Raw genomic sequence first — 72,089 nt, 5'->3', positions numbered from 1 at the left:
GGCCGCTAACGCGGCCGCTCATATCTAGAAATCGCACGCTTCGCGTGCTCACATGCACACACGCACAACTGCTCCAAGCCATGTTGCGCACCAAAAGCACTGTTTCTTCATGTATTTTGTGTGTGTGTGTGTGTGTGTGTGTGTGTGTGTGTGTGTGTGTGTGTGTGTGTGTGTGTGTGTGTGTGTGTCGTAATGTCTGCACTACACTGTTCCTGCCACCAGGGGACACAGTAGGCCTACTACACTCGTAAGTACACTGCAGCGTGGAACTATTTGTAAGTCTGTGTTTCGGCCGGAAGGTTTATAATGGACGTACTATGATGTAATTCGCGTCATAGCAGTAAATTATTGTTTTGTTTAATTGTACATCGTGCAAGTACAATACGTTCAGGGAAAGCAGCTAGGAATGTAGGGGGGAAATGCAGCGATGTATGTGTGAAAGGGGGAATCTGTAGAAGCAGTGGTGTGAGAGTCTATCAATGACATGCTTAAACAACACCAGGAGCTGGCCTGTCTATTATAGTAGAAAGATGAGCAGAAGAAAACAGAAATAACTAGAAGCAGTGCTCTTCCGAGCACAGGTCTCCACCAGGCCACACAAATCAGCCTGTTATAGCGCCACCATGAGGCTGATTTAAAAAATGTGGGGCAGAGGTTCTGAATTAGCATCCAGGGAGTGTGTGTGCTCAGTTTGGCAGCGATCGGGCCAACGGCGCCGGAGATTAGCTGGTAACAACCAGGCCACACAAATCGGCCTGTTATAGCGCCACCATGAGGCTGATTTGAAAAATGTGGGGCAGAGGTTCTAGATTGGCATCCAGGGAGTGTGTGTGCTCAGTTTGGCAGCGATCGGGCCAACGGTGACTGAGATTAGCTGCTCACAAACTGCGAGGACGCACGGACGCACGCACGCACGCACGGACGGACGGACGCACGGACGGACGGACGGACGGACGGACGGAGGGGAAAACATACTCTCCCTCAGCCTTCGGCTGGTGGAGACAAAAATCACTCTAAGTGTGAAGTGAGCTGTTAGGTGAGTCATTCTAAGAGAAAATATGGCTTAACCCCAAAAAAATTGATACAAAAGGTTTTTCAATGGATTCTGGTAGTATTGGGTGTGCTAAATAACATACTCAAAATCTACCAAAATCTACCTCCCCGAAAGCCGCCATTTTCAAGATGGCGTCTGAGTTGACTGTGGGGAGCTTAAAATGGCTATATCTCAAATGGAAAAGATTTTGCTAATATTTTGCCAACTGATTCTGGTACCTCTGGACATTCTTTGGAGCATACTAAAAATAGAGGAAAATATTCCTTTCGGAAAGGCTTCATTTTCAAGATGGCACGTGACTGGCGTCCACGATGGCTGCAGGAGCTTTAAATGCCTATAAACTGGGATTTAATATGTAAAAAATCATATCAATTATGCACTTGGTGACACGTTTTTGACTTTTGGCATGGTGTTGGGTATGGACATAAGTTTTTCAAAAACCATCGGCAACAAGTTGGGCTAGCCCCATAGTTGTCTGTTTGAAATTAATTCATTATTAAATAGGTCTATACATGGTTGAAACCCCAAATAATTGATGGAAGAGATTTTTCAATGGATTCTCTTACTATTGGGTATGCTAAATAACATACTAAAACCTTGGGGAAAGAAAACTACTGGAAATGCATACTTTTCAAGATGGAACATATTCCCTCCCAATTTATATGCATTTTAAGCTCCCATGGACACCATCGTGAAGATTATGCCTTTTCAGTGGTTTGTTTCTCCTAAGCTTTTAGGATGTTATTTAGCATACCTAATAGTAACAGAATCCATTGAAAAATCTCTTCCATCAATTATTTGGGGTTTCAACCATGTATAGACCTATTTAATAATGAATTCATTTCAAACAGACAACTAGGGGGCCAGCCCAACTTGTTGCTGATGGTACCTTATGTCCATACCCAACACCATGCCCAAAGTCAAAAACGTGTCACCAAGTGCATAATTGTGATGATTTTTTACATATTAAATCCCAGTTTATAGGCATTTAAGCTCCTGCAGCCATCGTGGACGCCAGTCACGCGCCATCTTGAAAATGAAACCTTTCCGAAAGGAATATTTTCCTCTATTTTTAGTATGCTCTAAAGAATGTCCAGAGGTACCAGAATCAGTTGACAAAATATTAGCAAAATCTTTTCCATTTGAGATATAGCCATTTTAAGCTCCCCGCAGTCAACGCGGACGCCATCTTGAAAATGGCGGCTTTCGGGGAGGTAGATTTTGGTAGATTTTGAGTATGTTATTATAGCACACCCAATACTACCAGAATCCATTGAAAAACCTTTTGTATCAATTTTTTTGGGGTTAAACCTTATATTGACTCACCTATGTGCTATTCGTTTCCCGATCAGCTGTGGTGATGTCGGTCACTGCGTACTTTCTATGGCGTTAGCCTCGTGTGACCGCAGCTGTTGGTACTGCATACCAGGCACGTGCACACATAGACATCAAAGGGGGCTTGAGCCCCTGCCCTTTTATCCGTCTGTAAAAAGTGCCCTCTCCAGACCAATGCAGTTTTTACTTTGATGAAAGAAATACAAATGCCCTCTTTCCATGCCATACCTGAAGGCAGCATTCAAGAGAATTGCCGTGTCCAAACTCTCCTGAACTTGAATGCAGCATCTTATGTTGAAAGACTTGCCCTCTCTGTCTAGAAATCCATGCCGTACTCCACTATCTCCACTATTGACTTGACTATGCTGTTTAGTGTGGTATCAAGCACCGAAAATAGTCGATCTCCAAGCTTGGGGGTCTGCTATTTTCAATATTTTCAACAAAATGCCCTTTTAGAAATGTCAGCCCCTCTCTAACATTCTCTGCACGTCCCTGCTGCATACATAGGGATATAGACACACAAAGCCAGATGCAGGTGAACCCTGGAAAAGATATGGTCACGCCAGACGTTAGCTATGCCCCCAGCATTAGTTCTGCACAGCCAGAGCCGCGCTGGTCACATAATTATCCTGTTCGGGTCATTCCACCAGCTGATAGCAGGGCCTTAAAGTCAGCTGAAAGCTCCTAGCTGAACACAGAGAAGCATCACCCTCCCTCCCTCCCTTGGACCTCTGACTGTCCTACAGCTGGCTGATTCGTTAGCATACACAGAGCCCGTTGTTAGCAAGCAGCACAACAACCGCTCAATAAGGAGCGTGTCGCAAATATGCCTGGAATGAGCATGGCGAGAGCGACGGACGTTAATTTAGCACCACACTGGGAGAGACTGGTCGCTGCCCACAGCATGCTATTGAGTTAACACAATGAAATCCTTCAGTGATGTAACTCATGAGGTTGCAAACAGGTCCATTTGGTGCCATTTGCACCCGCTCTGAACCACGTACATTCTCACTGGAATGTCACTGCAGAGTTGGAAAGTGACTAAGTACATTTACTCAGGTGCTTCCACTGTTGTCGTATTCCACATTTCCATTTTCTCATACTTTGAATACATCTATTCCTCTAGATTTTGAAGGCATAAAAGTATAGTCTGTTATGATCACAGGTTTTCCTCCCGGCCCTGTCTGAAGTGCCAGTCAAAGTGTCCCTGAGCAAGAAGATACTTGGTGTAGAGGGACAAAAGAGCAGACTGACCAAGTGATTCAATGTCTAAAAATTCAATCAACATGAATCCAACATAAATCTAAACCAGGGGTTCCCAAATTATTTTGGCTCAGGGCACCCCTATAAATATTACTTTCATCCGAGGCACCCCTACAATATATTCATAATTTTCACTCCAAGCACCTTTTATTTATGGCATATTTTAGCGATTATGTTGCGAGGAAAACATTGAGATAATAGCCATTTTGGTTAGAACTGACTGAAAATAACTTTGTACTTCAAGTTTAAAATCATACTAAATAGGCTTTTAAGTGTCCAAATAAATTCCAAATATTATCAAACGATCTAGCGCCACCCCTGGACGGTCTCACGGCACCCCAGGGGGCCCTGTCACCCACTTTGAAAACCCCTGATCTAAACAACACTGATGATAGTGCTGTCAAACAAGTCTATGAAGCTATATGAAATATACGGTATTAAAAATGTAATCTTTTTACTCCAGTTTGCTTAAATAAAATGTCCCAGGAGCATTCTCCTTTATGTAATAAATGCAAATTAACTTTGGGTACCTATTCACATAATGTTCTGGTTCTGTTCAAGGATTAAACCCTTTTGGCAAACAATTCACGCTGCAATTGAAAAGATCTTCAAGTTAAAACGGAGGAAATCTCCTCTATTATATCTCTTAGGAGTTGATTTAAATGTAACTATGAGCTCTTCACATCGAAAACTGTTTGATTTGTTTAGGCTTTTGGCCAAAAAATGCATCTTGACGCTATGGAAGACTGACAGTATACCAAATGAACTTATGTGGATGGCCCAAATAATGTCACTGCTACCCATGGAGAGGCTTAAATATGAAATGCTGGACAAAGCAGAGGTATTTCTGGAGGTATGGTCCCCCTTTCTGGACTACTTGGAAGGGAGTAACTGAGTTGTGTTTGCTTGTGACCTTTTGCATACATGAGCTGTCTTGTTGTGAGGTAATCTACGCCTTCATCTGCGCACACACATAGGATCTTGCGGATCTCTGGCCTGCGTCCCACTGTCCCGTTATGGTGGGAAGGGGGTGCCCTAGGGTTCTCCCCCTCATCAGGGTGGTGGGATACAGGCTGAGGAGATTTGCTGAAGCTTTATACCACTTGATAATTCTATTTTTTGTTTTCCTTCCTGTCTGTTTTATAGTTTATATTATTTGTATGAGTTTTTGTATTGTATTCGTGTCTTGTGTCTTATGTCCAGGTCCGAGTCTTGTTTGTCAGAAAACCTTGGAAAAAAAAAATAACAAAAAAAAAAAAAAAAATGTAATCTGCAGCAACATTTTATAAAATATGTAGTAGGGGGGGTCCCTGCTCAGCTAAGGGGTCCTTGGCCTGAAAAGCTTTGAAGACCACTGAAGTAAAGTAATGGATGTGCTCGTTCCTGGCCTAGGCTGTATTTCAACATACGTATGGAGATTTCAACACAGAGCTAAACTGTAATCCTATGGTGAGGATGTTAATGGCTGTCACATAACTAACGTAACTGTACCTCACCCATTTCTGTCTGCCATGTTGTGTCAATATATGAGCAGCAGACTGAAAATCCTCTGTTTTCAGACGCAACCCTCTCAAGAGGTGGCTGTCGGGTCGAAACCTTATGTTCAAAACTGTTACTCTTCTGGACATTGGGGTGGAAAAAAGAACAATGAGCTTGTCGATCTTGAATTCAAATTCAGAAAATTCATAGGATTCTACTCCCAGATTGTGTTTTCGTCAAAAGGAACTTTTTTCAGCGGACCGTAAAAAAAGAATGGATCGTCGCAGTTAAAAAATATATTTTCCGGTTAAAAGAAGAAAAGATCGTTGGATGTTACGAACAGCATGTGGGGATAGCTTTTGCAATAATTTCGTCGCATTGTGCATCCAGTGGCTCTTCAAAATAAGGCAAAATTAATAAATGACCCTGGCAGAGGCAGATGAATGATTAATTAATACCTGGCAATGAATATGTTAAAGAGTGTAACCCTATGCAATTGTACACAGGGCCAGGGGTATGTGCCATTAAATATGCCTTTAAGTAGTTGGCGGGCTGCAGAGGGGTATTATGGGATACGCTTGGTGCTGTGTTGACTTCATGTTCAGGTAGAGAGAAGTGAGGCCACGCTTAACACAGTGTGATATTTTTTGTTGTTACGGATGATACTGAAGATAGAACCCTGGCTGTTCACGTGATCTTTGTGAAATATATTTTTGTTTATTAAAATCACCAGTTTTCCAGCACAGACTCCTACTTCTTTTAGTATAGAAAGTTAAGGTTACTTCGAAACGAAGAGGACGGTGGTTATAAGAGTTAACATACAAAAAAGTTGAAATATGGAGATACTAGGTTTCTGTCCCGACCGCGGCGAAGAGCTGATGCACGGCGCGTGGGCCGGGGCCCCTCCTGCATGCGGGCGAAGACACGTTTTTTATGTCTCGTCCCGTAGGATTACAGTATCATCTATCATCTGACAAGGCCTCATCATGTACCGACGTCAGCGTTTAAGAGGAAAATGGACGTCCGGGGAACACGCCGAGGGGCCTCACAGCGCCTGAGCATGAACGTGAGCGGCAGGGGCGTCACAAAGGGGGGGAAGTGGGACTGAGTTACTAGGGCCCAATGTGGAGGGGCTTGGAATTATTTTATACTTTAGCTATCGAAAAATAGCAGATATACTGTACATACAAGCTCACAGCACGGCACTGAGTGCCGCGCTGCGAGCTTGTAGATCTGCATTTTTTGAATAGTCGTGAAAATGTGTGCATATATTTGAATAGGCCTATATGTATTTTTTAAGGGAACATTTGTAACTCAAATTTTGCTTCTGGGGGGTCCCTGGAACTAAATGTTTTGAGAGGCGGGTCCGTGGCCAAATACATATAATTTTGGGGGTCCTTCACCACTGAAATGAAAGCACCACTGACATAGAAGGATTTGAAATATTCAAAGACTTGCACAAACTTTCAAGATTTTTCAAAAATAGCAGCTCTACAAGCTCGCAGCGCGGCACTCGGTGCCGCGCTGTGAGCTTGTATATCTGCTATTTTTCAATAGTTAAAGCACAAAATAATGTGTATAATGCATTCCCAGTCTAAATGCGTTACACCCCCTCCCCCTATGAAGAACATTCATGGGGGCCCCGCAATGAATCCTTGTACCCAGGGCCCAGAATTTGGTGCGACACTCCTGGTGAGCGGGGAAAGCGGGGTTGCATAACGCTGAGCGAGACAGTAAACGCAGCGTTCACGTTTCATTGTGTATAATCCATCACTTGACACCCCGTCACCCACACATATAGCCACAACCTATATTAGCAGTGGTTCTCAAATCCTTTTATTTTTTGGAGCTGTGTGAAACACAGGCTCCCTATACGTAGCTTTGTGGGTCTGTCTGTCTGTGTGTCTGTCTGTGTGTGTGTGTGTCTGTATGTAGCCTGACTTCGGCACGCTACTAGTCCCACAGTTTTGCCACCACACACTCGCGCCATATGTCAAATCGACCGGCTTACTCGGGAATAGTGGGCTAGTAACTTGCTAAGAGAAAGGTTCAATAGTTTAATTGATATTAATTTATTAGTGAATTAATTTTCCCCATTGACTTATAATGGCAATCGCAAAAACTCACATTCAATTATTTGTCTCTCGCAAACCATAGGGCCTAGAGTTTCAAGACTTGGAGAGGAGGTTCATAATGGTTTCAAGGATTAAATAAAAAATAATTGTGTCATTTGGCCGCATGGTGGCGCCATAACACCCCACTTTACGTTTTGGCCTGTAACTCTTGAACCGTAGGTCGGAAAATTAAAAATATTTTTTCCCTGGATTCCTTGGGTCATGACGCATCTCCCCATATAGGCCACGCCCATTTGCGCCATGATAGATTTTCCGCCATCTTGAATTTTCTCCAAAACACACTTTTTGCTCCTTTTCCTACATATTTTCTTCAAATGTCACACAAATCGGTACACACACACACACACACACACACACACACACACACACACACACACACACACACACACAGCTCCACTTCACACGGGTGTGATTTTTATTGTGACCGTAGGTCGCATTTACTATGAAAACCTGCAGCTCATGTGTGTCAGTCAGTCACGCCTCATGTCACACTCTATATATGGCCAAGCCAGAATTCATTTGCAAGTGTGACTCGCGTCACGGCAACCACACTTGCAAATTAATTCTGTCCTTTTCCCTTTTATGCCCATCCATGATGTCATCAATATCTCGCGTGGGCGTGTTCTCTCCTACGCCTCATCAGTGCCCACACCCTAAATGGGGTTGGCGAAAGGGCCTTTCTGTGTGGAGTTTGCATGTTCTCCCTGTGTCTCCTAGGGTAGATACCCTCACAAAAACATGCTGTAATCCTGGTCTTTATAATGCCTCCCCATGGCCAGCCGGGGCGCCTGATGGAGGGGAAAGGAACTGGTTGGAATAACGAGTTCCTTCCACGCGCTACTGTACGTCCAAACCGGGGAAATCCCCCCTGTCAGGTGAAAAGAAGCAACGTGGACTACTCATGCATAGATAGAAGGAAGCATGAGGTCAGTCCGTTGTCTCCCCAGGCGCGCCAGAGGAAGAGCCCAGGATTACATAGGCAATTGACACTGGGTGAAAAAATGGGTTACAAAATCGTGGGATAAAAAATCCGGGTGTCTTACTGGTTTTATTTGGAGGATCCCCATAACTCTCTCAGCTACTCAGGGTAGACAAGGATACAGCAGCTTGCAATGTGCCTGGTCTTCAGGATAAAGGCTGCATCTCAGGTCCTCATTCTGATCTGTCCTATCTCCTACATCAGTGGTTTTCAACCCTTTTCATATCAAGGTCCATTATTTATTGGACATTTGAGCCACGGACCACCATTTGATGAGATTTAGCCTCTCAGACCCAAAACGTCTGTGTTGTCGTTGGATAAAGATTGTGTCCACAATTTCATGCTGTATGACGTGGTACAAATTTAGGAGAAATGACAGGCAAAGTGTCTGTCATTTCAAAATGAAAATGCTTCTACATTATCTAATTGTGTAGACTTCTTGTGAATTAAGTAATGCAGATGTTTAATCATTTAACTCTTGGGAGTGTACGCCACAAGACAAGAGTACACCAACAGTACACAAACGAGAGTACACCATGAGTACACCAAGAGTACACACATAAGAGTAGAATTTGGTAATAATGTATTGAGAGGATAGCCCCTTGAGATACAGCATCTCATTTTAGGGGTCCTATAGACAGTAGACACATAAGTGAACATTACATACAGTACAAATACACATGAGTAAAACATTACATACAACAGGCACGTGCACAAATAGACATCAAAGGGGGCTTGAGCCCCTGCCCTTTTATCTGTCCGTAAAAAACTGCCCTCTCCAGACCATGAATGCAGTTTTTACTATGGTGAAAGAAATGCCCTCTTTCTATGCCATACCTGTGTAAGCATTCAAGAGAATTGCCTGTCCAAACTCTCCTGAACTTGAATGCAGCATCTTACAGTATGTTGAAAGAATTGCCCTCTCTGTGTAGAAAAACCCATGCCGCTATACCACATCTCCAGTATTGACTTGATAATGCTTAGTTCAGTGTGGTACCAAGCATCGAAACAATTTTCGATATTTTCACCAAAAGGCCCTTTTAGAAATTTCAGCCCCTGCCTCTCTAACATTCTCTGCACGTCCCTGACATACAATACAAACACACAACACGTACAGTACAGTTAGCTTGCTCTCCATTTCCCACCCACGCCCCCAACAATACACACACAAGACCGTTGCAGTACAATAAACGCTGTCGGCCTGTATTTCCACAGAGAACATTTTTATTGTTGCTGTCGCGGGAAAACCTTGTATGTCCAAAACTGTTAACTTTTCAGAAAATGTTGGAGGGAAAAGACGGTGTTCCAAAAATATCAGATATCGTCATTGTCGGCCAGAAACCTTGAATCTCCAAGTTTCAAATGTGTACGTTTCTTCGTGAAGCAAAGCCCTGCTTCATCATACAAGACCGTCGCACAAGAACCACAGTGTCAGGCATGACCTACAGACAAAGAAACGCGGACAAGATGTGCCGGTTTTCATAGTAAACCTATGATCGCAATAATTAGAGAAAGTTAGCCGAGTCTTTGACCAATCTGGGAACTAAATTATTACCAATAGCTTTCTTCACAAATGTATTCATAAAGGTGTCTACTATCACCTCTGCACTTTGTCAAACCCAACTCCCTTGTGAAACTTTGTGGGAGCCAATCAAAGTTGGGGTATCATTCACTTTACTATACAGGTAAATAAACAAACAGACAATACAAACAATATCTACTTTAAGTAGCAGGGGTAAATTTTCTTTTTTTATGATTCTGAATCCAGTGCAAGCATTTGTTTTGCACGAAAAACATTCCTTGGGCAAAAAACTGACCCCACAAAACTATGGTTTAGTGATGAGCCATCACTTTTCACCGTTTTGTGGGGGGTATTTTGCCCAAGGAATGGTATGAAAGAGCTTGAACATCTGCTATTTTTGAAAAATATTGAAAGTGCTTGAAAAATCTTCCATGATTTAGATTTTTATATTTATTTATTTTTTTATTTTACACATTCCCCCTCCTCTGGGGAGGTCCCGGGCACAACATTTTTTTCAGACTGTAGTCCGCGGCCAAATGCAAAAGTTGATATCTGGAGATACGTTGGTTTCTGCCAGACACAGCAACAATCCACAGTTTACTGTCTGCGAGTATTTCCATGGAGAATAACATCTACATTTTCCAAGGCAGAAGCAGTTATGATAAAAACTATAGCCGCACAGGTCAATACATCCCCCGGAGTTAAGGTATCGATCGTCATGATGCAGAGGAGGCTCTGCGCTGGGAAGAAAAATAAACAACATGTTGCTGCCAGCACGGCGTTCAGATCGCCCACTCACTCGCAAACAAATATCCTCGATGCTGTGCAAAAACCTTTTATCTCCATATTTTAACTTTTTTTATTTTATTTTTAATTTTTATTACCCATTTAGACCTGGAAAGCATCTCAAGTGTCACTTGGGATTTTAACCACTTTAACCTTTAGCTATTAAAAGTGCGCTGCGCTATGAGATCTTTTTTTTTTTTAATCATGAAAATCTTTGCAAATCAAGATTCAAGATTATTTTATTTGGTCAGCAGATCTATATATCTAGTTGACAATGTGTCGCAATGCAACACGTCGTGAGCTTGTAGGTCTGCTATTTTTTTTTATGTTTAAAGTGAAAGTGCTAAAGTGTGTCTTATAAATATTGAACTGAACTGAATTGAGCTTGTGGTTATAAAATAACTATTGAGTATTTTGCTTGTGTTTGGCATGGTGGGAGATACTTGTGTATAGCACTGACTAACATTGACTGTTTTGACACTTTGACACTTTTGGTTTGGCACTGCATTGATTAGTTGTGATTTAAAGGAGCTATAGTCAACTTTTTCATTGTAGGTGTACATCCTAGTCTACAGACTAGGATGTAAACAAAGTACGGGCCCTGTAAATGTAAACAAAGGGCCAAAATGATTATTTTATCATTATTTTACGCTTTTTGTGGTCATTTTTTAATTGAAACACATATATGAAGCTTATTTTTTTATAAAATATTTTCGAAACATTATTTTTATTTTAGCATCCGTTTTTCAAGAAAAAGTTGACTATAGCTCCTTTAAGTTTTGCTATTTGTGTTGTGATGTGACACTTATGAGCGTTGACTGCTTTTCGACACTGTACAGTATGTATGTATGTATGTATGTATGCACATTATTACCCCTTTTATGTCAGATCTTTTTTCCCCAAGTGTACACAACAGTACTTCTCTGTAACCCTGTAACCCAGAGGTCTTCAACAGGGGGTCCGGGACCCCTAGGGGGTCCTCAGAGGCCGCCCCGTGCCCGTGGTGATCTCTCTCTATATCCCCATATCCCCTGTTATATCGCCAGGGGTACCTGGAGGTGGTCCGGGGTACGCGTGGCACTCGTCGGTCCGAGGCCGAGAGACCCCAAATTCGGATGCGATATATATATATATATATATATATATATATATATATATATATATATATATATATATATATATGTGTGTATGTATGTATGTATGTATGTATGTATGTATGTATGTATGTATATATATATTTATATTTATATTTATATATATTTATTTATTTATATATATTTCTTCCTGAAAAGTAACAGTTTTGGACATACAATGTTTCCACACGACACACAGTACGTTTGCACGTACTGCAACTTGCATAGAGCCGGTTCACACACACGCACGCACGCACGCACGCACGCACGCACGCACGCACGCACGCACGCACGCACGCACGCACGCACGCACGCACGCACGCACGCACGCACACACACACACACACACACACACACACACACACACACACACACACACACACACACACGCAAACAGAGCTGTGTGTTTTCATTAATGAAATGACAGTACTTTTACAGCAGCAGCCTGCTATGGTGGGGGCTTTGGGGTTATTTGAGTGGGCGGTTTGGCAGAAAAACAAAAACAAAGAACAACTGGGTGTTTACAGTTTTAGATTTTTGTTCGCAGAGACAATCCAGTCACATCCATTTGTACACTCTAGGGCAGGGGTACCCAAAAGGTAGATTGTGATCTACCAGCAGGTAGAACACTTGACATGACCATAAAAATATAATTAAAATATAAAGAAAATAATATGACAAAAATCACAAATCCCTCTTTTTGGCATCTGTCACTTAATTGGCTACTTAATTAACATCAAGAAGGGCCTTCATGGCTTCTAATGGCAAACCCCCAATGCAATGCATTGTTTTCAAGATACGGCAGCATTGCAAAGAACACGAAAACATAAGACTAACCTAAGACTTTTCCCCCATTTTTTTCCCCTCAAAGTTTGTCATATGTAACACCAGTGCCGCTATTACAAAGTTCCATCAGGTACATTTTTTGGGGGGTGGGTAGATCATGTTGAGCTGGTCATTTTAAAAGTAGCTCTTGTCTTAAAGGAGTAGTTCACCCCCAAAAGGACTTTTTTTCTATTGATTAGTCACGCCATGGAGACAAGAGTTCAATAATATTTTTAGTTTTTTGTCGCATTCCTAAGACAAAAATGTGATAACAATAAATGTACCCCCATTTGTTCCGGATGGGGACCCGTTTCGAAACGGGTCCCCATCCGGAAACATTGCGAAAAGTTATGGCCATATTCAGTGATAGCTGAATATAGCTGAGTGGTTAGTGTTTAGCAGTGATAGCTGAGTGGTTAGTGTCCATACCTAGACGTCCGGAGGTCCCAGAGGTCGCAGGTACGATTCCTCGCTCCAGCTATCACTGCTCCCCTTCCCTCGCGCTCCTTGTGGGCAGCACTGAGTTCAGCTGGGTTAAGCTGAACATTTCCCTCGTGGGAAGATGTAGGTGAATTCTTCTTCTTTCTCTTCAAATTCAATATACAGGAAAAGAAATTTAAAGAAAAAGAAAAAAGAAAAACATCTGCTTTAAGTAGCATGTGAGGGGTCAAATTGGAGGTTCTTCATGATTCTGAATCCATTGTAAGCATTTGTTTTGCATGAAAAACATTCCTCGGGCTAAAAACGGACCCAAAACACTGTGAAAAGTGATGACTCAATCACTTCACAGTTTTGTGGGGCCGTTTTAGCCCAAGGAACAATATCATCCATGTCTGTGTTACATGGTGGTGTGCAAATCAGCCATATAATCGTTTTGTTGTTGTTGTTGTTATTGTTGTTTTTTTGCAACATTATTATGCCAACTAGGCTAGCCATCTGCAAGATAACATTTGAGTATGGTGGCCTACTTTTACTTTTGTATTTTAGATCATGTTTTGATGGCATTACTTTCACTCAAGTTCGAGCACAGGTGCAATACCCACAAGGGCCTTTTCCACCGGCAAAGAACCGGCACCAGAACCAGTGCCGGTTCAACTTTCTTGGAACCTTGGTTCGTTCCTGCGAACCGGCTTAAGTTTCCACCAGATTGAACCATGATTGAACCAGAGGAACCAAGGATTTTGTGGTTCCCGTTCGGAAACCAACTTTTACGGTTCGGAACCAACTCCGGTTCTCGGTGGAAAAGCTCACCTCTGGTTCATCCCATAGGCGAGAGAAAGAACCAGAACTGGTTCTTTGCCGGTGGAAAAGGCCTTAGCCGATCTACAAGCACACAACGCCTCGCACCGCGAGGCGTTGTGTGCTTGTAGATCTGGAAATCTGATCTGGAAAATCACAGACACGCAATGCCTTTAAAAAACACTGTGTTTGGAAATTGCTCAACACAACCTCACTGGTTGACCTACAAGGCTGCACTCTCACTGGAACGCACTAAGTTGTATGAGAGTTGTGTGGGGGAGGCGGGGGGCAGAGACAGCACAATGCATTCCGGATGGAAGTCTAGTGGTTTGAAGTCTAGTGCGTGTTGTGTGCTTGTTGGATGGTGCTCTGTGCAACCACATGACTCTCACTAGACTTCAAACCACTAGACTTCCATCCGGAATGCATTGCGCTGTCTCTGCCCCCCGCCTCCCCCACACAACTCTCACACAACTTAGTGCCTGCCTGTGTGTGGAAAGCCTATGTAAACACAGACAGAAGGACGGATGGACACAAACACGCAAGCACACTCACTCACGCACACGCACATCCCCCCCCCCCCCCCCCCCCCACACACACACAGACAGCAAAAACAGGCTCTCAGATCAAGGACAAGTATTGATCGTGGAAATGGCTGCGTGCCAAATGAGCTAGAGCCCACCTGATTGTCAAAGCTTTTAACCCAAATGCTTAATGCAGCGCAGATCTAGTGGAAAGAGCTTACCACTGACAAAAAGCTGTGTGTGTACGTGCAGGTGTTTTTGTGTGTGTGCATGTGTGCGTGTCTGCATGTGTGCGTGTCTGCGTGTGTGCCTGTTCGTCAATTTCATTGATTGTCCAGAGATCACCTGGGATATTTTTTCTCCCTGCAGCCTCTCTTAAGTGTCTTTTTTCCCCTAATCACAAGGCCTATAACCTACAGTATAAGCAGCATCCCTCTCTTTCAGCTGTGGGCATTTTGTCTAAGCTTAAAATCTATTTTAATGGTTATCAAATTGGTTTATTTCAGTCAGGTAACTCACCAAGTCACCATATATTGAACAATGCTTATTATTAATGAGTACGTACAAGTGTGTATGTCACATTTAATTTGGCGTTTGGCTCTGCTACATTTTCTCCCTGCTCAGCAGCAGCACAGAAGAAGAATATCATTAACCATTAGGAGCAGGGAGATATATAGATATACAAACACCCCCCCCCCCCCCCCCCCCCCCATGGGGAACAGAATTAGCAGAGCCTACTGGTGGTGCTGGGGAGGCAGTGGGGGCAAGCAAGCGCATGCAACAGTCCGGGCAAGAGCAGCAGAAAGAATGACAGACTGGGCGGGCTTAAGTAGTTGGCAAATGATCAGCTGACTGCCACGTCAGCGAATGACGTACGGTCTGGCTTAATAGTGTGTAGTAGTGTCCTTACAACTGCAATGCAGTGTAAACCTCTCGAGTATACCTGCCTGAATTAACTTTGTAGTCTACGTATCATTTACCTTTTTTTTCTTCTTCAGAAAACAGGAACAAAATATCCAAGATCCAAAACATAAAAAGAAAAAAAAAAAAATACACTGTCAGTTATCTAACATTAGAGATTTCTGCCCAACAGCAACGACCTGTTGTACACTGTCCAGGCATTGACACTAAGGCTTGCCCACCTACCACTGGCACGTAGGCCTAAATAACACTGTTGGGCAGGTTTGCTTTCAGGTTGCCCGACTGGGCAAGTGCTCATTTGAACCCTTGTGACGCCCCTGGATGATGTTGTTGTTGTTGTTGTTTGGGCATGTTTTTTACTGTCTCAGTGTAGTGTTTGTGTTTGTGGCTGGAAGGTTTCCGTGGATATCCATCCATCCCCTGGACTGGACAGGCTGGGCGGTCGGGGTAGTGAACACCCACCTGTCCTTCACAATCCACTGTTGAAGTGCCCCTGAGCAAGGGCTATTGTTTCAGCAGATGCGGTATCTGCTGAAACAATAGAATACTATATAGAGAAAGAATCATATTCAAGTACAAGAAAGGTTACCTCACTCACATATTACTCAAGCAGAAGAGCTGTTATCGGAAAACTCTTCTCCATGTTCTATTTCTTTTTTTCCATAAATTAACATCTTATTGATATTTTTTTTAATTATAACTTTAACCATTATTTTATGCTTTAACAATATAAAAAAATAGCTAAATCAGTGGTTCTCAAACGTTTTCATGTCAAGGACCCCCAACATTACATGTATTTGGCTGCGGACCCCCATCTCAAAATATGTTGTTCCAGGGACCCCCCAGAAGCAAATATTTGAGTTACAAATGTTCGCTTTTAAAATATATATATTCAAACTTGATTTGCTACAGCCATGCTGTGAGCTTGTACACCTGCTAATATAATAATGCTGTAAATGAGAGAGAGGGCACCTTTTACAGACGGATAAAAGGGCAGGGGCTCAAGCCCCCTTTGATGTCTATGTGTGCACGTGCCTGGCCACACCCACTCCACGATGCGCGTTCGCCAATAAGAAACTATATAAACCATACCTGTGTAAAACAAAATCCATTTAAATACTTAAGAGAAATCTATGAGGCCTTTTGCTCTGCTAATATAGATTTCTTCATTCTTTTACTTTACGATCACCATGGCTACGAGGAGAATGAATCCAATAATAAAAGAGCAGGCATGATGGAATATCGTCACTGTCGGGCGGAAACCTCGTATCTCCACGTTTCAAATTTGTACATTTTATTGCAAAGTAAAGCCCTGCTTCACCATACAAGGCCGTTGCACAAAAGTTGTGAAAACAGCCGATCTACAAGCACACAACGCCTCGCGGTGCGAGGTGTTGTGTGCTTGTAGATCGGTTTTCGCTAGTTTCAATCATTTTTAAAATGATAAATGCAAAACGAACGGTTTTGGACATACAAGGTTTCCACCCGACAACAACGATATGAAAAACCCAACAATAGGTTGTAATTACGAGAGATGGAAATCTCTGGAAAATGTCAAGGGAAAAAAAACAGTCCTATTACCATGCCAACAAGGCTATTGAGCTATTTTGTTCTCAAAGTGGGGTCCGGGGACCCCCATGCGTCCTCGGAGGGGTTCCAGCGGGGGCTCCGCCAGCTTAATGACTGATATAGTGAGGAACCAAATGGACCCTTCAGACGTCTGTGTGTAACTCTGAAGCCCTTATCAGAGTCTGCGGTGAAGAGCCTATCGCCGCAAATTTTAGGTGTAAAGCTATCCACCTAAAGTGAGAAAATAAGTGGAGGCCATCATAGTCAGTCACGGTGAAGTCCTATCACTGTGACTGACTGGTCTAGATTGACCAATCAGTGAACGGGGTGATGGGCCGATCTGTCTGAAAGTAAAAACAGAGAGATGTGTCGGGGATCGCGGTGGATAGCTCTTCACCGCGAGTAATGACGCAATGTTGTAGTTTTATGACTTAAAAAGACTACACCGCGGTGGATAGCTTATCACCGCGGTGCCTACTATGATAGGGGCTTTAGAGTGCATGAGTGTAACCAAATGAACCCTCACAGGTCTGAAACTTTGAGAGTGTACACATGGAACCAAATGGGCCTGTGATTTACCTATTTACATAGGCCTACTGTAATATGACATAAATGTAAGGTGATAATTCAGATGTGCCGTCGATGATATGTACAGGGGTCAGGGACGTGTAGAGAATGTTAGAGAGGCAGAGGCTGAAATGTCTAAAAGGGCCTTTTGGTGAAAACATCGAAAATATTTCTACACAATTCTTGATTTTCACCTAAGATGCTGCATTCAAGTTCAGAAGAGTTTGGACAAGGCAATTCTCTTGAACGCTGCCTTCAGGTATGGCATGGAAAGAGGGCTTTTGCATTTCTTTCTCTTAAAAACTGCATTCCTGGTCTGGAGAGGACACTTTTTACAGATTGATAAAAGGGCAGGGGCTCAAGCCCCCTTTGATGTCTATGTGTGCTGTGCACGTGCCTGACAGGGGTGACCAGAGCCAAACATGTTTGAGAACCACTCATCTACATGATAGAATTGAATGTATTTATTCTGTGTTTGAGTATGTGATGTGCTTCTATGTCTGTTTTAAGAGCTGCACTGAAACAAATTCCAATCAACTCTGTTGACATGGCAATGGAGTATTGAATCTTGAATCTTCGATCCACAAAGACAATACAGTACATTCTCATAATGGAACGATCCGCACAAAGGGGGGAAAAAAGGAAAGCGTTCCAGGCCTTGCCTGATCAACAGTCTGACGGCATGGAATATGTCTTTCTAGTCTAGTCAAGGTTGCGGCATTCGGATCCAGCCTTTGTTAAAATAGACGGAGCCATTACAGGCATAATTGACCCAAAGTGCTTCCAAATACAGTAGATGGGGCATTGATTATTCAGGAGTCGTATAGGTTCAGCCCAGGCCAGGGACCCACTCTGAGACTGCTTAATGGTTGACCCCCCCTCCACCGTGTAGACGCCCGCTTGGCGGTCACACTGCGCCGCCCAGCTATAGGATTTACTGGAGTCTGCCTTGAGATATTCAATCTAAAGGCATTGAGGATCAGAGGGGAAATTAGCTAATTATGTCCTCTGTCTGTATAGATAGAACGAACGAATGATCGGACTCACACATACAGACACACGCAAGCCAACGTGCATGCACGCATGCATGCACGCACGCATGCACGCACGCATGCACGCACGCACGCATGCACGCACGCACGCACGTGCCAAAACCCAAAACAGACACAGACGCCAAAACATATACAAGAACCTACACACACACACACACACACACACACACACACACACACACACACACACACACACACACACACACACATATATAAACACAAGCAATTCATGGGAAATGTTATCACTCACTAGCTTTGTTGGATGTTGGGAATTTGAATGAATGAAAGATGAATGAATGAATGAATGAATAAATGAGCTCTTTGTGTGTGTGTGTGTGTGTGTGTGTGTGTGTGTGTGTGTGTGTGTGTGTGTGTGTGTGTGTGTGTGTGCGCGCGTGCGCACCTGCTCTCAGTCTACAGATAATAATAACCGTGGTGTCTGCAGAGGGCCCATCAGTGTGAAATATTGATGGTGTTGCTACAGGGCTTCTGGCTGCCTGCTGCACGGGGCTTAGGACACAAATACAATGATTCAGTACACACATGCACGCACGCATGCACGCATGCACGCATGCACGCATGCACACACGCACACACACACACACACACACACACACACACACACACACACACACACACACACACACACACACACACACAGCCGTCTGACACACACCCAATCGCCAGAGGAGACATACGTTTCAACAGTTTTATGTGACGTTAAGGTACAGTATAGGGTCAGGGTCAGCTTTAGCGGGTTTGTTAGTAGGATGTGTAATATCGAGGACTGACTCATACATCTCTGCGTCTGCAATCTGAATATATTCATCCCTGTTCACATGCATCGTTTTGAGGGATTAAAAATGTTGCCACTGTAAACGTGCTCAAGTTCCCTCAGCCCTATTCCTCAGCGACGCGGGTGAATGTTAACCTGGTGAGTAGCTAACCTGCCGACGCTGGTGAGTAGCTAACCTGCTAACCTGCCGACGCTGGTGAGTAGCTAACCTGCTAACCTGCCGACGCTGGTGAGTAGCTAACCTGCCGACGCTGGTGAGTAGCTAACCTGCCGACGCTGGTGAATGTTAACCACTATGCCTAAACCTAACCAAACCCTGACCCTAACCTCAGTCCTCCGTAGGGCTGAGGGAACATAGGGTTGATCTAAACGTCTGTGCAGTCACACCGTTTACTCTAGCGACAAGGCTGCATGCTCTGTTGTATGACCGTTTCACGCAAAAAAAAAAAAAAAAAAACAGATCGACAAGCTCACATGGCATTCGCGGAAGCGGTTCGTCGAGAGCTTGGCGATCAGAGTTCAAACTGCTGGCTGAGCACACCTTCGGCACATCTTCTGCCAGGACACTGGGAGATCATTCAGCCTTTGCCTACAACGGAGAGCTGTACATTTATGGTGGCTGCAGTTCTTCAACGATCTGTGGAAATTCAGCGCAGCCTTCTCCTGGAAGAAGGTTCAGGCCAAAGGCCTGTCTCAGATGTATACAGTATGATGTGCTGTTGCATGGTGGGAGAGATTGTATCATCCTCTCGGACGCAAGAAACCCAATGTCCTGTATCTATTGCCTGAAGTCTGAAGACGTAACACAAGCTAGCCTTCAGCGTGGCCTGGAGCAGTCAGAACTCCCTCACGACGTCAGGAGGGAACTGGAAGTGATGCCTACCATACAGTGGTGTAAAGCGTACATTTACTCAACTACTTTTACGTCTACTCCACCACACCTCAAACAGGCAAATCATTATTGTAGTGCTTTTACAATTACTTGAAAACTTTTTACATCTAGTTACTAGTTACTTTGTAGATTTTTATTATTATTACTTTGTTAAGTTTAGTTTATTTCGATCCTCAACAACATCACAAAACATTCCACACTGTAACCCAACAACTTTGGCTATTTGAATATAGCCGTTGAAGCTCATTGTGATGTATTGAGAGCTTGCAGATCGGCTGTTGATGATTTTTTTTTTTTTTTTTTTATACAATTTATACATTTGAAAACTTGTGGAACGGGACATTCTGCTGAAGAGTATTTTGGTACATTAAGTACATTTTGATACCGACACTTTATGTACTTAGTATGTCTCTTACTCAAGTAACATTTGAATATAGTATTTCTACATTGCAGTTTACAGTTTAACTGTCAACTGTCATGAATGTACCACCTCATGTTCTTTGTTGTGCTCTTTGCTCCACCATGTTGTCTGGCAGTCATCGGAGTTCAGCAGCCGTCGTTGCTTCTGTCATGCAATCCTTCGTTTTTTTCCCCCTTCTGCATCTATTCTTCTGGACTTTGCAATGCATGCTTCAATTTGTAGCTAGTGAGTCATATGTGTTGTGGGACTTAATGCTGTTGTGTTTAACGCTGAACACAGAGATGGACGAATACGCTTGACACAAAACATAATATAACTAACAAGAACCGACCGACTGAGGTTATAGGATTAGTCCCGAGCAGGAAGTTGGGTCACACTGGCGGTTGTCCAAACATATCTGTATCAGTCTGTCTCTCTGAGTCACTTGTATGCCCATACATGGAGATAAATGGTAAATGGTGCATTTATATTGCACTGTTATCCAATGTGTTTTACATAGATTGTGCCATTCACGCACACACAAACAAACACACACACACACACACACACACACACACACACGCAGCGTCTTGCTCAAAGAAATTATGATGACGACATTGATGTGTCTGTTTGTCTGTCTCTGACTGTGTCCCTTTTGGAGATCTCTGATTTCATAGTACTGACATAGTGTTATGCTAATGGGTAGGCTACCATACTAAGTGCTTCCTCTTCTTTCGTGTATCATTGTCCTTGATGATTGGTTGACAACGTTATATTTCACAAGATTTCTTGTTACTTAGGGGAGGCCATGGGGCTGGCTGTCGTCTTCTCCCTCTTGCTGACGTCGGCTTAGGCAGGGTTTGAACCACTCACCTTCTGCATGAAGGGCATATGCACTAACCACTACGCCAATGTCGCACCCCACACATTTAGTGCTATGACAATGGTACAATCGGTATTGCATATCAGCCATATAGCAATAATAATACTAATACTAATAATGAAACAACTCGATGTGTTCTCCAATTGTGTCCTTCGAAATGATTAAAGGGTCTTTAAAATAGTACATTCTTCTGTACGGGCGCCTGCTGGCTGCTGGCCTGGTGGTCCAGCCGTCCGGGCGCGTGGGCTCTGGTGCCTGGCGGCGTGTCGCGGGTTCGGGTCCCGACGACCTTTGCTGCGTGACGCTCCCCGGCTCGCTACCCGTTTCCTGTCGGTCTGCTGTCCTATCCGTGGAGACGTACAATGGCTCTTTAATGTTCAATGGCATATAGCAAGGGTCTTCAACAGGGGGTCCGGGACCCCTAAGGGGTCCTCAGAGTTACTACAGGGGGTCCTCCAAATATTCCAATCCTTTTTATATTAACAACTTGAACCCTAGTGTCCATATTCTGAGAACTGTAGCCAAAAATAGCAGATCTTTGCGAGGCGTTGTATAGATCGGCTATTTTCGGCAAAGAGGTTTGGTGTATTGGGGAAAAAGAGCAGACTAAGTACAGAGTAAAAGATCAAGTTTATTAGGTATTGACAGTTCAAGTGGTTAAATATCTGATAACACAAATTGACATGAATCCAAAATACACTGATGATTCAGAAAGAGAAAAACTGGGTGCTCGGAAGAATTAAAGAAAAAGTGTGCTGAAGGTGCTCTTTGGTGGGGAACTGGAGGATCAAGTGCAAAAAGAAAACCAAGGCACTCTTCTAAATGTTAAAAAGCCTTTAATAAGTGTTGGCTAAATCAATTGAAAAAAAGGTTAAAAATGGGATCGCCCACGCGTTTCGGCTCCTTTGAGCCTTCCTCAGGGTATACAGTATACACTAGGGTGGATCTTAAATGACCTTTTTCTGATTTTCTTGAGTCTCACCCCCCAATTATGTTCCAATGTACAAAAAACTGCTTTGGTTAAAATTTGGTTGAATTTCAAGCATATTTAGAGGTAGCTCAATCAAGTCAAAGATTGTACATTTTATTGGTCAAAATCGAATTGCACTGCAGGCACATTTAAGTTATACATTACACATTATTCTTATACTAAGCACAGAAATGATATTTTTTAAGCTTACAAATCTAAACACAAATCTGATTACATGTTTGTCATATGTCAAACCAGAATTAATGTATTGTAGGTAATAGCAAAGCAAAGAATGACAATTTGCAATTTTTCATTTAACGTGCACAATGACATGTCTTTATTGCACACTCTTCAATCATATACTCACAACACACAACAAGTACACAGCCCCACTTCCTTGTTTACCCCCAAAACCCCCGAAAGTCACTGCAGTATAGCAATTCAGTAGTTACTGATCAATTAAAGTTTGTTTACGGCTATCGGGATACTTGTGCCGATAGTCCTGCACAATTTGCAGCAAGTATTGGAGTTGGGACTCATCTTTAGTAATGAGACCACAATATTCTTGTATTAGGTCAACCCCACACTCTGCATGATCATTAACAACATTCATCACCTTCACTACAGCCAGAGCTTCTTGGTAGTCCTCCCTGGGCTCCCACTCAAAGCACCTTGGAAAAGATCTTCAATGTTCTTCCTTGCAATTGTTCCAAGGTCAACAGTAATTCTCTTCATATGCCCCTGTTCACCATAAGTCGTGATTGGAAAACTTTTGAGAAGCAGCTTTAGACACCTCAGCATTTATTGATGAACCGGATACCTCGCTGCTCGAGGTATCCGGTTCAGAGCTCCAGGAGCTACCCATCATGCCCGTTGGATGGCAAAGGTTATTTATTGTATGAAGATCTGGATGTTTCATGGCCAATTCAAACTGACCTTCAGGGAAGAAAAAGCATGCATGGATTTGTGCATTTTTGCAGTTTGCAATTATGTGAAGGCATGGATGATGGCACCTGTTGCTGTCAGCGCTCCACTAAATTACTTGGCAGCTGTTAAAATCGTTGCTGGAATATTCATCGATAAATACTGAGGTGTCTAAAGCTGCTTCTCAAAAGTGTTCCAATCACTTATGGTATTTTGCTCCAGAGATTGTCGGACTTGCATTGTTTGACAGTCAAGTGAGCGCGCAAACGAAGAGGCTGATGGTGAGAGCCATGAAAGATGGAAATGAAGATCATGAACTGAGAATTACTGTTGACCTTGGAACAATTGCAAGGAAGAACATTGAAGTGCTTTTCAAAATGATGGATCTCCCAGATGACTTCCTTGACGTTGATCCCGATGAGTGGGAGCCCAGGGTAGACTACCAAGAAGCTCTGGCTGTAGTGAAGGCAATGAATGTTGTCAATGATCATGCAGAGCGTGGGGTTGACCTAATACAAGAATATTGTGGTCTCATTACTAAAGATGAGTCCCAACTCCAATACTTGCTGCAAATTGTGCAGAACCATCGGCACAAGTATCCCGATAGCCGTAAACAAACTTTAATTCATCAGTAACTACTGAATTGCTATACTGCAGTGACTTTCGGGGTTTTTGGGGGTAAACAAGGAAGTGGGGCTGTGTACTTGTTGTGTGTTGTGAGTATGATTGAAGAGTGTGCAATAAAGACATGTCATTGTGCACGTTAAATGAAAAATAGCAATTTGTCATTCTTTGCTTTGCTATTTCCTACAATACATTAATTCTGGTTTGACATATGACAAACATGTAATCAGATTTGTGTTTAGATTTGTAAGCTTAAAAAATATCATTTCTGTGCTTAGTATAAGAATAATGTGTAATGTATAACTTAAATGTGCCTGCAGTGCAATTCGATTTTGACCAATAAAATGTACAATCTTTGACTTGATTGAGCTACCTCTAAATATGCTTGAAATTCAACCAAATTTTAACCAAAGCAGTTTTTTGTACATTGGAACATAATTGGGGGGTGAGACTCAAGAAAATCTAAAAAAGGTAATTTAAGATCCACCCTAGTATACACTGATGATTGTGCTGTCAAACGATGAAACTATATGGAATCGATGAAAAGGTGGGGGTCCCTGCTTCATCTCTCTCTCAGTCTCAACTAAGGGGTCCTGGACCTGAAAACGTTGAAGACCCCTGGCATTTAGAACAATGTGCACACGATATACCTTCCTGGATTTTAACCCGGCTTTTCTTTTTATCTCTCTCTCTCTCTCTCTCTCCCTCCCTCTCTAAATCCCCCTTCAGGGGATGAAAAAATAAAACATAGTGTTCATTGTGATGCTAACGAAGTCGCACACGCACGCAATATCTTGTCTGCAATTATCCATTTGTTGTCTGCCTGGCGAACATCAATCACAAAGCCCTTAAACACTGCAATTATATATGTTGCAGTAGCCAGAGTGATTCTCTTGGCAGTGTGTTGATTTGCTGTGGAAATGTATTTATGGCGTGAGGGAGTGGGCGGCAGACACTAGTGTTTCTGTGGGTATAGGCCTATAGGCAGGATTTAGTTGCTGTCGGGCAGAAACCTCTTATCTCCATGTTCTAACTTTTTGTGTGTTTGTTTTTCTCGTAAATTAAAGCCCTATATGATCATATACAGTATCAGTCAGGGCTTTAGTTTATGATTCATACTCTCAGGGGTGTCGCACCAAATTCTGGGCCCTGGGTACTTTAAAGGTGTATACAGTGATAATGAAAGTGGCCGGGGGTCATCTTGTCCATTACTGGCATTACAGCGTGGAAATGTTTAGTTTTTTATAGATTTTTTACACCATTATAATGTTCTCGTTTTGATGATTAGACCCAATCACTGAATATCGGTAGGCCTACGTCTCCAGCTTCAGGATGTGTATGATACTGATTTACTACGAGACTGTGGCATTTTATGAGTTCAGTAGTTTACAATCTAGGCATTTAGCAGAAGTTCTTAATTCAGAGCGACTGTGGTTCTCAAAACTTTTATTTTGACCATCATAACTAAACATCATAACATAACTACGGCCATACTCTACCCTGATTGGTCGAGGACTGGCTGGCCACCTCTGAAAACCGAATTTAGCTATGCTCGCAACACGGGCCATGGTGGAAGTCCTTATATGGTCAGCACACATTCTAGTGAGGAGAATGAATGGAAAATGTACCAATTATATTTTTATTTGAATGAAATACAATCACTGAATATACCTTTAACTATCGAAAAATATCTGCTATTTAAAAAAAAATCGTGAACATTTGTGCAAGTCTTTGAATATTTCAAATCCTTAAAAAAAAGTTCTTTTTTTTAAAACATTTTCATGTCAAGGACCCCCAAAATGATATGTATTTGGCCACGGACCCCCATCTCAAAATATTTTGTTCCAGGGACCCCCCCAGAAGCAAAATATGAGTTACAAATGTTCGCTTAAAAAATACTTAGGCCCTATATTCAAAGATTTGCACAAATTTTCACGACTTCAAAAATAGCAGATCTACAAGCTAGCAGCACGGCACTCGGTGCTTGTATATCTGCTATTTTTTTCAATAGCTAAAGTATAAAATAATTAAAGGAGTAGTTCACCCCCAAAATGACTTTTTTTCTATTGATTACTCACACCATGGAGACTTGAGTTCAATAATATTTTTTTGTTTTTTGTCGCATTCCCAAGACAACAATTTGATTAGAGTAAATGTATCCCCATTGATTCCGGATGGGGACCCGAATCCAGAAAGAATGGAGGTCAATTTATTGTAATCGCATTTTTGTCTTAGTGAATGTGACAAAAAACTAAAAATATTATTGAACTCAAGTCTCCGTGGAGTGAAAAATCAATAGAAAAAAAGTCATTTTAGGGGTGAACTACTCCTTTAAGGCCCTTCCACCTTGGGCCCTAGTAACCCCCCCATTGTGACGCCCCTGACAGCATCACAGGAAAGCATGAAAAGTAGCAGATCTACAAGCTAGAAACGCACACTGTAGAAAATGATTAAATTATTCAAAATATAAATATAAATTACAGATGAAAAACTAGTACTTAACTTGCACGTTTTTACTCTCTGGTTTAAAAAAAGGGTGGAAAGAAATAGTTGTAAATGCAAATTAATATGTCAACTACCCCATCTAGTGGCGCAATTTGGTACACTTCACTTCATCCCTATCTAAACTTTGGCAATTTGAACATAACATAGCTGATCTACAAGCTGACAATGTGTCGCAGCAACACGTGTCACGTAGTGAGCTTGTAGATCTGCAATTTTCAAAAGATTTTAATAAATTTTTATACATACCTGTAATGATACCTTGTGAAACAAGGTGCAATTGTACAATGTGCATAATGGGTAGGCTATTTTTGGTACTTGATGCCAATACTTTTGTACTTTTACTCAAGTAGACTGACACTGTAGGCCTACATTGCAGTATTGATACTTTTAACAATGGCTTATTGCCTTCCCACATTGACATCATAACAATATTATCAAATATACACAGAGGCAGTTCCACCACTGCAGCCAGGTGGGTCTTATTAGCTCATTCAATGGCGTATCCTTAGGTTCCCAGGTGCAGGGGTCCTATTAGGACCGGCCCAGCCCACAACGTCTCACTTCGGCCGAAAATTCGGTTTGGTTTGGGTTCCTGTGTGAATTTCCAGGTCGGTTCTGGTGTGTAACAATGATCAGTCTCCACCCATGCCCTATAGGTAGGATTGGCGAAAGGGCCTTTCTGTGTGGAATTGGCATGTTCTCCCCGTGGTTATCAACCTTTTCAGGCCGCGACCCCCAAAATAATATTTTAACTGGGGAAGCACTAACAGTTGAGGAATTACATTTTGTATAACACGGTTCTATTGTGAAAATAGCAGATCTACATGCTCACAACGCCTCGCGTTGCGAGGTGTAGTGAGCATGTAGATCGTCTATTTTTCACAATTTCTGCCTCTAATATATGACAATTTAGCCAATGTTTTCCACTGCCCTAAGGTAGGGAGTCGGGACACTCACAAAAAATATGCAATAATCCTGGTCTCTACTGCAGTGTTTCTCAACCACTGTGTCTGGGGAATTTTGGTGTGCCCCTGAGAAGGGTCAAGTGTGCCCCTTGAAACAGCTTGAAAGCCAGTATTGTATTTATCATTTTAAAAATGATTTAAACTAGTGAAAACAGCCGATCTATGTGCTTGTAGATCTGCTGTTTTCACTACTGTTGTGCGACAGCCTTGTATGATGAAGCAGGGCTTCACACTATTATACTGCCCTATTTTTTATCAAAACACGTTAAAAGTATTCAATCAATCAAATGTATTACACACGTATAGAATGATGCTGATTTAAGAGTCCCCTCCCAGCTCAAAGTGCTTGATGAATCAAAACTGTCATTTGTTCATTCATTTTCTTTATTGAAATAATCAAATAACACAAATATAAATCTTCATTTGAAATCTCCAATATTGTTCAAAACATTGCATTCATAAAAAATACTTATCTTTAAGTTAATTGCAGTACAATCTCTCTGTGCATATGTCAGTGCAATAAACATTTCGACACACATTGTAAATCTAAGGCAGTCAGCGCAAAACTTTCATCAGTATACATTATAGTATATGCATTTTGGCCCGAGCAGACTGCTTCTCACACCCATGGCTTCCAATAGGCTTTCGCCCTTGGGTGATCATTCGGCCTCCTAGGAAGCTAGAGTCTGCTCCAGGCTTTTCAATACTGTAGGTTTAGATTTTTATTTAGATTTTTTTCCTACTTGAAATGCGTCGGAGTGAAAATCATGTGCCTACAGCAGTGGTTTTCAACCAGTGGTCCGGGGACCACCCGTAGTCCTTGAGGGGGTTCCAGGTGGTCCCCGGCTAAATGATGGAGAGTTGGTGACCAAATGGACCCTGATAGACCTTTAACACTTGAGAGCGTAAAATGAAGCCAAATGGACCCGGTAAGGGTCCATTTGGCTTCATTTTACACTCTAAAGTGTTACATTATTGTTAAACACCTGCATTACTTAATTTACATGAAGTCTACACAATTAGAGAATTTATTTATTTTGGTCAATGTTTGCCTGTTATCTCCTATGGTAGGAACATCGATAGAATATTCCGTCATCGTTTTCCCCCCACAGTTCCGATAACGAATAAATAACGTGCCTTGGCATGACAAACTGGCCTACAGTACTGGAGTGGATGTACTTTACTGTCCCTCTCAGGCAAAGCACCTCTGAAGGAAGTGGCTCATGTGGGTGTAGATGTGCTTGTTGGCCGAACCTCCGATGCCGTGATCCTTGTCCGTGTACCACTGGAGAGACAGAGGGGGAAGACGTTTAGTTATCTCCTTCTAAGGCCACGTTTACATGCGACGTTGCAACGAGAATTTAGCAAAAATGAAAAGTCAGAAATGCCTTCCGTTCAGACGACAACTGCATTTTTGGGTGTTGAAGACGGAACGAAGTAAGACCGGATTTTTGGGTGGAAAAGTTCACAACGGTCTCCCGTCGCTTCACCGTGTGAACAACAGAAACGCAAGAAACGACAACACATGTGATGTCATGGCTCGCATAAAGCCTACTGCAGCCACGTTAGTGAATGGTAAACAAGGAAGTAGAATTGTCTATCTGTGTGTCACCGCCACCTAGCGAAATTACATGGACACTACTTTCATGCCCCGATGTGGCTTCATATGAACGCTGGATGAAGAGCAAAACGCAACGGCGAAGTCCCGGGACCTTAGCGTTTTCTCTACAGAGCGTTGTCGTCTGAACATGGCCTAAAATTCAACAAGTTGCTATGATGGTGGTTCAGAAAACTCACCATGGCTTCAAAGTCCACCTGTTCCTCCACTAGGGCTTTGGAGATCTGAGCTGCCTGCTGAAAGTGAACATTGTCTGCAAGCGCGTACACACACACACACACACACACACACACACACACACACACACACACACACACACACACACACACACACACACACACACACACACACACACACACACACACACACACACACACACACACACACACACACACACACACACACACACACACACACACACACACACACACACACACACACATTTCATTAGCATAGACATGGAAGTGGGGAGAGATGGGGAGTGACACGCAGCAACCGTCGGGAGAGGAACTTGAATCTGCTTACTTTTATCCATTTAGCACCTAAGGCCGACTCTAGAAACGCTTCCTAAAACCTAACCTAAGGTTTCTGAAAACCTTCAAGTTTGTATTCAAAATGTTTTAAATAAGTGTTGCTATATATATATATACAGCAAATACTAATGTGACACAGAGAGCGTTGCGGCCTTAAAGGTAAAACAATAAAGCACCAGGTCTAAATGGGTTAAGTAAAAAATTGTGGCCCCTTTTCTTCAAAAAAGAACTTTGATTCTAGAACTGGTTCCGTTATAGATTCTTGGAACCTTGGTGCTTTCTTTCCGTGCTCATACATACAGACATACAGATACAGACACACACACTCGGTCACTTGTTGGTGCGACTGGCACCGCTCAAAAAAGCTACTTTTTCCCACCATTGCTCAATACAATACATAACCCAGTGGACATTTTGACAGCATTACCAAGTTTCCCATGGTTGCCGAGTGCACGCAACTTGTAAAACTATTAACACCACGCTACTCTGTTGGGCCATAAAACCATCAGCAAGCCATTTTCAGGCTTTTAAATCACTGAAATGATGGCAACGTGTTATCACCCGCACAATGCTCCATGTGAAATGGGGTGTGATTTATATTTCGTTTATTGTGTATGTTTGGTTAATGATACACTGAAATAAAGTGACTCAAGTTATTAATATCGTTTTTTATAACACATTTGGACCCAACACCGACGATATACATAGTTTGCTTGATGGTTTATGGTTGTTATTCGGTACAAATACTTCTCTTGTTTCCTCACGATAATCAATTAGCGTCATTTTTAGACAGTGTGGTTGTCTTACCATCTGCTGTTCCATGAACCAAAAGGTATTGCACGTCATGGAAATTCTTGGCCAGGCCGGTAACCGTGGTGTTCTGAAAACATGAATGAAAACAGAATGTGTTCTTTGTTCAGGGAGAGTGGAATTACAGGGAGTTCCCTTTTTGTCTCTGAAATACGATGCGATTCATCAGCGTGGTTCTCAACATTTTGAATTTAAGGACCCACAGTTTGATATGCATTAGGCTATACGGACCCCCATTTATGTAATCTCTGAGACCCCCATGTACGCTGTAAAATGTGTGTTAATTGAACTCTGAGAGTGTACAAATGGAACAGGGTCCATTTGGTTCCATTTGTACACTCCATGATGTCCATTTGGACCCTTGGTGGTCCCCAAACCTGACGTTGAGAACCGTTAATTTATATTACATTACCGGCTCAAATTCTGATTCCTTACTTGTTTTCTGTTAATCCAAAATGTTTTATCTAAAATGAGGCCTTTTCACAAATGTAAAGCTGGGACATCATACAGTACAGTATGTCCACAACACACACACACACACACACACACACACACACACACACACACACACACACACACACACACACACACACACACACACACACACACACACACACACACACACACACACACACACACACACACACACACACACACACACACACACACACACACACACACACACACACACACACACACACACACACACAAAATATCTGATCCATGCTCAGCCCTGCACCAATCAAAGCGTCAGTCACTGTGGCCTCAGGGCATGCCATTCTTTTGACGGGCAGAAGGCCAAACTGAGGGGCTACAAAGGCCATGGTCTTTGTGGCCTCCCTGAAATTCCTGCCCTGTCTGTGAGTGACCCAAAGCGTTAGCACCCTTTAGCGGCAGTGCTCCATAGTATATTAATACTGTACATGATATGCCCTGAAGCAAATCGGAAACATCTTAAATTGAATAACTGAAGACTACACGTTGTAGTTAAATATAGGTCTTTATAGTACTTACTTGATAGTATGGGTTGTCAGCGGGTAGGTTCATGTAACGCTCTGTGTAGATGGTATCTGGAACGTAAGTTGATAAGACATACGTTAAATAACATTTACATGAATATATACAGTATGTTACATGAATAGGCATACAGTACATCGCTGCAACAATTGCAGTATTTTTGGTTTCGAAATATTGTGCTTTACCAAGGAGTTTGCCAAAGCAAGCAAACAAACAAAACTAAATTAAACTATTAAAAACTTGGTCCTAAACTCACCGTAATATTCCCACTTGGAGACGGGAGCGACGGCGATGCCACATTTGAACAGTCCACTTCCAGAGCCCAGCACCATCGACGTGACATAACCTCCATAGGACTGTGAACATGAAGACAACATCAGACCTGGCCTATAAATCAGTGTTGAGTTTGTCGACCAAAACTATGACAAAATAATGTTCGGCTACCTTTTTTTCACAAACGAAAACTAAATAAAAACTAAGCTATGATGAATAAAATGAGAAACATGTAATTCTGGGGAATTGCAAGTGTGCTTGCCGCGACCCGAGTCACACTTGCAAATGAATGCTGTCTTACAATTTTCCCCATTCAAGTCAATGGGGAAAATTAATTCACTAATACATTGATGGCCATATGTGGATCTGTGTCAGTCCTTGTCCCTTTTATGCCCATATATGGAGATCCATGATATCATCAATATCAAGCCCATATCTTGGAATGCCCATATATGGACATACTGTTTGAATCAGCATTTTCCCACTCAAGTCAAAGGAGAATATTAATTCACCATCACATTAATATACACTAGACTGCACTGCCCCTTGTGCACTCGTGGCCATACTGTATATGGCCTACTTGTGTGCACGCAAGTATTATTTTTGGTGCTGTCTGTATGTATGTGGGTGGGCATTCTGGGCAAGTTGGCACTCTGTCGAGGTGCCAACTTGTGCCTTGTTATTTATATCAGGTCGTACTTGTTGGTGGTGACCTCACCCCATTGGATCACAGACGGCACTGAAAGCAGTATTGCGTGCAAGTAATTAGCAATATCAGATTCTGGGAAATTGCGAGTGTGGTTGTCGTTTTTCATTTTACCATTCAAGTCAATGGGGTTACTTTATAACTTTTAGCCATTGAGGAAGCAGAAAAAACTTTATAGAGTATGTATTAACCAATGAAGAAGCGACAAAACTTTATAGCTTACTGTAATGTTTAGCCAAAGAGGAAGTGAAAAACAAATCGGTGAAAAAATTGGGTATCGTTTTAAAAATATTCCTAAAAAAAGTAAAGGTGCTAGGAACTTCTCCTTTGGTCCAGCCATTCCTATGACATGTGAAAATGGTCTAATGAAGGCACAGTCAACTGATAATTGTGGGAGAAGGGCTTTTTTTCTTTTTTTTAACTCTAGGCTCTATCACACTGGGTGAAATTCACACAGTGTTGACGAAACAAACAGGGATGGGGCGGGGAAAGATTTGCAAAGACTTCTATGACGTCACTGAGCATCCTGAAGGTACTCAAGGACCCACCCACCTCAGACATCAGCAACATAATTAAAATCACAAACATAATTGTCCGGGTGAAAGTCATCGGACGTTAGTGTTCTAGGGTTAAGTGGGTTTGCTAGTTTAGTTACTTTATTTTTTCTATTTTGTGGGCTTGTCGATCGTCTGTTTTGGAAAAAGACTAAAACTGAGGACACTTTCTCTATGATTAGATAGTTATTTCAGTTTGTTTTATTTTTTTCCTCTAAAAGTCTGTTTTTTAATTTTTTATTTTTTTATTCACAAAACAATAATTAAACAACATTTGGATTTGTGAACACGCATCAACATTACGTCAGCACCAGAGCTGTGCCGGAAATGTATTTCTTTGTATTTTATTTTAGTTGATAAATACAACTTGTTGTGGCGTTCCAATTTATTTTAGTTGATATTTGAGTCATTCCACGAAACCGGTACGATTTGGACATTTGTTTCTGGAAAATTTGATCGAAACGAATTACTTTTCTGAATAGCCCACACCATTAAGGACACATTTAACATGCAGAAAAACATATTTTCCCATCTCAGGCATTAAATTAATATTTTTATATGGAATAATCCATTCAACAGGGTTGACATTGATAACGGGGTTGAGTGGAACGGGGTTGAGATTTTTTACTCAAGATGGCAATTACTCTACCTGTGGTGATTAAGAGGAGACCACATGGCATGCATGACATTAGGAAATCAGATACATTGTTGAAATAACAAAGATAGTTTTCACAAATGATTGTTTTCTATCTTTATTTCATGTAACGGAGTTGAGTTGTTAAGCTTTACGATCACACTATGAAAGTATAAATGACTATAAATAGGTGTAAAAAGTTGGGAAATGTCCTCTTTCTGCGGCATCTTGCTCAGAAGACTTGTAGAATGCCATTGCATGTTGTTGATGTCACTAAAGGAGCAGTTCATACTTTTTACAGAGAGGAGAATGACTTTGTAACGGGGTTGAGTGCGATTGGGGGACGGAGCTATATTATGTGATTTTAATGATAAATCATCTATCTATTAAAATACTAAACATGACCAGCAATAGAGTACATTGCTGGTTTTATGTGAATAGCATAATTTATGGATTATTTTACATTTTTATTAGTTATCTCAAGTCCACTTTCCTTAGCAGAAAGGAATGAGAAAATTGACAAAATAGGTGGTGTCTACTAAAAAAAGGGAAGATAATTTCTGGAATTAAGATAAAATGTAAGTTTTACACAATATTAAAGGGAACATTTCAATTAATGATAAAAGCTTTTAAAAATCAATTTTGGTGACCAAATAGATAAAATACAGCTAAAAGGATTAGAGGGACCTCAAATCGTACCGGTTTCTTGGAATCAATTCACATACAACTTGTTGTGGCATTCCAATGTATGAACACATTCAGATAATTACTCTAGATTACAAGCAAGATAAAAAGACAGACACACTGACAGAGTAAATATATTTTTGTCTGGAACAGATTGTCATGTGCTGCTGTTGGTAGTCATGGTTGCCAGTTCCCACCTGATGTCATGTGGGAGTTCTGACTGCTCCAGACCGTTCTGAATAACAGCCATCATGCATAATGTCTTCAGACTTACATTTAAGTCTAAGATGTAAAGGTCATCCACTAGACCTGGTTTGGGTTTGGATGTGTAATTGTATCCTCCAAACATGATGACACGATCTTCCACCATGCAATAGCACATCCTCCTCCTAACCATCAGTGAACCTGGGCCTTTCCCCTTGGGGACAACCTCCTTCCAGGAGCAGGTCTCCTGATTGAATTTCCACAGATCACTGAACGTCTGTTCCTCGTTGTAGCCACCAAATATGTACAGCTCTCCATTGTAGGCAAAGGCTGAATGACCACAGCGTCCTTCTGGAAGAGGCTGTGCAGAAGGTGTCTTCAGCCAGCAGTTGGTCTCTGTGTCAAACACTCTGATGCTGTTGTAGTCATCCTCATCCTGGTCCCTGTTGCTTCCCCCAAATACAAACATCTTTGTTCCAATGATGGTGGCAGAGTGACATTCTGAAACAGGTGGTGGAGTGCCTCTGGTGTTGATTAGAGACCAGACCATTGTGGTGGTGTCCAACTTGTAGGTGTCACTAGTGTGCTCAATCAGCTGGGTCCACCCTCCATGGATATACATGACTTTCCCCAAGACACAGGCTGAGTGGTTGAACCTTGGATCTGGAACGGTCCCAGAAGTCTCTGGTTTGAACCACCTGTGCGTGTCGACATTAAATGAATACAGCTTTTTGCAGTATTCTCTTGATGTGTGATCATGCCATGTAGTAACACCGCCCCATATGTAGATTACATCGTCTATCAGCACAGCTGTGTGGCTGTAGCGCATTTCACCTTCCTTTCTTCCAGTTGTATCGGGGGATGAATCCACCCAGCTCAAAGACACTGTGCTGAAGACACACACATCAATCTGAGTCATGCTGTACCTTCTGGAATCTGTAAAGGAGTACACCTTCTGCCCGACCGCTACCACAGCTTGACCGGCTCTCTCCTTTCCTCCCTTTTCTTTGGTCACTGTCCATCGCAACATTATGTGTCTACCTTTTTGTCTTCACTGGACAACTCTCTTCTTTAACCGTGCACCACCTTATATAGGCTAACCAGAGACCTGGTGTGACATCACATGACACACATACCATTGTCATGGATACCCATCGAGAACAAAATACTCAACCCCAGTACTTGATTCAAATCATAGATATTTGTGATCAAATGTTTCTCAACTACAAGTGAACATTGCTCTGTCAAATTTGTTGAGTTCCATTTTATTTTTTATAAGAGCAACATGCTCTTGCATTAATAATAATAAAATACAATAAAAGGTTGAAACCTTGTTTGTAACTAGAAATACTGTTCCTACGAAACAGTGTGGGCTCGAATGTAACACCATGTATGGGCACAAAGATCTACCCTTTGGCTGCACCTCATTGGCCAAGGGCCCTGCCTTTGTACTGTCGAGGAGTACTTGACTGATAGATAAATAATGAAGATAACATATGTGTGTTCGCTTTCAGCGAGCCCACAATTACCTAATCTCTCAAGACAGATTCAGAGCTCCACAGCTGAATCTGTCGGCAGCTCCAGTTACAACGTGCAGAGTTAGGAATGTTAGTAATGTAAACAAAGACACGTGGTCTGGAAGTGGAGGCCTGATGGCGGACCAAGCTAGCGGGTCAACATCCTGTCATCCACACTCTATCGGGGCACACTCTATCGGGGAGGTGCCCCCTGAGGTAAATTCAAAGGAAAACAACAGCAGAGGGCGCTGTTGTTTCCTTATGTTTTTGCTGATGGGTTCCCAGATTGGTAATAATCGAACTTGCCTTCTGATGATGTCACCACCTCTGAGCCACAGGCCAAAAAACAAATGGTGCCATCTTATGAGCATTTGATGGGAAAAATCATATGAATATGTGTTGAAAATGGGTGAAATGGCCCTCTTTTTCGTATATGGTGTCTTGATGCCAAAAGCACCCGATCTACAAGCTCACAACACGTCGCAATGATTCATATCCCAATGTTTTTTAGTTTTGAGCTTGTAAATCGCCCATTTTCGCAATTCATTTCTTGGAAATTGATGATTTATTTGCTCATAATATGGCATTGGTCCGAAGGTTCATTAGTCCAAAGGTTCATTAGTCCAAATTTGTTAAGAATAACCCTAAGCCTAACCTCAGTAACGCTAACTAAATTCGGACTAATGAACCTTTTGGACTATGGGCAGTCCCATGTGCCAGGATTAAAGCGCATAACAGTGTAATTACAACATGATTTCCAGCAATGCAATTGTGTTTTTTTTTTCTTTTTCAGAAACTTACCCAACCCCAGATTGCAATTTTTCCCTCGTCAATGAAGCCCATTTTGATGAATTCACTGAAACAGAAACAATGACATGTTGTCCATTATACCAGGGCAGTGTTCAAGATAACCAGCAACCTTTAGTGTTCCAAAGTGATTAAGCATCTCTCATCTCTCTTTTATCACCTTTAAAGAGAGTATTGAATTAAATAAAAATATCCCATGATTTTGTAACCCATTTTTCACCCAGTGCCAATTGCCTAAACTGTAATCCTGGGTGTTAAACTCTACCTCTGCCAGCTTATGTCAGCAGAAAACTATTTATCAGCTTTAACCCTTTAAGCCCTGGAATTACTTTATACTTTAACTATTGAAAAATAGCACATAGACAAGCTAGATCTGCTATTTTTGAAAAATTATGTTTTTTTTTAGCAAATCTTTGAATAATATGTATTTTTAAAGCGAACATTTGGAACTCAATTGTTTCTTCTGGGTGTCCCGGGAACTAAATATTTTAGATGGTGGTTTGTGGCCAAATACATAATTCTGGGGGTCCTTGACATGAAAAAGTTTGAGCACCAATGACATAGAAACATAGGTTTTTCAAAAAACCTTAGAAGCATTTATCAGACATTTATAGAATCGGATCAAATTATTCAAAGACTTGCACAAATTTTCAAGATTTTTCAAAAATTGCAGATCTACAAGCTCGCAGCGTGGCACTCGGTGCCGCGTTGTGAGCTTGTATATCTGCTATTTTTTAATATTTAAAGCATAAGATAATGCATAATGATGCGCTCCCGATCTTAATGGGTCAAGTGTTGGCTCGTCCAAAACGCTTTTCTCCCACGATTCCTCACCGGACCGCCGTTATCTGATCCTCCACTTCGAGGGTGCCCAGCTTTTTGTAGATGGCGTGCATTATGATGTCGCCCTGGTACCCGCTGCCCCGCCCGTCGAAGCTGGCCACGATGACGCCCTCTGTGCTGGCCAGGTACGCCGACCAGCCCGCCCTGTAGCGGTAGTCTGCTTTCTGGCTGCAAGGACCCGCGTATCTGGAAGACCACAAGCACTGCTTTGGTTTGCAAGCACAATTTTACAAAGTATACTGTATGGAATCAGTGTTGATTTGTGACAGCAAACTTTGATTATGTTTTACTCATAGCCTTTTGAATACAATTTCATTTAGTTTTAGTCATATTTTAGTCATCCGAGATGTTTTAGTTTTAGTCGACAAATATTGATTTTAGTCGACTTGATCTACAGGTGATTTTATCAACAAAAAGTGTATTACCGTGTATCGGGATATCAAAAGACAATACCAGCATTAAAAGTTAATATACAATATTGTCATTGATGACAAAAATACAAATTAAGTTAGTTTTAGTCATATTTTAGTCATCTGAGATGTTTTAGTTTTAGTCGACAAATATTGATTTTAGTCGACTTGATCTACAGGTGATTTTGTCAACAAAAAGTGTATTACCGTGTATCGCGATATCAAAAGACAATACCAGTATTAAAAGTTAATATACAATATTGTAATTCCTCTTTAACTGTATGTATGTGACAATTGTTCGAGTCTATTTGAAATATAATAAAATAAAATAAAAAAATCAGGCATTAGGACTCCATCAAGGCCCGCGGAAATACATTTTAGTCAACAAAATCAACTGTAGATTTAGTCAAATCGTATGATATTTAGTCAACTAAAACTAGACTAAATCTAAAACATTTCAGATGACTAAAATATGACTAAATGAAAAGATATTCAAAAGACCATGACTAAAACTAAATAAAAAAAATTACAGAATTAACACAGAATTTACAATTTAGGCATTTAGTAGACACCCTTAATCCAGAGCAACAATAAGCAAGGTACTACATCAATACATCAAATGCATAGACATACTAATATACTGTAAGAAAAATTTAGGTAGACCAAGCATCTATTCAGTAAAAACTATAAAACTCAAAAACATAAAAAAATGCTATCTAAATTACACATAATGGTCATTGAGGGTAGGTAAGCGCTACGGTACATGGGCTGAGGTGGTGTCTGAAGAGGTGAGTCTTCAGACCACAGACATAGAAAGGTAGACGCCTCCTTCGACTCTGATGCATGTGCATCGAGGGACTAAGGGAATCACGTGTGCATTGCTTCCACGTGTGTCACACATAGGGAAGTTGCTAGGCCAATCAGAGGTAGGTGGGGGCGGGTCTTTACGTACGCAGCCTGTAAGAACAGCTGAGCCGCGCAACATCGGAACTGGTTCTGTTGAATTGAATTGTAGTCCTTGGATAAGTCCTGGAAAAGTCGCGCTGTGATTGGCCAGTAGTCACTTTGACTGACAGCGTTCCCTCAGTTTTTCCAGGATGTCCGGACTACAACTGTTGCACGTCGCTCCAATGAACTGCAGAGGCGAACGAGGCATCTAGCTCTTTATATCTGTGCTTCAGACCACAGCGGACGCTAGGGAGTGAGTACGATGAGAATCTTACACGTCTATGAGCAGCGGATACTTCTTCTTCTCAGTAAAGCCAGGGGGCAACGTCATCTGGTACCACAGCTCTGAATGGGAGGAACACAATATGGAACATGGAGATAGATAGGGGTGAAGCAGTTCATCAAACTAATTGATTTAACCTGAGGCCGATTCTTCAAATTGTCTTCTAAATCCAAACCGTTTTCAGAAAAGAACGTATGTTTCCATCATCAGAGGGTCTCAAAGACCCCCCAAATTAAGTTGCTGGCTACATGGAGCTGGATATTTCTGAAGCTAGACATTTATTTGTGCGATTGGGGCTTGCAGCCACACAAAGCTGGATATTTCGGCCGTGAAACTGGATATTTTTTAAACCGGATAAATAAGTGAAGACATTGAAAAATATCCGATTCACTGGATCTGTGTAGACATGGAACACGGATGTCTCTGAAGACTTTACTGTGTGTGTGTGCTTGTCCCCCTAGTGGAGGTCTGGGGACTCAGATTACTTTAGACCTTTGTCGTGTGGACCTAGATATTTTTCTATGTGGATATCTGAAAAAACGGGATATATGAAATATCCAGCTCCGTCTGGCCTAGGCCTAAAGCATATTTGACCGCCGACACCCATCTCAAAATATTTTGTTCTAGGGACTACTTCACTAACATCTCAGAGGCAAATATAGTACTTTTAAACTTCAGTTACTAGTTAGTTTGTCGATTTTGATTATTATTACAAGACATACTTGTACAGTAACCAATTCAGCCCTTTATACTGTACCTTTCGGCCATTTGAAAATAGCAAGATCTACAATGTGTCACATCGCATTTTCAAAATTGAATAGATTTGAGTACTTTTCCCACCACTGTACTTACTGAAACCTGCGATCTGGATGGTGTCTCGGCGCATGGTGGGCATGTTGATCTCCGCTATGCGTTCCTCAAAGTCCAGGTTTTCCTCCAGGGTCTTCAGATAGACTGGACTTGCTGCCCTGTTGTCCCAGAGATAGAAGCGAGGAATCCCAGGACCTTTGGATTGCAAAAAGAAAGACATTCTGCGACGCGTTGTGAGCTTGTAGATCGGCCATTTTCAATTTTGTCGACTAAATCAAATGGACATTTAGTCTAATAAAATCTTATGATGTTCAGTCGACTAAAACTAGACTAACGCCAAAACATGTCAGATGACTAAAATATGACTAAAACTAAACATAATTTTATTCAAAAGAGAAGACTGACTAGTCTAGAACGTCATCAAAATTTGCTGTCAAAATTGTCCTTTGACATGAAAAGGTTTTTGATGCACTGTGTCGTGAGAGTGTGAGTGTCTGTGTCTCTGTGTGTGTCTCTGTGTGTGTCTCTGTGTGTGTGTGTGTGTGTGTGTGTGTGTGTGTGTGTGTGTGTGTGTGTGTGTGTGTGTGTGTGTGTGTGTGTGTGTGTGTGTGTGTGTGTGTGTGTGTGTGTGTGTGGTGACAGACCGTGACAGCCCAGGCGAAAGAAGGAGGCGTTGTGGCTGAAGTAGGCTGAGTTATACTGGCATTGCTCCACTCCACATGTCAGACATTCAGACTCTCGACCACCGATGGAATACCTGTGTGCACACACACGTGACACACGCACAGCCACACACATAAACACAACCACGTGCACACACGCATGCACACACACGCATGCAAATTTGTAGTGAAACAGTGTCTTAACCTAAGCCAATCATGTGATTACCAGCAATGGTTCCCTATGGAGACACAATGTGCCTCCTTTGTTCCCTATGGAGACACAAAGAGTTTCCTCAAGTTATTGTCTTAGGAATGTGACAAAAAACTAAAAAAGTATCCATGAATTCAAGTCTCCATGGGGTGAGTAATCAATAGGGAAAAACAAGTCATTTTGGGGGTGAACTATCATTTTACAGTACAATGAATTCAAAGAGTTTACATGTGATGTACTGTACCTACCTGTAGACATTCCTGCCACCAGGTCTACCACCTTCCTGGTTACTGGTATAATATCTGTGGAGCAATTTGACACAATATTAACTGAACTGAGACATACGTGCACCCTTTACAGTAAAAGGTGGCGATAGTGATATTTTGTAAGACCTTTCATGACAAGTGCTTCACAAAAAAAGGCAAAACAAATAAAAAAATAAAATAAAAAAAATCAACAAAGCAAAAGAGAAAAGCAAAAAAATAAAACATAAAAAGGCAGTGAATCAGGCAAAACAGCAAGGACTTTTTTTCCCCTTTTTTATCAACTAAAAGTGGTTCAAATCTAATGTCAAGAGGCTTCATCAGGGTCATTGGACCCAAATGAAGTTCACCTTCATTTGGGTCACAAGAGAAGGAACTTGCTGTGTACAGCCGTCAGCGTCGGCTGGCAAAGTGTTAATGGGTTAAAGAGCTGAGGAGACTGACTCCTGTTACTGAACAAACACTACACATAGCAACGATTGCCATCAGAATATAAAGCTTTCAGCTGGTACCACTTACAACACCTTTAAGGAAGCTTTGCATTGAGATGATAGATTATAGATTGTCTGGTTGGTCCAACTCACACGTAGTCTGCAGTTACTTTCAGAATGTCAATCACTTCCCATTTGCCTGTAGTGATGGCTGTGACGTTGGAGGCACTGGGGCTCTGCAAATATGAAATGACAGGTTATATACGTTTAAACTTTTTGTGTTTTGTTTTGTAATTTTAGTGCCCTACATTATCATACAGGAGTGTCGCACAAAAGCTGTGAAAATAGCACTTCCACCAGTTCACAGCGCTTGTAGATCGGCTACTAAAATTCAAAAGGTGGCTTATATGTCCTAAGTGGGATGAACCTAGCTAAATGCCAAAAAACAGGTGGAAAACTCCCCATTGAAAAGAATGGGCAAATTGAAATATCTCTAAAAGTTGAATTCAAATGGTAGCCTACAGTAAGTAGGCCAAACGTTGTAGAGTTGGAACAGAGTTTCTAGCTAAAAGTATGAAGGATTAGTTAGGTGTAGTTAGGTGCTACATATAGCAACACTTAGGATTTAGAACAGTGGTTCTCAAAAACAGCAGATCTACAAGCTCACACACAGTGCGTCACTTCCGTGCCATGCTGTGAGCTTGTACATCTGCTATTTTTGAACATTCTTGAAAAATCTATAAAGTGTTTGAAAAATGTTTTGGAGTGGCGTGGAAATGTTTGAGAACCACTGATTTGAAAGGCATTTGTAGAATCGCTCTCATGCCTATAATTTTCTTTTTTCTTTTTGCATTTGCATTGTTCTTTCTGGTTCTTATAACATGTTTTATTGAATATGTGCTTGGTGTACCTAGATGTTCTTCTTAGATTGCTATTGCTGTGAATTTGTTGTGTTGATGTTGTTGACCTTGCTTATTGTAAGTCACTCTGAATTAAAGGAGTAGTTCACCCCCAAAATGACTTTTTGTCTATTGATTAGTCACGCCATGGAGACTTGAGTTCAATGATATTTTTTTGTATTTGTCGCATTCCTAAGACAAAACTAGACCAGGTCAACCTGGTTGTGCCAGACCCCGGTTCTGCCGACCCTCTGGGCCTATAAATTTAATGGTCTGTCCCTCTGTCTGTCATCATCATTTATGACATCATGCCTTTTGTAGGCATGTCATCATCATGTCATCATCATATATACCCTTTATATAGAAAACCCGGACAGACAGACCGACATTTGCTTATGTAGGCCTACCCATTTCATGGGTCTGGCAAAAATGATTATAGTACATGTATCCCCATTGATTCAGAATGGATTGCATTGGCTCCCTGGCAGGCCTAAGCTGTATTCCAATCCGAAGGGTTTGCACTTTGAAGTGCGCATTTGAAGGGCTATGACGTCACTGGGCCAAATAGCAATCTACAAGCTCACAATGCGTTGCGTTGCGACGCATTGTGAGCTTGTAGATCTGTGACCAGTGACGTCATAGCCCTTCAAATGTGCAAACCCTTCGGATTGGAATACAGCTATTGTCTTACTGAGGTTAGGGTTAAGATTAGGTTTAGGCATAGTTGCAAAAACAAGAACTGTCAATCACAGCGATGACTACTGGCCAATCACAGCAGGGCTTGCCTATAACTGCGGTGAGATCCATAACGCGCCACTGAATACGTCTGGCGATAAGCAACACACAGTTTTGCCATGTGCAATATTCATTAGCTGGGGTTTTAGATGATAGATTAAAAAAAATAATACAAAAAAAATGTAATAACCTGGTACTTACCAGGCCAACCACATGGTGGATGTGTTTAAACGAATTGGCCCAGCTGTCACTCGTCACCAGGTAATAACTGCCCTTGTCTGCCGAAAACACTGGTTCTGAGGGGGAAAACTAACAAGCAAATGTGTCATTATTATAATGCAGTGGGCCTCAAAATAATATAATCAGCAAAATACCAAGATCTTACTGATAACATGTAACATTAATGTGTGTTGTATAATAGAAATAATAGAAAAGGAAAAACAAAAAAATAGCTGGCAGTGAGGGCCAAGTTGGTTAAATATTTTGGGCAGTGCATGAGTAAACATATTCCATACAGATTAGACAAAATAATTACAATTTATTTATATATAAAAATAAAAATAAGTTACATAGTGCCGCTTTAAGTTTGAGTTGTCACAGTGTGAACAGTGTGTTGTACTCGACTTACCCGTCCAACCCAGCCCGTGGAACTGACCATCTTATAATATCCCTGGATGGATACAAACAGTTTTAATTTATTTGTATTAGTCACCCATAGTCTTTAATGTTACTACAGTTAATATCCATGCGACATCAACAATGGATTGTTAGATAAACGATTTACAAAATTGTAAAAGGCACACAAACTATGATTTACAAATTGTTAAGGCTATCCAGAGAGACTTACAATAAAGCAAGGTACAGTAAGGTACACATGCATCAAAATGTGAAAGACAGTGTAGACTGTAGAGCCTCATGGAACTATCACAGGTAAAACCAAGAATCTGGCATCATAGATAAGACAGACAGACAGACAGACAGACATACAGACAGACAGACAGACAGACAGACAGACAGACAGACAGACCGCAACTTCACTCCAGATGTTTCCTGCGAGACCATACATCTGAAGAAGCACTTCAGACTGTCTTCTCTTCTGCCATTGGACGGCCATGCGCTCGTCCGTCGCCCAGGTAACCGTGCACAGGTAGTGGTCACTGAGGAAGGGCAAAAACATGAATATTTACGTACACTGACTGCCTACTCTACTGTAAACTTTACAGTGGAAAGGATTTGAATAGCATAGTGAGAGACAGATAGGTCAGTGTAGGTCAGGACAGTAACAACGTACATTTAGATGACCGGGTGGCTGGTCACAGTGGTCAGTCTCCAGAAGGAGACTCAATTCTGTTCAAATTATTGTCTCAGGAATGTAACAAAAAGAAATTGACAAAATTCCATGAATTTCTGTGGTGTGTAATTGATAGAAAACAAGTGTTTTTTTGGGGTGAACTGTAAGAATAACTGTAAGAATAGTTTTTGAGATTATGTACCTGTGTTTTTTGGATATGTATACGGCTTTCACCACAAATATTGTACTTTTGACAAGTCCATTTTATTTGTATAGCACTTTTCACAGAGATAGCTCACAAAGTGCTTGACATACATCAGAGAAAAATAATAATAATAAAAACAGGCAGAAAATAAGAAACAGAACAAAAACACAGAAATGTACAGTGCATGTTTGAAACAAAACAAAACAGGAGATACATTTCACACCCTGGAGGAAAAGCTCACTGACTTTCCCCAAAAGCATGCTGAAACGGTAGTGTTTTTAGCTGGTTCTTAAAAATGTCCACAGACTCTGCGGCTCTCAGGCCACGCGGAAGGGCATTCCAGAGTCTGGGCGCTACAGACTGAAAGGTGTGTGTGTGTGTGTTTGTGTGTGTGTGCGTGCGTGCGTGCGTGCGTGCTTTAGCAGGAGCATCAATACTTTGACTGGAGTTGAGTACTACATTCATGCGCCAAAGATATGAACAGCATAGTGAGGGTCATACTGTGGGGGTTCATTTGGTTGCTTACCCTGAGCCGAAGTGTGATGGAACGAGAACTTCGGAGATGTCACTGGTGTTGCTAGCGTCCACTACGAACAGTCTCACTACAGGATTGGGAGTACCTGGCTGAATGAGAAGGGAAAAAAAACAGCTTCATGTCAAACCCATGTCCCAACGTATGAATGCATTACAACAATCTGTTACGCACGCCTTAGACATAAATGATGGGTCACCAACTGCAATTATCACCCATTTATCAGCTTCATCAATGGTTTGTGTTTTTGGTTGTTCCGTCACTTCCGAATTTCCCTTGTTTATCAATATGGCTGAAGTGCATAGAGCAAGGGTCTTCAACAGGGGGTCCGGGACCCCTAGGGGGTCCTCAAGAGTTACTACAGGGGCCTCCAAAACTTTGTGTGATAGATTTTTTTCCTCCTTTTCTATATTAACCACTTGAACCCTAAAGTCCATATTCTGAGAACTTTAGCCAAAAATAGCCGATCTACAAGCTCACAACGCCTCGGTGTAGAGGGGAAAAAAAGCAGACCAAGTACAGAGGGGAAAGTCAAGTTTATGAAGTATTGACGGTTCAAGTGGTTACATATCTGAAAACACAAATTGACATGAATCCAAAATACACTGATGTCAAACAATGAAACTATATGGAATCTATGAAAAGGTTGTGGGGGTCCCTGCTTCATCTCTCTCTCAACTAAGGGGTCCTTGGCCTGAAAACATTGAAGACCCCTGGCATAGAGCCATTATTATTCAGGCTTCAGAAGCAGTTTGGGAGGTGTTACCTTGGGATATGGGATGACCACGGTGTAGGGGTACTGGTCCTCTCCGTACCACGAGTACTCGATGTTGTGGACCTGCGTGTCGTTGAAGTGGGCAAAGGCCACAAACCTCCCCCCGGGAGACCACCACAGACCCTGGTTGGACGAGAACATCTCCTCTGGCGGAGCAAAGATCGGAACGCTTGGTCAGGTTCACTCGTTGTTGTCCCTTTACGATCAGCTACCAGCTATTCGACATGTGTTGTAGCGTGCGTCGTGTGACTGCGTATTTGTATCTTTGTCTTCTATAAAAAGGTGCTTAAAGAGGTGGTGCCATAGTTTTGTACTTTTTCGATTTTGTGTGTGTCTTTGAAGTTAACATTACTCTAATAGACCACGGGGTGGGGTTATAATGTGAGAATTTGCCTTCCCTGTGTATTGTTGGTTCCTGTAAGCTGAAAGCGTCAAAAGGCTCAACTGAAAAACTCTGAGTTAATGACATCATATAATCAATTAAGTATACAGGATGAAAACATGAAATTTGAAGTGATGGTAATATAAAGATAAACAACATGTGTGTGTACGTGTGTGTGAGTGTTTATCATTTACCTTCATAAACCCAGTCTGGGATTCCATTCAGGATTTTATTATATTCTCCATCGAATGTGACTTGCTGTGCTGCAGCAACAGGACTGGCCTTAATGTACACATTATAATTCCAAACAAATGCCTGGAAAAACAATACATGTACATAAAACAAGTCAGCAAACCCTCTGTGTGTAAATAATACATTTCATTATACATCTACAAACTCTATAGATCTACAAGCTCCCAACTTGTCACGATGCAATGCGTTGTGAACTTGTAGATCAGCTATTTTCACAATGTTCTTTTTTTAAATTGTAATAAAAAAAAAATCGTTTACTCAGGCTTTTGGGATCACAGCGAACAGTTTTTAAGTTGCTTGATTCAGTATTTAGATATTTAATCCTCAAACTAAATGTGACAAAAATGATTAAATAAATGTCATTAGGTTTTGTAGGATGTGTGAAAAGAAAAATGGGGGAATGGCATTGGCAGTGGAATTACTGTCAATAGATGTTTTTAGTGCCATCTGCTGGCAGAGACTAAAATAGCTCATGAGCCTACATTACCAGTTTGTGGCCCGTTGGAGCCCAGGAGAAGTACTGGATCTGGTGTGGAACATCATCTGTTGCAACAAAGTCCCTATAAAACAGCAGAACAAATACATTCATGCACTGATGATATCTTGTCCTATTTAGACCAGGAAAGTGTCACTTTTATTACACATTATTTTATTCTTTATCTATTCATAAATAGCAGATCTACACGCTCATATGAGCGTGTAGATCTGCTTTGTTTGTGAAAATCTACTCCTATTTTTAAAGCAAACTTTTTTAATTCAAATCTTTGCTTCTGGGGGTCGGTGTACATATCATAAATACATATCATTTTGGGGTGTCCTTGACCTGAAAAAGTTAAGAGCACTACTGACATAGCAAAGTAGGTGTAGAATCGGTAGAAAATCTTCAGAAATGTCACATTTATTTCTCAAAAATTATTTATAAAATTCCAACATAGCTGATCTACAAGCTAAAAAACGGGCATTAATTAATAAAATATGAAAGCAGAAAGCATTAAAATTAGGGATGTCCCGATACCACTTTTTTGTTGACCAAGTACAAGTACGAGTACTTAATTTGAGTACTTGCCGATACCGAATACCGATACTGTAAGTTACGTTTCTGTACAAGTGCTTAAATAGTGTGTGGCGCTCCAAAATAAAATGTGTTAAATAATTATGTTGTCATGCCTAGAGTGAGAGAAGGTGAAAACACTGTTCATTAGTTGAACTAACACACACAAAACTGTGTCTTAGGACTTTTGATATGTTGTTACCAACATATTTATGAAACAAAATGGTATCTGGCGCTGCTGTGAGCAATATCGGACGAGTACGAGTACAGCAAAATAGGCCGGTATCGGGGCGAGTACCGATACTGCGAGTACCGATACCGCATCCCTAATTAAAATGCCTTCCGAGGTGTGAGGTTATGATACGTACCCTGTCTCCATGTCATAAATGTGGTACGATGCGGTGAACGAATGCCTCCACACCTAACGGGACAAACATCAACAGGGAATGAGGAACTTACTGGAATTTTATTAGGGTTTTTTATTTCATTTTTCTAGTATGAATCATTAAAAGCGTTACATACTTTTGAGTAATTACTCATGAAGGCAACGTATTTAAGATCTGCTGACAGTTGGTAATCATAGGCGTCCACTCGGTCCTGTGTGGAGAGAAGCAGTGGTGTAAAATAACGAATTACTTAAGTACTGTACAAATACCTCAGTTTTGAGGTATTTGTACTTTACTTGAGTATTTCCAAATTCCAATAATTTTACCTCTACTCCACTACATCTGGGATCCAAATGTTGTACTTTTACTCCACTACATTTATTTGAAAACTATAGTTACTAGTTACTTTGCTGATATAAATTATAATATGTTAAAACATACATAAACCACTTTAGCCCTATTTTATCCACAACTTTCCAACATCCCATCGTGCATTGCGTAGAAGGCGAGCGGCATTTCCGGCGTCGCAGCCGAGTGTGATCTACAAGCTCACAGCGGTTGCATCTGCGACGCGACGTGAGCTTGTATGTCTGCTGTTAACCGGAAGTGTCCCGCAGATAATGCTACAGTAGAGTCTTGCGGAAACAGGTGGATACCTTGGCTATTTGAAAATAGCTGATCTACAAGCTCACAACGCGTCGCATCGTGGCACGTTGTGAGCTTGTAGATCTGCTATTTTCAAACATTTTGTACTCTTTTAGGACTTTAAGTAAATTTAGAATTCTGGACTTCTACTTGTAACAGTACTTCTACAATGCAGTATTGATACTTTTACTTAAAGGGGCACTCCACCACTTTTCAACCTATGTTCGTATAATTGGTCCTCACTCAAAAATAGCTTTTTCTTTTTTTCTTTTTTTTTCTTTTTTCTCAGAGGATGGCTGTGGGCAGGTCAGAAACCCATCGTCTTGTGACATCATCGATTGCCAATCCATCTTATAGAAACTGCAGGCTTTCTATTCCTGAAAAGTTGCAATTTTAAAGTGGAAGCCATTGTTCTCGCGATAATAAAAATCTATTTTTTTTTTTTCAAAAATATTGATTACATTTTTTTGGGGGGAAAATGATGATGTCACAAGACGATGGATTCTGAACTTCCCACAGCTCTCCTAGGAGACTTGGACTGAGTAGAAAGAAATTGTGATATTTTATCATGAACATTAGTGAGGACCTATTGTATGAAGAGTGAACTACTCCTTTAAGTAGACAATGTGAGTACTTTTTCCACCACTGGAGAGAAGGCACATCTGCTAGGAAGAGACTGCTTGCACTCCTCTTCAATCAATACATATAAATAAACCGTAACCCATTCAAGTATTAAAGGTATCCATGAACTACATAAGATATATAATGATTCCTTCTTCACACTACAACATGACTAGCAATCACAAAAGCACCTCACAAGTTACCACCTTCTACCATCCTGACTTGGTCCAGCCCAAACATATTGGAGACAGAACAGCAACTATAACTGCTAAGGTACATTAAATCATTCAATTATCAACTTAATATTAAACATATATTACACTCGGTATTGCACAGATATTTTGCACTGCCCCTCGTGACAACACCCAACATTCGATGACAACACCCAACATTAGTTTTCCACTAGTAACAGAGGACCTCTCTGTTATAGTACTAAACAGACCCTCCAGAAAAACGCGGGCAAAAATCCTTGATTATGCAGACTAAAATCTTTGATTATGCTGGCAAAAATCCTTGATTTTGCGATGAAATATGCAGGGTTTTATGTGATTTTATGTGGTGAAATTGCGGAATATGTGACAATGTGACATGCAAAATTTGCAGAAAGTTGTGAAATATGAGGGGGTTTATGTGATTTTATATGGTGAAATATGCATGTAGTTCCCAAATATGCGGGCGGAAATATGTGATTATGCTGCCTTTTTGAATTTGGCTGATTATGCGGGAAATCGCATAATCGCATTTTTCTGGAGGGTCTAACTAAAGAGATGGAGACCGTGAGGCCCCTGTTACTGAACACTCTAGTCTAAGGTTTAAATAAATGATTACTATCTGAATATAGCTCTTTAACCAAAACCTTCTGTTTTAACCAAAACATGTCACTGACACCACCTTTAACCTACATGGACACAATGTATGAAGTAAGATTACATATGCATGCACAAAGGATACACTCAAGCTAAATCACTTACGAACGTTGCGCTGCTCAGAAATTCCGTAGAGATGTTTAAGAACACGTTGTGAAGAAGGACTGAGCCGTTGGACTTGGTTAGATATTCAGTGTCTACAGGGAAGAAGAATGTGTAACATTTAGTGTTAGACAAGCTGAGTGAGGAAACACGCTTCATTACTCAAGATGTAATGTTTTAGCTACAGTCATTTAGCTACAGCCAAGACCTGGCCTAGTACATTGGTTCTAAAAAAAAATCAAGGACCCCCACAAGTGGAACCAAATGGACCTGTGCAGGTCCATTTGAGGACCTTTACTGTGCAGTGGCTGTGGGTGAAAATTAGGGATGGGACGATAATCGTTATCGTTTATCGTCATAAAAAAACACTCACAATAACCGTCATGCACTGGGATCAATTCCCCTTTTACTTGCAGAGCTATCCTGTACCATTTAAACCCTCTATAATTGGTCAAACAGACCTGGAAATACAGTATTATTTTCACTATAATAGCCAGATCTACAAGCAACGCATCGCAACGCGACACGTAAGCTATTTATTGGCAAATGCGGTGACGATCCGGACTGCGAGTGCGAGTGTGTCACCTGAGATCCATTGCATGCTGTAGGAGCGAGGGCTGTAGGAGCTGTTGAAGACGTCCTCCAGGGTGAACTTCCTCTTGGACTTGGAGCCATCCTTGTCCGCTGAAACACAAACGGCGGCAAAGGAGGTTTCAAATTGACCCGGTTAAGACACAGGCACTGTATCATGTCACACACGGCACGATCATAATTGTAAAGATCACCACAAGAGAAGGGTGTTTGAGTTGAAAAGGTTGTAATGATAGGTATTGTTTTATTGTAATACCTATTGTAATACCTTGTTTCGTTTTGCAGTATCATGTAATATCTTCTATCGTATAACGTTTGAACTTTGCTTATTTTTCTTTTTTATTCTGAAGCATTATTTGGATCTATGCACCCAGGGGCGACACAAGGGGAGGAAAGTGGGACTGAGTTACTAGGGCCAAAGGTGGAGGGGCTTACTTTAGCTATTGAAAAATAGCAGATATACACGCTCACAGCATGGCACTGAGTGCCACGCTGCGACTTGTAGATCTGCTATTTTTGAAAAGTGGTGAAAATGTGTGCAAATCTTTACATAGGTTTAAAAAAAAAAACTTGGAAGGATTTAAAATATTCAAAGACTTGCACAAAGTTTCACAATATTTCAAAAATGGCAGATCTACAAGGTCGCAGTGCGGCACGGTGCCGCACTGTGAGCTTGTAGATCTGCCATTTATAAAGCGTTCTCAGTCCCCCTACAAAGAATATTCATGGGGGGCCCGCAGTGAACCCTTGTACCCAGGGCCCAGAATGCGGTGTGACACCCCTGTGTGTACCGGTGTGTGATGCCACAATCTAATAAAATAAGTTATAACAATCTCTCATTCTGTCCATTTTGAGTGAATTTTTGCCTGATTTGTCTCTCCGTGGCATTTTAGATTGTTCAGAGGAATGGGTCCACCATTTAGTTCCGTGACTATATGGGGGCTGGATCAGAAGCATGTGACGGTGTTCACGTTCACCTGAGGACCCTTACAGGAGCACTCATCCAATGTTACTACATGGATGATAGCACCACAAAGGTCTTACAAAGAAGGCTCCAGCCGTCCCAAAACAAACTGGGCAGGCTACTGCTTGGCCTTACACCAAAACTCATTTTGCCCATGCTCATTTTGACAAGGTCGGATGGCTCAGGGTAGAGGACAGAGTACAGCGAATTCCGATGGGCCTGGTCTACAATATACGCGACACCACAAACACACCTTTCAAACTACTTCACAAATGCCAATGACGTCCACAATCAAAACACCAGAGGCAGCTCCACTAATTACGTTTGGCTCAAACAAGGGTTTACGTTTGTTTCCTGTCATGCCACAAAGATGTGGAATGCCCTACCAACAGTCCTAAAGGAGTGTAAATCCCTACTCTCCTCCAAAACCGCTCTAAAGGAGCACTTACAGGTGCATAGGTGGAGTTTCACCTTTGCCCTGGGAGGGCAGCTTGTGCAGCAACATGTCAACATCATGTCAACTTATCACACAGTCCACGACCACGTTAGTGTACCAAATAAAACACAAGTACAATAATGTGCGGTATGAGCAGTAATAGCAGTGCATCATTTTACAAATTGTGTTCATTATTAAAGTGGGCGTGACACGGCCAAAACAGCTAATTATGGCTATCAAATTAGCCAATTTTTTTTAACGATGTCATGTACCCCCATGTTAAATTACCCAATCAAATTAATTTATTGTAATTACTGTACTGAAAGTAGTACTTTCTGTACAGTAACGGCAATACCTTAATTTGATTGGGCTAATATGGGGGGAGGGGCGGAGTCGAGTATCCATATCATTATCTTTTGAAACTGCCCCAACAAAAGCTGTCCGAGGTGTGTTTCCGACTTTCTAAACCAACTTTAAAACTCAGTTCTAGGGGTAAAAATTATACAGCATTCGCTATAAAATCAGTGGTTTTACCGGTAAAAAATACAAGTCTTCTTCAAAAAAGGTGTCAGAGATTAGTTACGAGGGTCCAACATGCTTCTCCCCGTCCCTGAGACGGTTTTGTCGGCCATACCCTGCTGTCTCTTCCCCTAAACCTGACTGGAGCACCTGACCGGGACACCGGAGCAAGCTTAGAACGAGGGTCCAGCGATCTTCTCCTCAGCAGCTCTGAGCCCTTTTAGCAGCCATATGTCCTGCTGTCTCACCAGAGTGGCTCATACACTCTGTGTGTTTAGCCTGTGTGTGTGTGTGTGTGTGTGTGTGTGTGTGTGTGTGTGTGTGTGTGTGTGTGTGTGTGTGTGTGTGTGTGTGTGTACACACAATAGCTCTCGAAAATAGCCGTGCGGCGCTAGCCGCGCCACAAGCTAACAACAACGCATCACGTTGTGCAAATGGCTACAACACATTTTGTTTGATGCAGGACAATAATTATTTTAATTTTATTTTATTTTAAGTAATGAACAATAAGGGAATATCAGTGAATAATAATACTTAAAAAAATAGATATCTTTTACATTTTAAACCCCCTTTTAATTATTAATTCAGAAATGCTATCTTCAGAGAGAGAGAGGCTATTGCAAGCTGATCACTTAACATTCCAATCAATCAACTCAATTGTCGCCAGCTGGTCTCTGTGTGAGGTCGGAGAAACCTAGATTCCAGTGAGCATTAGTTGGTTAATTCTTTAAAAAAATCATAACTCTTGACAGGAATGGGCTAGAGACTTACTTTTTTCCCCTAAATGCTCTGAAATGCCAGGGGGGTTGTGCACTCCATATCCACCTATGTACAGGTGGCTGCATTTCAAAGATATGGGCTTAATATTGATGACATCATATACGGCCATAAAAGGGACAAGGACAGAATGTTTAGCACCGCTCGTATAGGGACTGACACATACAGAGATATTTGCAAGTGTGACTTGCCTCAAGGTAACCAAACTTTCAATTTCCAATTGCATCTTTCTCGTTTTGCTTTTCTTTTTCCTAACTGTTTGTATGATGTTTTGCATTGTATTGTATATTTGTCTGTCATTAAATGTTTCTATGTATTGAGTGCAAAGGACCCCAATCGAAACAAACCATAGGCTTTTTGGTTTTAAAATCCTCTTAGCAGACCTTGTATTGAACTGTACTTTACTGTGCTTTTTTTCTTCTTTTTTTTGTGCAAACTGCTAATAAAGTCAATCACTCACTTCTCCCACTGGAATTAAACTAATTTACTGCCATTTACTGACTAGTATGACGAGTTATATTCATGGGTCCACTCTGCCTATGACGAGTTTGACGAGTTTGGACCTAATTTGCATTAAAAAAAATATTTTTGGACCCCATTCTATCTAGTAAACATGATTTCAATCGCGATTTTGCATGTTTCACCCTCATACAACCCCATCTTTCAAACAGGGCAGCCATCTTTGTTTACATAACATGTATAACATAATGGCTGATATCTCATGAATGCCTGAACGGATTTCCAATCGGATTTTTCTTTGTTTGAAAGCTGTGAAAAACATGCACACACATGGTGCATGATTTGTGCATGGGTGTGCATGATCCGTGCACTATAAATTACATGGAAGTCTATGGAGACTTCTGGCAGGAAAACCTGAAAGACAGCATATTCAAAATGGCAGTAAATGAGTTGACTCATCTGGGGACCCCCGCAAAATCATGTGGGGAGTCTGGGTACCCCCAGGTTAAGAACCTAAACTGTCAAACTATACTATAGAAACTAGTCAAACGTTGTCTGTATATATTTTTTTTAACTAGCTGATCTACAAGCTCAACACCTCCCAATGTGAGGCATTGTCAGCTTGTAGATTGGCTATTTTCACAATGTATATCTGTGGAACCAAGTCAAACTAAATGTAAAGCCTCAACTCTGACCATTCCAAGTGCTTATCATGTTGGGGGGACCCTAGTTCAAATATGATTGTTTTAGTGGGGGTCCCCAGTTCAAATATGATCATTTTGGGGGGTCACCAGGTCAAATATGTTCATTTTGGGGGGTCCCCAGTTCAAATATGTTTATATTTCTGGGGGGGGGGGGGTCGCGGGTTGACACGGCTGAGATTCACTGTTCTAAAGAGGCGCCGGACACATATTTCACACAGATTCGGGGAGTAAAGCAGAGATGGCGGATCTTGCTTTTCTCTTGTTTGTCTTGGGTCCCAGCCATAGACATAAATAAGGTGGACGCCTCAATGATCACTGGGCTGCATGTCAACAACGCTCCCAAGCAACTGGCAGCTTGCTACAATGCCACTGTGTATGCTGAGTGGACAGTGATTCAACTGTCAGATAAAAAGCCTTTCTGGGGGTTTTATGCAGTGGTGTTAAAGGTGATACACCATGAAATTTCACTTTTCCTATTTTAAAACCTTTTTTTGGGGTCCCACTAGCACCTTCTATCCTCACAAAGTCCCATTTCTGACCGTTGTGTCTTTCTCTGGTTTTGGGAAGGTGGAGGTTAAAAGTATCCCACGGGTTCTCAAAACAGGCTATCCAGATTTGCTGCCGATTGTGACGTCATCTGCCGATTGTGACGTCATCATAAAAAATAATTTTTTCAAAATAAAAAAATAAAATAAAAAAAAGTTTTTTTCAAAACATTTTTTTTTTCAAAAGGATTTTGGAGGGGGTGGCGCAGTTCAGGCCAAAGGTGGTACTGCAGCTGAAATGCTCTGAGAGCCATTCAAAAATGAGAGAAGCTCTCTATTCAGGAGTGGTAATTTAGCCTCAAACCTTTTGAAAAACGTTTTTGGGACATAAACAATATGACATAAATACTTTTTAAATGCATGGTGTATCACCTTTAAGTAAAAGTATCAATACTGCAATATAGAAATGTGGTACCAAAAAGTTCGTAAATAAACATTGACTTTAGTAAAAGTACAAAAGTATCAAAATGTAGCCTACTTCAAGTGCCAAAGGTAGAAAGTTCTCATTATGCAGAATGTCCCGTTTAACACGTTTTCAAAAGTATACAAAAGTTGTTTGAATAAATGTACTTACACCACTGGAAAGTACAATACAAAAACATAAGATAGTACTACTCTTGCTTCATAAACATAAATGCAATAAGAATGTTGACAGCTAGAATCACCACTGAGATTCAGATAATAATATATATAACTTCAACAGCCTAATATAACTTCAACAATGCCTACACAGACAACATCTATCAACATCTAGCCGCAAAATGCAACACTAGATTTCTTTTAATCTGATGAATCTAGGGTTGCAATACCTGCCATAGGATTTTTTTTGTCTTTTTTTGTTCTCTGTATTAAACACCAAACTCACTAATATTGCAGCTCTATGGAAAGCTTGAATAATCCAGTTTCTGTCTGCAAAGTGTGAAAAATCCACCATAGACATGTTATGAGTTACTTTCTGACAAGAAATCTGAGCAGACATGATATAAGTGTTGAACTTTGGAAGCGCTCGTCTTCTATAACACCATGTCCCGCTGCCTCCTGCATTAGGCTATCTGACATTTAGAACCAGGTGGTAGCCTACACAGGACCGTTGAGTGATTTCCCACAAGCGCTTCCAAACTCCAGCACTTTATCTCCAGAAAATTATCACCTGAACTGAATTTCTTGACAAAGTAACTCATAACATGTCGGTGGATTTTTCTGACACAAACACTTTGCAGACAGAAAGTGGATTATTCAAGCTTCATAGAGCCGCAATATTAGTGAGTTTGGTGTTGTTTAATACAATCAGAACAACGTTGTGATACATTGAATACCTATGGAAGGTATTGCAACCCAACAGCTACACAGATATATACGTACACTAGCCGTAATCAACTCTTAGATCCAATTTTTCAAAGTCACCCCCACCTTGCCGACTTGCCGTGTTCAAAGACTCCCTAAAAAAACATCTAATTAAATCTCCCCTGCTTTTTAGTCTTAGCTTATTGTTTTAGTCTTTGCCTTCTAACTTTTTTCTCTCCCAAATAAAGTTAATTTAGTTTTGTTTTGTTTTGTTTCGTAAAGCAACTTTGGTAGGCCTGCTATGAAAAGCACTATAAGTGTGATGTATTGCAGTGTGAGATGCAACAAACAACAAATGTGCTAATTCACACACATCAATGAAGGCATCTCTACAATCTCTACAAAGAAGAAGTATCCAATACTGTACATACTGACGATGCTCTTGAAAAGAACAACACATAAGCAGAACAGTTGGAGGAATCCTGCCATGTTGCTGTGCATTCTGCCTCAACACCTGATCCAATGACTTCAGTGTCTGTGGGGGGGGGGGGGGGGGTGGGGGGGGCATGGCCCCAAACCACGCCCCCCAAACAACCCACACCCCCGCCGAAAAATTACAGTTTAATTAGTCAGTACAACAAACATTTTGTACTAAGCCTACGGTGTTTATCATAATAAACTGTACCACAGAAGTAACAGAATTTGTGAATTTGTGAGTGCCAAATTAGTGAGTGCCAAAAGATGTGAGCATGTGCAGTTGACTCTGAAGCGGGTTGCCATGCAAAAAGGGTGAAAATCCCCCAATCCAAGAGAAAAACAGGAGAAATGCTGGTGCAAGAGAAATGGTCAAAAAACAGGAGACTTCTTCCAAATCCAGGAGGGTTGGCAGGTAACACACACCTAACACACCTGATCTTGAATGAGTTGATTACTTTGCTCGAGAGGAAACTGGAACACAACATCAAAATAAAAGCCCACAGTCCTTCGCCCTTGTAAACATCAGCATATTACAACAAATTAAAAGTCACGGTGCAACTCTAAGAGAACACTTCCATTGAGACAGTTAGATTATTGAATCTTGAACATCAGGTCAAAATTTGTGTCAGATCCTGTGTCAATAGGCGAGACATGGCCTTTATCCCCTGAGCAAGCAGGCAGGCTCTATTAGCTCAATGGTAAGAAATGTCAGTGGAAGCAGGAAATCGGGTACAAATCCAGGGTAGTAGAATAATGTTACTGCTTCAATTAGAATTATCTCTAATTAATATTTACAATTTTATTACATACCTGCATGCCACTGATGCAGGTATGTCAACAGAGGTAAATACTACATTCTCTATAATTATCAAACAGACCAACTACGAGTCCATATTTACAACATATTACAGTGATATATAATGTGGTGCAGGTATCAGACCCCTGGCGAGTTATTAGTAGGCTAATTTAAAAGTTTATTGTTTTATAGAACTACTCTTGTATCACTGTAATCTCAAAACAACAAATACATCTGTGCTTGTAAAGCAAGGACCAGACCGTCTGGCCTGGGAATTAAATCTGTCATATCTACAAAAGAAATGCAGTTTTAACAGAATGCAAATTTCAATTCAATAGACCATATTCACACGGCGGTCATTTTTCTATCAAGTTAATGAATTGCCATCCCGTTTCCACCCATTTTATCAATGGGTGGAAACGTATTTTATTGCAGTACCCCCTTATACTGATTTCTGAAGCCATGTAGGTTTATGCCTGCACTCCGAAAGCAATAAACCTGAGTTTCCTCTCAAATTGCCTACATTTAGTCATCCTGCGTTTGGGTTCTGCTTGTAAACCCAGTTGTGGTACTTAAACTGCACACTGACCAGATATGGAGATACAGTATCTTAACAGAGGCTTGTACAATGACACAACATCAGTGTTGTCGTTGCGACCGTAGGTCGCAGATAGTATGTGAGCTTGTCCATATGTATCTCTGTCTGTCTGTCTGTCACGCCTGACACTGTGGGTTCTATGGGTTTGTTGCTCTGACATCATGCTTTGATGTCACTGTGATGTCAGGGAACCACTCTCAACAGAATGGGTTTGCAGCTCTAACATCACCCCCTGGCTTCACAGTGATTCAACACTAACAGAATCCCTTTTTAATGCACCATTTACCCATATATGGAGTTCCCTGATGTCATCAATATTAAGCCCATACCTAACAGGAGGACTTCATATGGGACTGCCCATATATGGAGGCCACATCGGCCACATACCACACTAACAGAATCCATATATGGCCAAGACAGAAGGCCAAGACAGCCCATATCTGTGTGGCTGGTTCTACGCACCAAGAATTGACGCATCACATGTCGCCCTGAGGGGTCTTACTAGTATAATATGTTATAGGATCTGTCTGTCTGTCTGTCTGTCTGTCTGTCTGTCTAGTATCACAAAATAATAAAGTATACAGTACATAAATGGCAGTAAGTGTACACAACAAAAAGAGCCAAAAAAGTGGTCACATTCTTCAACATAACTATGACCTCGATGACCAAGACTCACACAGAAATATGGCCGTGGGCACGGCTATCAGCACGATCACCACGGTCAACCCCAGCAACCCGAGGATCACCTTGGACATCTGCACCTGGTGGAGTCAAATGACCAACGTTAAGACATTCCGACTTGAGGCCGATTCTACGAATGCCTTCTAAATCAATGGTTCTCACACTTTCAAGATCTTTCCAAAAAAAGTTCAAAAATAGAAGATGTACAAGCAGGGGCGTCACAAGGGGGGGAGTGGGACAAAGTTACTAGGGCCCAAGGTGGAGGGTCCTGGAATTATTTTATACTTTAGCTATTGAAAAATAGCAGATCTACAAGCTCGCAGTGCTTGTAGATCTGCTATTTTTTTTAAAGAAAAGTGCAAATCTTTGAATATGTCTTTTTTAAGCCAACATTTGTAAATCAAATTTTGCTTCAGGGAGGGGGTCCCTGGAACTAAATATTTTGAGATGGGGGTCCGTGGCCAAATACTACATTTTGGGGGTCCTTGACATGAAAAAGTTTGAGCACCACTGACATAGAAACATAGGTTTTTCAAAAAACCTATAAGGATTTGAAATATTCATAGCAAATCTACAAGCTCACAGCGCGGCACTGTATTTTTCAATAGTTAAGCACAAAATTACGCGTAATAATGTGTTCCCTGTTGAAGAATATTCATGGGGGGCCCGCAGTGAATCCTTGTACCCAGAACCCAGAATTTGGTAACCCTGGGTTAAGGTCGCATGAGAGGAAGAGCATGTGCGATCATTCCCAACCCAACATTTGTGTCAATGTAGACAGGGATGGGTTATATGAATTTGAATCAATATCATTATTAATCTTGAAGCATTTTCATCGATTAATAACGATTATTTAAAAAAAAGAAGAAAAAAAAGAAAGAAACAACCTCACATTGCCTTGTAATTTGCTCTGCAAACTTGCACAGTATATTGGCTAATTGGGGTATATGTTTAATCAAGAGTAATCGAGGGTAATCGATTTAGAATTTCGAATTTTCCAATGTTGAATCGAAAAACCAAACCTGCTTCTTGATTATTCAATAAAATAAAATAAACATCAAATATATATTTTTCGGTCACTTGCCCGACCCTAGTTCAAACGCATTAATGATGATTCCAAAAAACGGCGCGTATACGAACCATGGTTGTGCTCTGGCGTGAAGTGTTGCGTTACTCCGTTCACCTCACACTTTCATTTACACTTGTATAGTGACCTGCACTGTAGCGTGGTGCACGGTATCTGCCACCTCTGGTGTTCTGTTAAACATTATCTCAGGTTCCCGTTTCAAAGGTGGCACCATAAAAAAACAGAGAGGAGTAAAGTTCGTCTACGCTCAAAATAAAAAGCACTAGAGACTGTTCTTTGGCGCGCAATAATCAGATGGGAAGCCTTTTGGTGCTCTCAAAATGGGGTCCCGGGACACCCAGGGGTCCTTTTGAGGGGGTCCCCTCACAATTATTTAACCACTTTATACATGTATATATACTGTCTATTCAAAAACATCTGCTATTTTTGGAAAATATCCAAAATGTTGCATATGTAGCCCCCAGCCAAGACCTGGCCTACAACTTCCCTATTGGCACAACTTCCCTATTGGCACAATAGGGAAGCTATCACTCTGACATCACGCTCTGGCTTCACTGTGATGTCACACTAACAGAATCCCTTTTATGCCCATATACAGAGTTCCCTGATGTCATCAATATTACACCCGCATATCTAACAGGACTTCATATGGGAATGCCCATCAGCCACATACCACACTAACAGCTGGTTCTACAGACAGGGATCTCCATGTATGGGCATAAAAGGGTATGATGTCAGATGTCATAAACATCATAGGACTTTCACATAACGAATAACTGAGTAAGCATGTTTGGGCTCTCACAGCATATCTCCATATACATTACATGGATCTATATGGGTACAAGGGGTCTCCATATATGGGTAACTGTAATAAGTAATAAAATCACCTTTTCACATTACTTTGCTCTCATTACTTTCCAACACTGCTGCTTACATTAGTGTTGAATACACGGTCAATAGAGGGAGTCTTCTCTTTGTGTGCTTTTTATATTAGTATATTCTTGTCGTCAGCTATCATTTCCCAGAGTGCTCTGCTCTTACAGTACCTGTTCTTCCGTGAGGTTGTTGAACGCTCTGATGTGTCTGAGGATTGTGGCGTCATCTTCCTGGATTAATACTTCCTCCATCGGTGTGTGGTTCCCAGCTTGATGCGCAGGTCAGAGCAGTGGTATTTCCCTGTCGCTATTCTCCCCAAAGTGGGCTGCCAATCTTATCCTTCTGCGGCAGTCCCCTTGCGTTCTATTCTCTTTGTGTTATATTCTGTTGTTACTTGTTTCTTAGATCTCCACGGTGGGGATATAACTACACAGTCCTTTCTCCAGGAGACTCGGTTGTTTTCCACCGGGTTGGAAGTGGTTTGACAGGTTAATTGTGTTGTGAATTTTGGCGAGAGAGAGAAAGGGAGAGGGTAGCTGGCAGTGGTGTGAAGTAACTTAAGTACATGTACTCATTTCATTCTCACAGAACAATGTTCCTTTGAGAGATTTGTGTAACCAGGTAGACCTGTAGGTCAGCATCAGCCAGGTGCTCCTTGTCTCAAATTAAGGGTGGGGTTTATTGGCAGATCACATTCAGGGAGTAGAATCCCAGATAAATCATTTTTTTTCTGAGTTTGCTACGGTTGGTCTGACCGGACAAGCGGTAGAGTCAAAAGCACACAATTTGTCTTTGAAATGCAGTGGAGTAATACGTAAATTAATTATTATTATTAAAGTCAAATTAGAAAGATGCAATTGGAAATGGCAAGTGTGGTTGCTGTGCCTGTGACGCAAGTCACTTGGAAATTAATTCTGTCTTAGCGTTTGAATTTTCCCCATTCAAGTCAATGGGGAAAATGTATTCACTTATACATTAAAGGCCATATATGGAGATCTCTTGGTCAGTCCTTGTCCCTTGTCCCTTTTATGCCCTTATCTGGGAATGCCCCATATTGTGTCAGTCTAGCCCTAGAATGTCTCTGATTTTCGGTCGATTGACACTTTGTGTAATCCCTCAAATCCAGAGCCATAGAACGGTCCCTATCCGTGGCGCTTAGTAGCGAATCTGCGCGGCACTAAAGTGCTGCGTGTTACTTGTGTATTCATCCAATAATTTATTTCTCAGCCTGGGAGAAAGATATTGTCCTGTAGTGTCATATCCCTTCGAAAGTTCTGGCTGAAAACTTGTATTTTGTCAAATATCTCCACTTATCCACACTCAAACACGGACGACTTTCCGACCGGGCGAGAGGGCACGGAATGACTGCTGGACTGAATATATCAAAACTTCCTTTGGGAAGCACAGACGTACAGGGCACACAATTGACAGGTGCTTGTGATTGACGTGGGGTGATTAATCACACCACCTGTGTGATTGTGTGCCCTGTACGTTTGTGCTTCCCAAAGGAAGTTTTGATAGCCTATATTCAGTCCAGCAGTCATTCCGTGCCCCTCGCCCGGTCGGAAAGTCGTCCGTGTTTGAGTCGTGGATAAATGGAGATATTTGACAAAGTACACGTTTTCAGCCAGCACTTCCAAAGGGATATGACACTACAGGACAATATCTTTCTCCCAGGCTGAGGAATAAATTATTGGATGAGTACACAAGTAACACGCAGCACTTTAGTGCCGCGCAGATTCGCTGCTAACCGCCGCGGATAGGGACCGTTCTATGGCTCTGGATTTGAGGGATTACACAAAGTGTCAATCGACCGAAAATCAGAGACATTCTAGGGCTAGTGTCAGTCATGCGTGTCCAGATGAAGCCGGTCGATTTGACATATGCCTATGGCCCAAGTGTTTGTGGGAAGGAGTAGCATGGCAAAATAATAAAAAACGAGCACAGGTCTCCACCAGGTCAGGCATGTAATGTGTTTTACATAAGTCGGCCTCCTGATGGCGCTATAAAAGGCTGATGTAAAAAATGCAGGGAAAAGGTTTTACCTTGGCCTCTAAGGAGTGCGCATTCAAAGTTTGACACTAATCGGTGGAGTTATAGGTGAAAACATGAATCGGCCTGTTATAGCGTCACCATGAGGCTGATTAGATTTTTCTTAAGTGGCATTTATTCCTCTGCCTATTGGGAATGTGCATGCAGAATTTCACCAAAATCGCACACTGCGTTCAGGATTTCAGGCATTTTATTCAAAACTGACCAATCCTGCAAACTTTGAAAGCCAGTTTTAGGCAATCAGGATGGAATATGGAAAATCTGACACATCCATGTCGATCACATGACTGTAGAGATACTGTCTACTGATTTACGTGATTTTTGGACAAAATCTGTAGGAGTACTGGCAAAAGTTAGTTTTGCAAAAGTTGGCCTCCTGGTGGCGCTAGAACAGGCCCATGTGAAATATTTGGGGCAGAGGTTCTGAATTGGTGTCGAGGGAGTGTGTGTGCACAGTTTGGCAGCGACCGGGCCAACGACGCCGGAGATTAGCTGGTAACGGACAAACGGACGGACGGACGGACGCACGCACGCACGGACGGACGCACGCACGGACGGACAGACGGAGGGGAAAACATACTCTCCCTCAGCCTTCGGCTGGTGGAGACAATAAAAATTTTCTGGTTGCCTTGCAGGGCAACCACACTAATAAAGTAGTGGGCAACTTGAGTACTTACCTGATGATGCAACAGAACCATGTGAATGGACATTGAAGTGCAGAGGGTGCTTTTGCCCTCTGTGGCCAGCAGGGGTCAGTGTTGCTCTTCAAGTAACTGCTGTATGGTCCATAAACACAGGACAGAGTTTATGAGTGCAGATATGATGTTTTATTGAATGTATCTGTCCATGTACGATAAATAAGCAGTGGACAGCAGAAATAATTTCATTGGAAAGGAGGAGATTAGCAGCTTTGATTTCTGTCTGTCTGTCTGTCTGTCTGTCTGTCTGTCTGTCTGTCTGTCTGTTGGTGTATCTAGGCTATCTGTCTTTCTGCCTGTAGGTGTATCCATCCTGCCCATCTATCTACTGTTTTTATTATAATTTATCTTATACTAATGCAGCATTGTCCAATATTTTTTCTAATATTTTATATATATTTTTACAATATTGTGTTTTCTCTTAACCACTTTTCAGAAGTAGCAAATGACTGAAAACCATTTTCTAAATTAATTCCCCCACTTGGTCTTGGTCTCGATTGTGCCCTCTGCTGTTTGCATCACGATAATTGATTTAGGATAAATCGTTACATGTACCCTGGCCACAGTGTGGACAGATATACAGTAACATACCACACCATAAAGTATGTATGTGATAATAACAATAATGGTGTGTATCCTGCAGAGAGCTTTACAGGCTGACGACAGGGAAAATCCTGTTTTTCTTACCTTGCACAGGGCTGGGCTTTTGCTGCGCTGCGGATTTATGTGACTGCTGAAAGATATAGGCTCTAAGTCTGCACACACATTATAGTCAGGAAAGAGTAGTGTGTGTGTGTGTGTGTGTGTGTGTGTGTGTGTGTGTGTGTGTGTGTGTGTGTGTGTGTGTGTGTGTGTGTGTGTGTGTGTGCCTGTGCCTGTGCGTGTGCGTGTGCGTGTGTGTGTGTGTGTGTGTGTGTGTGTGTGCGCGAGTATATTCTACCCATATAGGCTGAGGTCGATTCAACAAATCACAAATGCCTCCTAAATCAGTAGTTAAACTTTTTTCGTGCCACAAGGACCCTCTAAAATAAATGATATGTATTTGGCCGCGGACCCCCCCATCTGAATTTGCTTGGGAATCCAAAATAAATTTGTGTTAATTTACTGATAGTCTATCTCTATACAACTTTCTTTTTTGACAATTAAAAAACGAATGCCTGATTATTTGATATTCGATAATATTGCGATTTTCAGCCCTTGTGCGTGTGTGTGTCAATGGGGAAAGACAGGCAAACGCAACGTCGGACTAACGACACATCGGACTAACAACACATCGGAACAACACTAAGCACCCGTTGCAGACGTTTATCTGTGTCCCTTTTATACCCATACAGTATATGGATATCTCTGTATCTGTCTACCTTGAAGTACCAGATGCATTGTGAGCTTGTAGATTGGATTGAATTATTTTCAATACAGGAGGCAGACACACTAGATGCCCGAACCACCTATAACCTGGCTCCTTTCCAAGTGAAGGAGCAGCGGTTCTACTCCAAGTCTCTCTCGGGTGTCTGAACTACTCACCCTATCTCTAAGGGATACCAGCCACCTGACAGAGAGCTTTGACTTCCGGCTCAGATCTCTTTTTGTGCGATTCAGCGACTGCAATAGACTACCGCTGCTGCTGCTCCAATTCTCCGGCTGATCTCCTTCTCCGTCTTCCCCTTCCTCTCATTCGTGAACAAGACCCCTGTTTCATGTTCATGTTCACTATATTAGTTTGCTATACTATAGTCTGATGAGACAGCCAGACATCTATCTCAGTGGTTCCCAAACATTTTTTAGCCTGTGACCCAAAAGAGAAATGAAACGTTTGCCCGGGACCCAAACTAGTGAAAATAGCTGATCTACAAGCTCACAATGCATCGCTTCGCGCTGCGTTGTGAGCTTGTACATCGGCTATTTTCATAACTTCTTAAACCTTTTTTACATTCATTTATGGAAATTGTTCGATTTTTCTTTTTTTTTTTCTTTAATTTTATTATTCAAACAGTTGGAATTGTTTGGAATTGATGAAAAGTAGTGTTTTCTTTTGTTTAAACTTTTTTAAATATCTTTTATTTTGTTTTTAAACCAATAACAATTTTACCCACAATCGACTGTTTGGGAAACAGTGATCTATCTGATCTGTCTGTGTGTCTCGCAGGCTGACTGACTGACTGACAGGCAGGAAGCGCCGGCCGGTGGGCCTCGCGGCCCCCCCGGCGTCTGCGCGTTGACCTCCAGGCCTTCTTCCTGTTGTAACAGACACACACTGGGGGGGTCCCTGTCCTGCCGGACCCCCAGAGGAAGATGGAGACTATGACCTGTAGTAGAGGAACAGAGAGAGAGAGAGAGACACACCTTAACAACCAACCGCTACCTCTGTTTACTCTCCTCCAAAACATCCCCCCATGCATGCAGTGTCAGCCATTGTGTTTATTATCTCTGTCTCTGTTTGGGTGGAAACCTCGTATTTCCATATTCTAACTTTTGTCCTATTCTAACTGTGTCCTGCACCAGGGGCCTTCAACGTTTTCAGGCCAAGGACCCCTTAGTTGAGAGAGAGATGAAGCAGGGACCCCCGCAACCTTTCATAGATTCCGTATAGTTGAATCATTTGACAGCACGATCATCAGTGTATGTTGGATTCATGTCATTTGTGTTTTCTGATATTTAACCACTTGAACCGTCAATATAAACTTGACTTTTCACTGTACTTAGTCTGCTCTTTTCCACCTCCAAAGCTCTTTGCCAAAAATAGCCGATCTACAAAGATCCAAAGTCCTCAGAATATGGACGTTAGGGTTCAAGTGGTTAATATAAAAAAGGAGAAAAAAGTCACACAAAGATTTGGAGGAACCCCCTGCAGTAACTCTGAGGACCCCCTAGGTGTCCCGGACCTCCTGTTGAAGACCCCTGTCCTACACTGTTACATCTCTTCCGCAATGCCAACGAGAGAGTGTTCCGACGGTGATGTCGCGCGAACCACTGTCCTCATATGGAGCGCCGGCCATTGAGTTGCAACGTAGCCTGAACCAATCAAATAAATTAATAATAATAAAAAGTGTTTGGAGGCGGGACATGGCCGCGAAAACCTCGCTCAAATAGAGACTCTGCGAGCGAATATAGGAGGGGTGGACAACGTCGCTGCACAACGTCAGGTACGTCAGGATGGTCCCATTGAAACACATGTATTTTAATGAGATTTCATCGCTCGTGTTGTCGCGTCACTCGCGTCGCGGGCAGTGCGGATGAGCTGTTATACTTTTCAGGATCCATAAGCATCAAAGGTAGCAGACCTCCACAAGCTCGAAACGTGGCGCAAAAGCGGATCTTCTACTTTTGGTGCTGTATTGTGATCAAGTGGGGCGTTGATTTACAAAAACAAAAAAAGATTACGTTAAAATATGGAGATAAGAGGTTTCTGCCCGACAGCGACGATCTCCGAGACATCCCGGACGGATGAGGCTCCCTTCATCCCACCTCCCCCCATCAACCATTGTGTTTTCCACCGGTGGAACCAAACCAAGTAGCCTACAACAGGGGTCTTCAACGTTTTCAGGCCAAGGACCCCTTAGTTGAGCGAGAGATGAAGCAGGGACCCCCACTACCTTTTCATAGATTTCATTGTTTGACAGCACAATCGTCAGTGTGTTTTGGATTCATGTCAATTTGTGTTTTCAGATATTTAGCCACTTGAACCGTCAATACTTAATAAACGTAACCTTTCATTCTGTACTTATTCTGCTCTTTTCCCCCACTACACCAAACCTCATTGCCGAAAATAGCCGATCTACAAGCTCACAACGCCTCGCCTGCGAGGCGTTCTAAGTTTATGGACACTAGGGTTAATATATAAAAAAAGGAGAAAAAAAACTTTCTATCACTCAAAGATTTTGAGGACCCCTTGTAGTAACTCTGAGGACCCCCTAGGTGTCCCGGACCCCCAAACCAAAGTATAGTCTTGAGGTACTTTTGACACCACCTGAAGTATTTCAATTTTAAATCATTTCAACTTCTAATCCACTTCACTACATCTTAGAGGTGAATATTGTACTTTGTTTTAAATTTTGTATATCCCAATATAATTATTAAAAACAGTATATTGTCGATGTCGGACAGAAACCTCCTGTCTAACTTTTTTTGTTTTTATTTTCCTGTAAATCAACGCCCATACTTCATCACACGAAAAGCATCAAAAGTAGCAGATCTACAAGCTTGCAGGTCTGTTTTTGAATTTGATTCCTGAAAAGTAACAGCCTTTGGACATACAAGTTCACTTGTGAGATCGTAGATTGGCTATTTTCGAAATATTTTGACAAAATGTTGAAATATATTTTTCAATCATTGTTAAACTGGTCATTCTGCACAGTGAGTACTTTAAGGGGTACTGTCACCTAAAGGGGTACTGTCACTTTAAAAAGTCATCTTAAAATATCAGTTAATATTTTTATGATGTCATTGTGGGAATGCGCAATTATAAGTCAATCAAATTAATTGACTGTACTTAGACTACTTACTATACTGGTCAGCTGTTTTTGGGGGGCGAGGGGCAGATTACACTGTGACATGAGTTTCAGACTATTTCAGACCTTTTTCAGAGAGACCACGTCACCTACTATCATACTATTTCAGGGCGTGTCAGCGGGCCTTTAAGAATTTTGATGCCAATAGTTTTGTACGTTTACTCATGTAAACGTTTTATGTGGTATTTTACTCGAGTAGAGCACTTCTCCTTCCACCACTTGTTGCCCCATCCAGGAGACCAGTGGACGCTATCGTGAGGTTTGTTTTCCAGCTGGGCGTTTCAAAGGATCCCATCAACACCTCCTACTGAGCTTTGTTATGGCCTGGAGGAGACTCAACCAGACCAGCACCACATACTGTAGCAGAGAATGTTAGAGAGGCAGGGGCTGAAATTTCTAAAAGGGTCTTTTAGTGAAAATATCGAAAATAGCAGAGCTCCAAGCTCACAATGCGTCGCAGCGCGACGCGTTGTGAGCTTGGAGGTCGGCTATTTTCAGTGCTTGATACCAAACTGAACTAAGCATAATCAAGTGAATACTGGAGATGTGACTTTATGACATGGATTTCTACACAGAGAGGGTAAAACTTTCAACATAAGATGCTGCATTCAGGGGAGTTTGGACAAGGCAATCCCTTGAATGCCGTCAGGTATGGCATGGAAAAAGGGCATTGGCATTTCTTTCACCATAGTAAAAACTGCATTTATGGTCTGGAGAGGGCACTTTTTACAGACGGATAAAAGGGCAGGGGCTCAAGCCCCCTTTGATGTCTATGTGTGCACTGTGCACGTGCCTGCTGTAGCTACAGAGCTGGGAAACATTCTACTGGGGGTTGCTTTGTTTTTATAAATCTGTTCCGGGGTGGAGGCGTACTACCATATGGTAGCTCCAGGTGGTGTTTATTGTATCGTCATGGATTCAAAGCTTCTCCGGGGGAAGTTGAAAGGTGTTTGAAATTTTTTATTTGAATTGCTCTTTTAATTGGCCGAGCTGTCCGGCCTGCATTTCATTTCCTTGTGGGTGAAACCCTGAAACCTTTAGCGTAGCTGTCTCTTACACACGCTAGTAAGCACCGCAAGCACAATTCCACCTTCCACCTTCCAGTCTATAGTCACACTCACATCAAAGTAGATTTAACCATTTATTGCAACAAATGGAATACAATGGCTCCATGTTCGGAGATGTTCCTTGAATTTTGTCCAAGCAGTGTGCTATGCAAAGTCAAGCAACACTAACCAAACCCCCCATAGGGCTACAATAGCAGTATAGCAATACATTGACATATTAGCTTGAATCAGCAGACATAAATCATAAGTATTTGAGCCTATGCCAGCTAAGGCAGTTAAGCGGCAATGGATCCGAAGCTTTGGATCTTAAAAAGGCCTCCCTTACAGAGCTCTGATATGTGAATGAGGAATAGAAAAAGGAGCTAACTGACAGCTGATTACAGCTGGTGTGGGCGAGACTCTTGTGTCCTGCAAAAGCTAAAGCTTCACATATGCTACATGGTAAATATTAAAGGTAGGGTAGGCCTATCTGATTTTATTTGGTTAAAATAAGAGACATTTTAAGACACACCTGCAAATGTATTTTCTGTTTATTGGACAGACATACTCATGTTTCTGAACAAACACTCTATGGCAATGAGTAATATCAGAATATAATGCTTTAACCTTTTAATAATACAACTTTTACCCTATGTTTAATTATGAATTCTGGTACTGTATATTGCATGCTTTTTAGAGCCGCCCCAAAAAACATACCTTGACTAAAGTTGCCCAGCGTTCTATAGAGGGTATGTGCGTGACATCATCATCATACCTGGAAGTTAATGCGGGAACGCCTACTGAGTGGCCTTGACATCCCATACATCCAAACAGAAAGGTCCTATATGATTGCAGTAAACAACGTTAAACTCACTTTGCCACTCATTTTGCCACTAGACTTGCCACTCGATTTCCCATTCAACTTTATGCATGCGCATACCCTCCATACATGGTCCCCTCCTTTTTTGTCTTTTCTTAAATGTTTATTTTCAGACGATAGCTTATCTTGTAGATCAGCTGTTTTCGGGGGAACGTTCGACCCCAACCCGCTGTGCAAATCGCTCCATGCTGCTAAAGAAAAGACTGGCGGCCGGAAGGGTAGCCTATGTTTTCTCCAACACGACATGACCTTGAAACTTTCCCCCGCTACCACGTTAGCGTGTTGCTTTTGAAACCTATCTGAAGACCCCCCAATACTCCTGCGACCCCCCCCCCCCCATAGTCTTCCAAACCAGCATTCCTTTCCAAATCTGGTGTCAGATGTGAGGGCCAGAACATCACAGGCAAGCGCAACAACAGTGCACGTATTTCTTGGGAGGCCCGCACCCGTATTATTCCCATAATCCCTTTCTTCAGCTGTGCCAACAAGCACCGGTTACCACAGGTCGGATGAAGCGAGAAAAATAAGAAGGGGGAAAAATAAGAAAGGAGAGCCGAGACAAATAAAAGCAGCGGTGAAAGGAATACTCTTGTGTAAGCAGTTCAATGTTGAACAGTTCTGATTTGATTCCCGCATATTTGTAGTAAAAGTACTGTGCTAAAAATGTTGCTTGAGTGAAAATGATATTGGCTAACTGTCTTGCAATATAGCAAAAGTATATTGATTGTTCAAAGGAAAACCGTCATTATCATTAAATCGGCTGTTCGGTACTGCCGAAATGTTGTGACACCCCACAACATCTAAAAGTGGAGTATGCATCAGCCCTTGCAGCCACACTTTGGTTCACCCCAAAATGACTTTTTTTCTATTGATTACTCACGCCATGGAGACTTGAATTCATGGATATTTTTGCCATGGCATTGGTCCGAAGGTTCATTAGTCCGAATTTGTTAAGAATACTATGCCTAACTCTAACCCTAACCCTAACCCTAACCTCAGTATTAACCCTAACTAAATTCGGACTAATGAACCTTCGGACTAATGAACCTTCGGACTTATGGGCAGTCCCCGCCCGAAATTCTTGTCTTAAGAATGCGACAAATACAAAAAAATATTATTGAACTCAAGTCTCCATGGCGTAAAAAAGAATATATATATTTTGGGGGTGAACTACTCCTTTAAGTAAATGTCATTTCCACCACTGGATAAACGGCCACCGGGGAAGCAGCCTAAACGTGGATCTTGTGACTTAACCCCCGAGCAGATGTGCGTGTTTCTTTCTCTCCCACGACTGAAATAACAATCGGATCGCAAAACGTCAACCGGACACCTTCCTTTTTATCCGCCAGGAGAATAAGGAAGACAAAAGGTTGTTTGGGTCTGTGCCTTTAGATGTGCTGGACAATGGGTGGTGAAATATTCAATATGTGTTGTAAATGTTTGATGTGGTGGACTTATATGGGATGTTTTTCGACCGTGTCCTTTTGATGGGGGGGTGAATGTGCTTTGTTTTTATGTTTTGAATCCCCCCACCACCCCAGGTGTGTGTGTGTGTGTGTGTGTGTGTGTGTGTGTGTGTGTGTGTGTGTGTGTGTGTGTGTGTGTGTGCGTGTGTGCGTGTGTGCGTGTGTGTGTGTGTGTGTGTTCCTTTTTTCATGTCTTATTCTGATTGTGTGTTTGTTTAAATATATATATATATATATATATAGTTTTGTATTGTAAAGTTGCAACGTGTGTGAGAGAGAATATTTTATTGTATCTTTTTTACATCCTATATATTTTCTGTCAAAAGCACTATTTGCGTGGCAT

At 41.7% G+C, this 72,089-nt stretch overlaps 1 protein-coding gene across 1 annotated transcript; it reads right to left on the bottom strand.

Annotated features, from left to right (window-relative positions):
• Positions 1 to 28,534: 28,534 nt before the first annotated feature.
• Positions 28,535 to 61,347, bottom strand: LOC308280245 (dipeptidyl peptidase 4-like; the record flags this gene model as incomplete). The annotated part of the gene is made up of 25 exons (XM_080720506.1): positions 28,535 to 28,627; positions 29,140 to 29,213; positions 30,301 to 30,373; positions 31,318 to 31,373; positions 31,577 to 31,676; positions 36,694 to 36,748; positions 37,534 to 37,728; positions 39,176 to 39,245; positions 40,036 to 40,188; positions 40,638 to 40,750; positions 41,115 to 41,168; positions 41,714 to 41,781; positions 43,396 to 43,503; positions 43,823 to 43,864; positions 44,222 to 44,351; positions 45,217 to 45,314; positions 45,989 to 46,143; positions 46,574 to 46,694; positions 47,119 to 47,191; positions 48,051 to 48,103; positions 48,205 to 48,279; positions 50,306 to 50,397; positions 50,888 to 50,986; positions 59,129 to 59,213; positions 61,267 to 61,347. The coding sequence occupies 25 exons, from the start codon at positions 61,345 to 61,347 to the stop codon at positions 28,535 to 28,537; spliced, it is 2,316 nt and encodes a 771-aa protein (XP_080576632.1).
• Between the last annotated feature and the right edge of the window lie 10,742 nt (positions 61,348 to 72,089).

Source organism: Nannobrachium achirus (assembly GCF_963921795.1).
Source record: "Nannobrachium achirus genome assembly, chromosome: 24".
In the NCBI taxonomy this organism is placed as follows: Eukaryota; Metazoa; Chordata; class Actinopteri; order Myctophiformes; family Myctophidae; genus Nannobrachium; species Nannobrachium achirus.
The sequence above is the reverse complement of the archived record's forward strand: the minus strand, read 5'-3'. Positions and strand labels throughout refer to the sequence as shown.